The sequence below is a fragment of the Heterocephalus glaber genome, unplaced genomic scaffold (assembly GCF_053883595.1).
Source record: "Heterocephalus glaber isolate CG9 unplaced genomic scaffold, H.glaber_assembly_v1.0 deba00001571, whole genome shotgun sequence".
NCBI lineage: Eukaryota > Metazoa > Chordata > Mammalia > Rodentia > Bathyergidae > Heterocephalus > Heterocephalus glaber.
In genome coordinates this window covers 2,927,378-2,999,466 of record NW_028258356.1, presented here as the reverse complement: position 1 = coordinate 2,999,466, position 72,089 = coordinate 2,927,378, and the positions used below count along the sequence as shown (strand labels likewise).

At 36.3% G+C, this 72,089-nt stretch overlaps 1 pseudogene; it reads right to left on the bottom strand.

The window, feature by feature from the left end:
- Positions 1–46,209: 46,209 nt before the first annotated feature.
- LOC101724052 (protein phosphatase 1 regulatory subunit 42 pseudogene) lies at positions 46,210–47,220 on the bottom strand (annotated as a pseudogene).
- Between the last annotated feature and the right edge of the window lie 24,869 nt (positions 47,221–72,089).

Below are 72,089 nucleotides of genomic sequence, written 5' to 3'. Positions count from 1 at the left end.
TCAGCATCTCCTGCATGACTAGGGACTTCAGTAGGGCATAGGCAGACTTGCCTGTCTGCAGCGGGCTGATTTGGTGTGTTCTGTGCCACTGGGGACCTCAGTAGGGCATGGGCAGGCCTGCCTGTCTGGAGCAGGGTGATTCAGTGATTTCTGTGCATCTCCCAAAATTTATCTTCTTAACTAGCATTTCTCCAAGTTAACAGGTGTTATATTGAATAAAGTTTCCATTGTAAAAGAACTTTGGGAGAAACTTGGTTGAGCACTTTCTTGAAGTATGACTTAGAAGCTGTGCATGATGGTATATGCCTATAAATTCTAGCCCTTTGGGAGCAGGAAGATCATATTCTTAATGGAGGCTTATAAATACATTTAAAATTATACTTATAAAGAAACATTTTTAATCTTATCAAGTTTGTGTTATTATATTTTCCAGTCTGGTCAGTAAATTTTCTGTCTAGTCAGAGAATTTAAATACTGTATGACTTTTTGGGTACAAATTTTTAAATGATCATTTTTATTGATACTCTTATGGTCAGCGTCTGAGGTTTTCTTGTTCACCACTGTGTTCCCAGCTCACTGGCATAGTGTCCAGTATTAGTAGGTGGTCAGTTAATATATATTGCTCTTGTCAAAGAGATATCATGGTGTAAGGGAAGGAAAGCTGGATTAGGTGTTAAAAAGAGCTTCTAGTTGTTAGGATCTGTGAATTGTAATGTTCTCATTCATGAAACAAGGATAATATTGTATCATTATTATTTTTTTACTTCAGAGGATTTTGTGATGATCAAATAAAAATGTGTATGCCAGAGCTTTATAAACCTACAATGTACTACCAATAGAATGAAACATGTTCAATAGACTGTATTTAATACATATTTTCCCATAATTGTTAGGTTTTGGTACAGACTTTATGTTACATGTAGGTGACAAAAGTGAATCATATGTCTTTTCTTCTTGGAACATGAGAAAGGTGATATTCAATAAACTTTATGTACTTAGCCTTGCTCAGCTCCCAGAGTCAGTCTGTTTTCTTGGGTATACAAAATAGCTACATGGAAATGCATTCAGCAAGTATTTGAAGGAAGGATATAAAGAACTCCAGAGTATTAGAATAAAATAGTTAAAAAACCACTTAATGAATAATGTTTTAGATTATTTGGGAAAACTATGATTCAAATTTGGAAATCTTTTTTTATTTCTTTCTAAATTTGCCATGTCTCTTTGTTTTAGATGAGCAATGCATTAACAATCAGAAACAGATTGGCTTTGAATTGATGTCCTTAGTATCAGTCCCTGACTTTCCTTTGGTTCTATATAAGAAATGATTCACTACTTTCACTGGGATGAGCTCCTCATTTGCAAAAGAACTTGGATGAAGTGTATCCTGTGATACTGAGTATTCTCATTAATCTAGTACATATATTGGATGTATTTATTTGGATACATATATTGGATGAGTTTATTTGGTGTTAGTGGTAAAGTTAAATTAGATTGCCTTCTTTCAAACTTCTATCTTTCATCATTGCTGGATCAGATGTTTTTATTGCCAAATGACAAGGCCACATGTGTAGGTGTTTTCAGGCAGCAATATATGGTGCTGCACAAAGGAAGGAAGTAAAGCCCTTAGATTTTGGTAACCCATTGAATAGCCAAGGGACTGACTTGCTCCTTTTCCAGGAAATGATTCCAGAAACAAAATGTTTTCTCCTGAGTTTAAATGAAAAGCAGATACTTACAAAGACTTTAAACTGAGAAATAATAGATTCACTGGCATCAGGTACTGAAGGAGTTGTACATTATTTAGACTTTTCAAAAAATTGGCTATGGTTATTAGCTAGGGATCCAAAAATTGTCTGGAAATTATTTTCTATGTTAACCATAAAACTACTAAATAGTTTATTATTGTCAAATTCACTTAAAATGGATAACCTTGATCTCTAAGTAATTCCCTTTAAGGGCTGGGCTGGAGTAAGAATATATTTTAGAAATCTATTGTTAAATATTTCAATAAATCAATATAATGCAGGAAAATCTGATATTTCTTTGGAAATTTCCATGTTTTTCTTACTCTTTCCATATTACTAAGGCTAGTGATTCCTATGCAAAAGAATCTGGGACCAACATTTTCTTAGTTTAAGGCATAGTTTATGAATAGTGATGGAAAGAATGTTACTGTGGAAATTCTTTTTCCTTAGTGTGCATTATCTATCTTCTTCTTTCCAAGTTTACCTAAAACTCCCATCAACCTAAGTTAGTTTTATTACTCAGACACAGATATAACCTACATATTTGCTATGAGAAGGATGTAGACCTTAACTATTTGGTTAATCTAATTTTCTGATGGAATTTGATGAAAGTTATTTTTGAGATCGTACAGGGATGTACAATATAGATTTCATCTGTAGGTGATCAACTATCCCTTGCTGTCTAGTACTGAGATGCTTTGGTATACTTGATCATCTTCATAGATTAGTAAAATACATTCGAATTATATGAAAAATACCTAGCCTAACAACATACCATTACTTATGAAGTGTATGTCCTCAGAAGATCCTTATTTTTTTTTTAAATCAATTTTATTGGTACATTTGTGACATACATAATGGTCACATTCATCATAGGGAATTTGTACTTGTACATACTATATCTTAATTCTTGTTTCCCCCATTTCCCTCCCTTCCCTTCAATCCTTCATTCCCTCTCCATTTACAAAACTTTGTTTCTGTGGTTTTCTTTCTTTTTTTCTTATTTATTTATTGTATTTTTTTGAGACAAGGACTTGAACTCACTATATGCCCTGGGCTGACCTTGAATGGATCCTCCTGCCTCAGCCTCCTGAGTGCTGGGATTACAGGCATGTGCCATCACACCCAGGTCTTTTAAAATTTTTAATCCCTATCCCCCCCCCCACACTTTTCATTTGAACATTTTCCTCCTAATTCCTAATATTTATCCTCCTTTTTGGTCCTTATTTACTCTTTGGGTTTCCCCATACAAGAGAAACAATGTGATACTTAAAGATGTAAGTCTGATTTATTTCATTTACAATTATATTCTCAAGGTGCATCCATTTACCTAAAGATGTCTCAACTTTATCCTTCTTTATGGCAGAGTAGTACTTCATTGTATATAAAAACTACATTTTTGGTGCTGCTGGAAGTATCCTGCAGATGCCAGTACACCACTGTGTGGGCCTTCCCACCAGAGCATGTTGCCTCAAGGGACACTATCTCAATATGCACTGCAGAGGTGTCAGGTAGAGGGGAGGCATAAAGGCCATGGTTATGAGCTCCAGAAGATAGAGCAGAAGTGAGCAACAGAGAGAGGGCCTCTGAAGCCCACTGGGAAAGTGAAGAAAATCTCTGCAATAAAGGCACACTGAACCATGGTGTTTGGTTGGTTGGATCAACACCTCCCATAGAATCCGGGACTTGTTTTGGGAGAAGGAAAGGTGGAACCTCCAGTAGAACATTGCAGAGTTCAATCCTGCAGGAGGTCAGGGACCTCAACTTGGGCCTTGCAGCCATAAATCAGCCTGAATTTCAGTGGGCTACAGCTGGCTTGGTGAGACTAATTGACTTAGATCTGCACACTCCTACCCATGTTGTCTACCAGGACAGCAGAGACATACCCTGATGGAGGCCCCTTAAAAAAAAAAAAAGAATATATATACACACATATATATATTTTCTTTTCTTTTTTTCTCTCTCTCCCTTCCTGCTCTGTATTTCTCTCCCTCTTTGTTCCTGTTTCTGTCCCATTTTGGATTGTTTTTTTCTCTCTTTCCTTCTCTTGATTGTCATTATTCTTAAAGGAGGTGAATACAGTTTCTAGCTTCCCTATTGCTGTTAGTTTGTTCTCTTCTTGTTTTTATCCTTCACTGTCTTTTACTCTTGTCTTCAACAGTTTCCCAAAATCTGCATGATCTTCCTGTGTCCTCTAGCCTCACTTCTAACCTTTTCTTCTCTTTCTATCTCTCTATCCCTCCCTTCCCAACTCCTTCTAAATTCTTATCCTGAAGGGTTGGTTTGCTATATTGAAGGATTTATTTGCTACAAACATATTTTGGGCTGGTCCTCAATTTTGATCTAGCTCACCCAGTTAAAGGTGACAGATCAACTGCTACCACAAATTATCATTTTCTAAGCTTTGTTTGATGCTATTGTTGATGTTAATTGTCTCAATTGGGCTAAGGTGATTGATACAATCAGTTGTCCTCCCTGCTGTAATGAAAACAAGATTGCCTGAGTCATTAGAGACTCAAAGCCTAAAGCCCAGCTATACCTGGAAGACACCTCTGAGAAGTAATCATTCCATAAATGTTCTAAATACAAGCAATAAAGATACAATAACCAATATTGAAGTAATGGGAATTAAACCAAAAAACAGCACCAACAACAAAAATAGAAATGAGAAGACACCTAAACAAGGTGCAAACCCAGTCTTTCAGCTCACCACAGGCAAATTCTGGGGGCAACAAAGTGGAAAGATCTGATAACCACCTGGACACCCTGAACTGATAGCATGAGAAGTAACAAAACATGAATGAGGCTCTAGAAAAATGCAAAACAGAAATAATTTCCCAGATAACCAAAGAGATGGTGAGAAGAATGAAAAATATTATTAGAGACTCTAGAATAGAAACAGATAAAAAAAAATAGATGAACTCAGGACCATGATGGAAGCCATAAATCTCCAGCATAGGAAAGAAATAGAACCCATGAAACAGATTCAAACAGATATCCAGGAGATTAAAAAACTCCACTGAAAGTATTCACAGCAGATTGAACTAATGTGAAGATAGAATATCAGATATAGAAGACAGGATTGTGGTTAGTGACCATGAAAAGAGAGATTTCTTAAAAATAGTAAGGGATGGGGAAAAAAATAAGAACCAAGATACATCATGTACAAGTACAAGCACCCAATGATAAATGTAAACATATTGTATACCTAAAATGTACCAATAAAAGAATTTAAGCAAAAAAAAAAATAGTAAAGGACCCTCAGAAATCATTTGTCATCTCTTCCACTTGAATTGTTCCCTTTACAAGGATGTAGTGTCCTTCTTTGTCTCTCTTAATCAGTGTTGGTTTGAAATCTACTTGATCTGCAAAGAGGATAGCTACTCTTGCTTTTTTTCAGGTTCCTGTCGCATGCAGTATTGTTTTCCACCCTTTAACTTTCAGTCTATGAGTTTCCTCTTGAATTAAGTGTGTTTCTTGTATGCAGCATATAGTTGGATTTTGCTTCTTGACCCATTCTGCCAGTCTATTTCTTTTGATTGGTGAATTGAGACCATTAAAATTGATGGTTATAACTGATACATATTGACTTGTCATTTCCATGACTGTTTCTTTTTGTTGGATTCCCTCCCTTTGTATTCAATTTCTTGTCATGCCAGGTAGGTTCATTCTGCTTTGCTTGCTGGAGTTGTGATCCTCAATGTCTGTTCCTAGGATATTATGTAAAATTCTTTGGAGTGCTGGTTTGGTATTCACGAAGTTCCTAAATTGCTCTTTGTCTTGAAAGTATCTTATTTCTGCATCATTTTTGAAAGATAGTTTTGCAGGGTACATCAACCTGGGTTGGAGGCTGTATCCCTTAGGACTTGAAATGCATCACTCCAAGCTCTTTTTGCCTTGAGGGTTTGCATTGAGAAGTCTGCTATGATTCTGAAAGGCTGTCCTTTGTATGTGATTTGTTTCTTTCCTCTAACTGATTGTAGAATTTTGTTCTTCTGTTGGTTTTCTGGAATCTTAATTATTATATGCCTATATGTACATTTTTTTCTTCATGGCTGGTTGGAGTCCTATATGCCTCCCTTATCTGTATGTCAAGTTCTTTCCCCCTCCTTGGGAAGTTTTCTGCCATCACTTCTGTGAACAGTTTTTTTTTAATGTCATCTGCACTCTGTCTTCTTTCTTCATTGACTCCAATCAGTCTTATGTTATCCTTCTTTGCATCATCCAAGTAGCTGTTGGATTGATTTCTCATGGTCCCTTACTTTTTAAAGAAATTTTTCTTTTCCTGGACACTAATTGCAATCTTATTTACTATATCTGAAATTCTGTCCTCACATTGTCTCATTCTGCTGTGTAAACTTTCAATGGATTTGTTAATCTCCTGGAAATCTGTTTGCATCTGTTTTATGGATTCTGTTTGTTTCTTATGTTGGGATTCCATAATGTTCCTTAGCTTCTCTATTTTTTATCTGTGTCTGCTCTAGATTTATTAATCATGTCTTGCCCTATGGACACAATCTTTGCTGTTATGTGAGAAATTATTTCTGATTTCATTTTTTCCAGATCCTCTTTTGTTGGCAGTTCAGGGAGTCCAGGTGTTTGAGTATCAGATTTTTGATCTCATGTCCCTTTGGGGTTGCTTTAGGTGATTGGGAAGTCTGGTTTTGAGACTTGTTTATGTGTCTTCTCATTTCAACGTGTGTGTGTGTGTGTGTGTGTGTGTGTGTGTGTGTGCAGCTGGCGCCCATGTGGCTCACCTCCTTGGCACTGGGGGTGGGGTGGCTCTGCTCCTCGGTGCTGGTGGTAGTGGTATGTTGGCCCGAAATGATCAACTCCTTGGCGCTAGGTGGCTTCAGGACCCTGAGAAATTGATCCAGCAGCTGCTAGATATGCAAAGAAGAATAACATAAGACTGATAGGAGTCCAGGAAAAAGTAGGAGAAAGTACAAATGACATAAAAAAAACTGTTTGCAGAAATAATGGCAGAAAACTTCCCAAACAGAGGAAAGGAATTAGACATACAGACAAGTGAGGCATATAGGACTCCAACTAGCCATGATAAAAAAAATCTACACCTATACATGTAACAGTCAAGATCCTGGAAACCCAACAGAAGAACAAAATTGTGCAAGCAGTTAGAGAAAAGAAACAAATCACATACAAAGGAACCCATCAGAATCACAGCAGACTTTTCAACACAAACCCTCAAATCAAGGAGAGCCTAGAGTTATTGCAGATAGGTAATTTAATTAGATATCTTGTAGGCAGTTAGACAAGGTCAGCCCATGAGGAGCCAGCATAGAGAACAGTCAAGGACTCATCATGGAGGACAGTGAAGACACATTCACTGAAGGCCAGCATTGTAAAAGGAGAGAAATTAGCACATCCATGTAGGATAAATAGCAGTGATTGATATTCTAAACAGGTATCAATCACCTGGGTGTGGGGCCAAGGTCTTAACCCAGCCTCTCCAGGAAATATCCTTGATACTCTCCCTTACTAAAAATCCTTGTATGCTTATTATGTGACTTGCTCCCCCATTTGACCCCTATTTAATCAATATTACCTGGGTGACTGTACTTATGATCTTATTGGTTTGTTGTGGTTTTGTCCCACCTCATGCCCACCTTATAAATTTCTGTTGGGTCTTATAGTTTTTTCCCACTTTGTACCCACCTCACCATGTGGCTTTGCCATATAAAACATCTTTGAAATGTGGGGTGGGTGGGCAACTCACTTTCCATTCCCCCTTTCTGTCTCTCTTAGGCAGAAGCATTTTTTCTCCCAATAAATTTTTCCTACTCTTAACCTCTCTTGTTCCTAGAATTCATTCTTCAATTTTAGAGAACATAAACTTGCGTTTCAGATATCTGGTAGGTTTGGGAGTTGCATCTTTTACCCCTATATCAGAGTGAAGTATTTCAAGCCCTAATAGAAAATAACCCCCAACCTAAACTGTTGTATCCTGCAAAATTATCTTTGAAAATCAATGGGGAAATTAGATACTTCCATGACAAAGAACACCTGAGAAACTTCATGAATACCAAACCAGCACTCCAAACAATTCTAAATAATATCCTAGAAAAAGACAATGAAGATTACAACTCCATGAGGCCCAACAGAGGGAAGCCATCAGGTATGGCAAGAAATTAAAGGGAAAGGGGGAAAAATAAAAAATAAAAGAGCCAACAACAGTAAAATATCATGACAAGGATGAGTCAATATGTATCAATTATAACCATCAATGCTAATGGCTTTAATTAACCAATCAAAAGAAATAGACTGGCAGAATGGATAAAGAAGCAAAATCCAACAATATGTTATATACTAAAAACATACCTAATTCAAAAAAAATTCATAGACTGAAAATAAAAGGATGGAAAATAGTTCCCCATGTGACTAGAACCTGGAAAAAAGCAGGGGTAGGTATCTTATTTGGAGACAAAGTAGATTTCAAATCAAAACTAATTAAGAGAGACAAAGAAGGTCACTACATTCTTGTAAAGGGAACAATCTAAGAGGAAGAGATGACAATCATAAATATATATGCACCCAACTATACAAAAGAAATATGAATGGACATGAAAAACCAAATAAACATTAATATAATTGTAGTGGGAGACCTCACTACCCCACTGTCACAAATAGACAGATCAACAGCAAAATACTAGAACGGAACCAAGCTTTTGAAGAAATGGACTTAATAGATGTCTACAGAGTGTTCCATACCACAAAATCAGAATATACATTTTTTTTGGCTGCACATGAGTCATTTTCCAAAATAGACCACATGCTAGCTCATAGGGCATGTTTAAGTAAATGCAAAGGAATTGAAGTTATCCCTTTCATATTATCAGACCATAGTGCAATTAAATTTGAGATCAACAGCATTAAGAAACTGCAAGAACTTCACAAACACATGGAAATTGAATAACACTCCCCTGAACAACCAATGGTTCACAGAGGAAATTAAAGAAGAAATTATACAGCTTCTACAATTAAATGATAATGCAAATACAACGTACAGGAATCTATGAGTTACAATGAAAGCTGTTCTATGAGGGGAATTCATAGCAGTGAATGCGCATACTAGGAAAACAGAGCAAGCTCCAGTAAGCAATCTAATGCTGAACTTCAAGCTCCTAGAAAAAGAAGAGCAAGACAAACCCAAATCTTGTACAAGGGAGGAAATTATAAAGATCAAAGCAGAAATCAATGCAATGGAGAATAAGAGAATGATACAAAAAAAATCAAAGAATCAAAGAGTTGGTTTTCCAGAAGAATAAAAAAAATTGATAAACCCTTAGCCAACCTTATCAAAAAAAGGAAAGAAAAGACTCAAATCCATGCAATTAGGAATGAAAAAGTTTAAGTCACAACAGACCCAGCAGAAATCCATAGGATTATCAATACCTACTTTGAGAATCTGACCTTTAATGAAATGGAAGACACAAAAGAAATGGACAGATTCCTAGACACATGAATTAACAAAGTTGAATGAAGATATAAAAATTCTAAACATCCCAATTACAATCAGTGAAATTGAAAATGTAGTTAAATATTTTCCAACAAAGAAAAGCCCAGGTCCTGATGGCATCACTGCTGGATTCTACAAGACATTCAGAGAAGAACTATTGCCACTATTCTTTAAACTCTTCAATGAAATTGAAAGAGAAGCAATACTTCAAACTTCATTCCTGGAACCAAGTGTTACTTTGATTCCAAAACCAGAGAAAGACCCAACCTAAAAAGAGAACTACAGACCAATCTCCCTAATGAACATGGATGCAAAAATCCTCAATAAGGTACTGGCACACAGACTGCAGGAGATCATCAAGAAGATCATACACCCTGACCAAGTCAGATTTATTCTGGGGATGCAAGGATGGTTCAACATTCGTAAATCAATAAATGTAATACACTATATTAACAGAGTCAAGGACAAAAACCATATGATGATCTCAATAGATGCATAAAAAGCATTTGACAAAATCCAACACCCATTCATGATAAAAACCTTACAGAAAATTTGAATAGATGGTCTTTATCTCAACCTGATAAAGGCTATCTATAAACAACCAACAGCCAATATCATACTAAATGGTCAAAAACTGATATCCTTCACACTAAATTCAGGAACAAGACAAGGATGTCCACTATCACCACTCCTGTACAATATAGTTTTGGAAACATTAGCCACAGCAATTAGAAAAGAGAAAGAAATAAAAGGAATAAAGACAGGAAAGGAAGAATTTAAACTGTCATTATTTGCTGATGATATGATACTCTACGTAGAAGACCCAAAAACTCCACCAAAAGACTTCTAGACTTAATTGATGGATTCAGTAGAGTAGCTGGATACAAGGTCAACACTCAAAATCTATAGCCTTTTTGTGCACAAATAACAGACTCACTGAGAAATTAGGGAAACAATTTCTTTCACAATAGCATCCAAAGAAATGAAATATCTAGGCATCAATCTAACAAAGGAATCAAAAACCTCTACATTGAAAACTATAGCACTCTGAAAAAGAAATTGAGGAGGATACAAGAAAATGGAAAGACATCCCTTATTCCTGGGCAGGAAAAACCAATATACTGAAAATGGCCATACTTTCAAAACTACTATGTAGATTCAATGCAATCCTGATTGGAATCCCAACAGTATATTTCACAGAACTAGAGAAAACAATCCAAAAATTCATTTGGAACCAGAAGAGACCTAGAATAGCAAAACAAATTCTAGGCAACAGAGACATGACAGGGGGTATCACAATCCCCAGCTTGAAACTATACTACAAAGTCATTGTGACAGCAAGGTACTGGCAAAGAAACAGACCTGAGGATCAGTGGAATAGATTAGAAGATGCAGAAACAACACCAGACACACTCAACCACCACATCTTTGACAAAGGAACCAACCATCCCCACTGGAGGAAAGATAGCCTCTTTAATAAATGGTGTTGGAAAAACTGGATTTCAACCTGCCAAAGATTAAAACTAGACGCCTATCTTTCACCATGCACTAAACTAAAATCGAAATGGATTAAAGATCTAAATATTAAAACAGAAACACTAAACTTGCTGGAAGAGAAGTTAGATAGAACTCTTGAAGACATTGGTGTAGGAAAAGATCTTATGAACAAAACCTCAGTAGCATGGGAACTAGCACAAAGAATCAACAACTGGGATCTCCTCTTATTAAAAAGCTTCTGCACTGCAATAGAAACCAACAGCAGAGCTAAGAGACAACCTACAATGTGGGAAAAAGTTTTTGTCTGCTGTTCCTCAGACAAAGCATTACTATCTAAAATATATAAAGAACTTAAAGAAACTAGACACCCAAATATAGACTCAATTAAAAATGGGCACCTGAAATGAACAAACATTTCTCAGACAAAGAAGTAAAAGCAGCAAATAAACATATAAAAAATGTTCAACATCACTAGTCATTTGAGAGATACAGATGAAAACAACACTGAGATTTCACCTCACCCCAGAAAGAATGGCTGCTATCAAGAAATCAACCAATAACAAATGCTGGTGGGGTTATGGGGAGAAAGGAATACTTTTCCATTCTTAGTGGGAGTGCAGACTGCAACCCCTGTGCAACCACTATGGAAATCAACATGGAGATACCTCAAAAAACTAGGAGTAGAGGTCCCATTTGACCCAGCTATTCCTCTGCTGGGTTATCTTCCCAAAAGAATTAAAAGAATCATACCACAGTGGTATATGCACACCCATGTTTACAGTGGCACAATCTGTAATAGCTAAAGCTTGGAAATAGCTTAAGTGCCTATCAACTGGAGACTGGATAAAGAAGATGTGTTTTTTTGTTTGTTTGTTTTTTTTTTTTTTTAAATAAAATACAGTAGTACTCAGCCATAAATAATGAGAAACTAGAGACATTTATAGCTCAGTGTATGCACTTGGAGGTGATACTCTTTAGTGAAATAAATAGCATACACATATGTAAATACTGAAAGTGTAAATAAGGATCAAAATGAATAACTGCTAATGTGAAATAGGAAGAAAAGGTCTAATAGGGTAGGGGAAGTGGGAGCAGTTGGGTAAAGGAAAGCAGGGAAAGGAAAAAATATGAGAAAAGGAAAAAATGGAAACAAAGCCTTTGTAAATAGGGAGGGCTGGAGGGGTTGAAGGAAGACAGGGGAATGGGGAAAAAATAAGAACCAAGATACATCATGTAAAGGTAAAGGTTCCCAATGATGAATGTAACTGTAGTGTATACATAAAATATACCAATAAACTTAATAAAAAACCACCACATTTTTTTATCCATTCATCTGTTGATGGGCATAAGGGCTGTTTCCAAGATTTAGCTATTACAAATTGTTCTTCTATAAACATGAGTGTGAATATATCACTGTACTATGATACTTTTAATTTTTTCAGGAAGATACCAGTAAGGGGTATAGCTAGGTCAAATGGAGCCTCTAGTTTTAGTGTTTTGAGGAATCTCCATATTGATTTCCATAGATATTCTAGATATTAGTCCTTTGTTGGGAAGTAGCTGGTAAAAATTTTTTCCCGTTCTGTCAGTTGTCTCTTCATTCTCTTGGTGGTTTTGTTTGCTGTGCAAAAGCTTTTTAATATGATGTGATCTCCATTGCTGATTCTTTGTAATATTTCTTGTGATCACAGTTATGTTCATAAAGTTTTTGCCTACAGCTATGTCTTCAAGAGTTTTGCCTGTTCTAAGAAGATCTCTATTTCTTAGGGATTGTAGCTAGGATTTAATTCATCATTTGAAATATTGCTTGTTACTGATAATTGGTAAAAAAAGAGATAACTGAATACTCTGGTATTAAAACATTATCTATATATATATAGGCTGCATAGTTGATTTTTTTTTTTTTTTGGTACTGGGGATCGAACTCAGGACCTTCTGCTTTCAAGGCAGGCAGCAGAACCACTGAGCTAAATCCCCAGCCCCTCATAGTTGATTTTTACTATGTTTAAAATACAGAATTTATTGCAAACTCTATACGTTATTTTCTTAGTTTTAATTCAATAAAAGAAATTTTAAACCAAGAACCTCATAAAGAAATACAAATTACCCCTCCATATCCTTGGGTTCTGTATCTGTGGCTTCAATCAACCTTGGATTGAAAATATCCTAAAAACAAAAATTTGCATCAGTGTTGAACATGTACAGACATTTTCCTTGTCAATATTTCCTGAACAATAAAGTAAAACAATTATTTATGTAGTATTTATATTGTGTTAGGTATTATAAATAAGCTAGAGATGATTTAAAATATATCGGAGAATTTACATGAGTTATATGCAAATTTATGCCATTGTATATAAGGGACATATACATTCATAGATTTTGTTATCTTCAGGGAGTCCTGGAACTAATTCCTTGTGAATACCAAGAGACAAATATGTTTTCAAATAGTTTCTATTTCACTTGCCTATTTTCTATGTTGAAATGTTTACTTTTAGAGATCATTAAACATATTTCTTTTTGTTTGTGAATTTGAGCAGAGTAGTATAATTACAAAGTTCCGCACGCACAGCTTTTGCTGAGAATTCGACACTCAGGTTTTACATGTCCAAAAAATAAATATCTTGTCAACACTCCTTACTCCTTTTTATTTTCCCAGAGCTCTGGATTGTAAAACAGGCATGATGTGTGTTAGCTTTCTCTTAAAGATGACTTTGCTTCCCCTCATGAAATGTAATCTGAAGTCCCAAAGAGCTTGGACTATCCCAAATATTGGATATTTTAAGATTTGTTCTAGTAAGACATGTCATATGGTGCAAAGAATACCTACCAGATTTCTAGAGACTGAGGTTGGAGGATCAAACTTAGGAGATCCTACTTCCCAAACTTTGCTCTGAAGGGTTTTCCATCTTTCAGAGTTGCAAAGAATCAATTTTTATCCTACAGGAATAAAGTGAATTATAATATTGCATCTTGCCTTTCCTTACCTAAGTAATTCAGTTGTCTATGAAAACCACATATCTGGGGCTGATTTAGCTCAGTAGCACCCTGCATGCCTTGCAAGTGCAAGGTCCTGGGTTCAATCCCCAATACCACAAAAAAGAAAACCAAAAAACACCCCCCCCCAAAAAAAAACCCCACATACCTGACCAATGTACATCAAATGTTATTTATTTTTAGCTTTAGAAGAATAAGTTTATGATTTTCTCTTTTGTTGGTAATGGGGAAACTAGGAGATATGAATTTTAATTCCTAATTACTATCATTAAGATCCTACTTCCAGATCACTTTTTTCTTCAATGTTAATAGTTTTCCATATAGTCCTAAGCAATGTATAGCAAGTTGTCTACAATCTAAGAAATGCAAAGCACAAATTGCCTTTGTTTAGAAATAGAATATCTTCTGGATTTATCTCTCTAGGAAATTGTGTCTCAGGCACATGTGCCAAGTTATTCATTCCCATCTGTCAACAATTTCTCAAGAGGAACCACTGAAGAAGACTAAAGTGATCAATAGTTAGCTGTTCTCCAGCTAGTTATGAATATACAATGTGTGTAGCTAAGTACTCATGACAAGTGTACAATGCGAGAGAAATTAGGCATCAAGGCTAGGATCTCAGAGGCAATGATTAAACACACCTCTCCTCCTGATCGCATCTTTTTATTTTGGCCATTCCATTCACAGGAAATAATTTTTCATGAGACTTTAATGCTGAAGCAATAAATCATCTGGCACTTATGGTGCCTGACAAGGCTTCTGAGTATTTCCCCCTACTTTATTCAGGTAAAGGAACTAAACAGGAGAGGCCTCTAAGAATCCCTGGTTTGCAGAATTTCTAATGGGAGAGAAAACTTGAGGGATCTGACATCTTTCTGAGGAGAGAGCTAGTGAAGTTCATAAAAGCAAAGCTGAAGGAGGAGGTTCTAGCGGTGCACCTTGGAATGTAATATGTTCTGAGTTCGTCACCTTTTCCCAACATATCTTTGAAGCTACAGTGGCAGAACTTGCTGTTCTTTGAAAATGCCAAGAACTGTACTAAGCCCCAAGGTGTTTGCATTGCTCTTTTCCCTGACACAAATGCTTCTTCCCCAGATTTCAGACTGGCTTGTTCTCTCTTTTCATTCCAGTTGCAGCTCAAATGTCTTCTCCACAGAAAGCATTTGCCTTATATATCACACTATCCACTTTGTTTTATTCACTTATAACACACAGTCTGAGATTTTACTTAGGCATTTGTTCATTCACTTATTAGAATTAAGTTCCATACAAGAAGCAGATTTTTCCAATTTATGGTTGTGCACCTGGCTTTGTACACATTAAGTGCTTGATAAATGCTTGTTGCTGAATGAATAATGATTGAATTTAGAGTAAAGCCAAAAATGTCATATGGCTCTTGCAATATAAGAAGGAGTTATTTTTCAAGTTAGAAGCACAAGGAATGTACTTCTGTTTATAATATATGCCAAGATCAAGTGAGAAATTGCAAATTGCTTACAAGAGACACCTGATGGTGAGTTGTATGGGAACAAAGGCCCATGGGGGAAGAAAATGAGTTTCATCCTGAACTTCTAAGGTCTAAATCAGAAGCAGATTTTGTGTCTCCTATGTAGGCAGTTGACATCATCAGCACCACACAGACATGTATCTATCAGAGACTGTCTCTCTTCTGAGGATACCTGCAGCAACAAGGAAGAGGTGGGTGATGCCTACAAATGGAAATGAACCATGAGAAGTGCATAAATATCATGGGGACATCTTGGCTATAATTCTCACCTCAGTCCCATTTTAGTTAATCTCCCATGAGCATATATGGCATTAATAGCATACTAAGTCTTAAAAGCACATCTCCCTCTTACCTTCTGTTAAAATATGGTTCCTTGCTGTTTGCCCACTGCTCTTTTTCCTTTACTGGGTCCTCTTTCTTAGTTTTGCCCTTGAAATTTGACGTTGCTTAGAATTCTATTTTCTGACTTGTCACTTTCATTCTACCTGGTAGCCTCCCTCCCCTCTCATCTTTATGGTTATGATGATTTAACATATACCTCTAACACTGAGTGTTCTTCCAGTTCTCAGGACTGAATTTTCAAGTTACTGAATATCTTTGCATAAATTTTCTTTTAGGCACCTTAAGAATATTATGTCTCAAACTAAATCTGTTCTATAATTTCTTCTCCTGCTTTTTTAATCATCTTATTTTATAATTATCTAAAGGCTACATTTTCCTTCTTAGGCTACATCTTACTAGCTGTCTTCTTGTTATTCTCCTCTTTACCTTTGACCCTGTTATTGCTAATTCAGACTTTTATTTTCCACATTGGTTATTGCAGCACATGGAATGGTCTCTTACCTTCTGTCTCTGATATCATCAGTTTATTTCTCTGTTCTGCAAACTTCTCATTTTTTTCCAGGAGAAATTTCCCATTTCCTTTGATGGCATAGAAATTCTGAAAGCTAGCCCCAAAGAATATTTCTAGTTTCATTTGCCTCTGTAATCTATACACACACAACTCCATTAGGCCTTTTCCTTCCAGTGGACTCTCCTCAGTCCAGTCTCCTCTGTGCCTCTAATCATCCTCTGCTTCCAGTCTACATGTTTTTTCTTGATTCCTCCCATAATTAAATCACATTTGAGATCTAGTTTTTTTGTGGTATTGGGGATCAAACCCAGTGGGTCTCTACCCCTGAGCTACATACCCAGCCCTTTTTATAACTTGAATCAGGGTCTCTCTAAATTTCCCAGATTGTGCTTGGACATGTAATCCTGCCTCAATCTCACAAGTACCTGAGTTTACAGGAGTGTGCTACTGTACCTGGCTGAGATCCAGGTTTAATATCTGCTATGGAGCCCCTTCTACCTCCAGGACTCATGGCTCTTTCTCCATTTATTTAATTTGTACCTTCTGTTGGACCAGCTTTCTCTTTCATTAGATTGCAAATCCCAATCAGATCAACTGCTTTACCTCCTCTCTCTCTCTTTTTTTAAATTTCAAAGTATATGGGAACCAGGAGGTCAGTGCCTCAGAGTGGGTGAAGACAAAGACTCTCTGAGCTGGCCACTATTTATTGTGTACATACAATAATTGGAGGAAGTATCAGGTGATTTAGGGAGCAGCTTAGGGGGCAGTGGTGATCTTATGTCTGATTCAGTGCTGATGCAAATCTCATGCTGATGAGGGTAGAAAGGAGAGCACTCCCAGACAGTAGGTGGGATGAATTAACCTGATTAGGAGCTTGTCCCTCCCAAGGAGAAACCTTTCCCTTTCATATTACTACTGGGTTCTCAGAGAACCAGGATGTCTTCAGTTGGTGTTATCTTGCCTTTGAGTGCCACAGCTTCATGGATTATTGAGGACTCAGCTGTGACCTGAGGCAAAACAGAGTTATGTTTCTGCATGTCACAACAGACTTTTGGGCAAGGCAACATTGGAACTTAGACAACTATAGTCATACTTTAATTATGAAATGATTTTTCCCCAGAATTTATGTAGAATGGCTCCCAACAGATCCCTCTTTCTTTTTATTTGCTTAAAGATGTTGAATCATCGTGACCTGTGGTTCCAAGATCTTCACATATCTTTTGGTCTGGGCTCCTCTGCAGCAGACTAAGATGAGAGCAAGGAGGCTTAATCCAATTACTACTAGCACAGTGATATAAATCCAGAAATGAGACATGAGATAATTAGCAGGATTAAGCTGATTGAGTATATAAGAAAATTTAACCCAGTTTTGAATCTGGTCATCAAAATTAGCCTGTTGAGATATAGATAAAACTTCTGTTTGGAGGGGATCAAGATCTATAGTTGTATTTTTGTGCATTGGTCTTTGTACATGTTTTTTGACATGTTCTCATGGGTGGCTAGACTGATTATAAGGTAAAGGAGTAATGCAAAATCAAGTAATGCTAAAATGACATTTGTAGCCTTCTTGTAGCTATAAACTTTCAATCTGATCTCCCATCCAGAGAACAGTAGTCTCAAGCACACTTATTTGGGATTGCAGCTTAGCATCTATAGAATGCTGTATTTTACAGGCCTCATCAGCAGTCTTGGTCCAATTATCTATGAAATGAGCTGTTTGAATTGAGTGGGCCAAGGCCACAGAGGAAACAGCTACACTTGAAATTAATAATATCAAAGAAACTATGCCAGCAACGATCAGTTCCAGCATCCTCTTTGTTCTATGTACTAGATGATCAAGTAGGACTTATAACAAATAAGCAGTAGGTGTATATGACCATCTTACCTTCTCTCTTAATAGCACCTGCTACCAGCACCACTAGGACAGTGTCTTGCCAATAGGAGATACTCAATAAATGCTTCTTACACTGTCTATGTTGCATGTTCACTCTAAGCACTCAATGATAAACAATTGAAGAGTCATTCTTCTTATGTTCGTAAGATGCCATTTATATGCTATTCATGTTTCACAACGTCGTTCAGGTATAGACTTTGTAATCAATCAGATCCAGATTAAAGTTTTAACTTTGTTATATAGTCATCATAAAAACTTGAGCAAGTTATTAAACTTCCCTAAGTAAATTTTGGCCCAATACTATTTAGTTTTTTTTTTTTGTATTAAATTCTTTTATTGGTACATTGTAGGTATACAACACAATTACATTTCTCATTGGGAATTGTACCTTTATATAATGCATCTTGGTTCTTATTTTTTCCCCATTCCTAGCCCTCCCTTCACACCCTCCACCCTTCCCTATTTACAAAGAATTTATTTCCATTTTTTCCATTTCTCATCATTTTTTCCTTTCCCCTGCCCCTCCCACTACCCCTACCCCTTTGGACCTTTTCTTCCTATTTTACATTATTGATTATTCATTCTAATCATTGGTACATTTTAGGTATACAATATAATGACATTCATCATTGGAAATTTGCACCTTTACATAGTCTCTCTTGGTTCTTATTTTTCACCCTTGCCCAGCCCTCCCTTCAACCCCTTCAGTCCTCCCTATTTACAAAGATTTTGTTCCTATTTTTCCATTTTCTCATATTAATCCCATTCCCTTCTATCCTTTCCCCTATCCCTCCCACTTCCTTCCCCTTTGCCCCTTTTCTTCCTATTTCACATTACCTATTATACATTTAGTCCTTATTTACACTTTCAGTTTCTCACACCAGAGAAACTATTCGGTATTTATTCATGTGTGTCCTATTTATTTCACTTAAGAGTATCACCTCAATGTGCATCCACTTAGCTATAAATGTCTCTAATTTCTCATTTTTTATGGCTGAGTAGTACTCCATTTTATTTTTTAAAAACTACATTTTCTTGATCCAGTCTCCAGTTGATGGGCATTTGTGCTATTTCCAAGTTTTAGCTATTACAAACTGTGCTGCTATGAACATGGGCACACATATATCACTGTGGTAAGATTTTTTCAGTTCTTTGGGGGAGATCCCCAGCAGTGGAATAGTGGGGTCAAATGGGACTTCCAGTCCTAGTTCTTTGAGGTATCTCCATACTGATTTCCACAGTGCTTGCACTAGTCTACACTCTATGAAAAACCAACAGCCAATATCATACTAAATGGTCAAAAACTGAAATCCTTCACACTAAAATCAGGAACAAGACAAGGATGTCCACTATCACCACTCTTGTTCAATATAGTTCTGGAAACATTAGCCAGGGCAATTAGACAAGAGAAAGAAATAAAAGGAATAAAGATAGGTAATGAGGAAGTCAAATTGTCATTATTTGAAGATGACATGATACTCTATGTAGAAGACCCCAAGAACTCCACCAAAAGTCTTTTAGACTTAATAACCAAATTCAGTCAAGTAGCTGGTTACAAGGTCAACACACAAAAATCAATAGCTTTCCTCTACACCAATGACAGACTCACTGAGAGAGAAATGGGGTAAATAATTCCTTTCACAATAGCATCCAAAAAACTGAAATACCTAGGAATCATCCTAACGAAAGAAATCAAAGACCTCTTCTCTGAAAACTATAGCACTCTGAAAAGAGAGATTGAAGATGATATCAGAAAATGGACAGACATCCCCTGCTCCTGGGTAGGAAGGATGAATATGGTGAAAATGGCCATACTTCCAAAACTGCTATATAGATTTAATGCAATTCCAATTCAGATCCCAGCAGCATACTTCATAGACCTCGAGAAAACAATCCAAAACTTCATTTGGAACAAGAAGAGACCCAGAATAGCAAAAGCAATTCTAGGTAACAGAGACATGGCAGGGGGTATCACAATCCCCAACCTGCAACTCTACTACAAAGCTACTGTGATAAAAACAGCATGGTACTGGCAAAGAAACAGACTTGAGGACCAGTGGAACAGATTAGAAGATGCAGAAACAATGCCAGACACACTCAGCCATCTCATCTCGATAAAGGAGCCAAACACCCTCACTGGAGGAAAGATAGCCTCTTTAATAAATGGTGCTGGGAAAATTGGGCTTCAACTTACCAAAGATTAAAACTAGACCTGTATCTCTCACCATGCATTAAACTAAAATCTAAATGGATTAAAGATCTAAATATTAAAATACTATTTAGTTTTATGGCACTAGGAATTGAACCCAGGGCCTTTGTACTGAGCTGTATCCCCAGCCCCTTGTTTATTTTTTTAAATTTTGAGACAGGGCCTTGCTAAATTGATAAATTGTACAGGCTGGGCTCAAACTTGAGGTGCTCCTGCCTCAGCTTCCCCTTGTTGGCATTGCAGGCCTGTGCCACTGTGCCCAGTTGGGGTGTAGTGATATTTCTTATCTATTCTAATTTTATTTTTATTTTTATTTATTTATTTATTTTTTATTAAATTCTTTTATTGGTACATTGTAGGTATACAACACAATTACATTTCTCATTGGGAATTGTACCTTTACATAATGCATCTTGGTTCTTATTTTTCCCCCATTCCTAGCCCTCCCTTCACCCCCTCCACCCTTCCCTACTTACAGAGACTTTATTTCCAGTTTTTCCATTTCTCATCATTTTTCCTTTCCCTTCTTTCCTTTCCCCTGCCCCTCCCACTACCCCTACCCCTTTGGACCTTTTCTTCCTATTTTACATTTTCAATTTTTCATTCTAATCATTGGTACATTTTAGGTATACAATATAATGACATTCATCATTGGAAATTTGCACCTTTACATAGTCTCTCTTGGTTCTTATTTTTCTTGCCCAGCCCTCCCTTCAACCCCTCCAGTCCTCCCTATTTACAAAGATTTTGTTCCTATTTTTCCATTTTCTCATATTAATCCCATTCCCTTCTTACCTTTCCCCTAGCCCTTCCACTTCCTTCCCCTTTGCCCCTTTTCTTCCTATTTCACATTACCTATTATACATTTAGTCCTTATTTACACTTTCAGTTTCTCATACCAGAGAAACTATTCGGTATTTATTCATGTGTGTCCTATTTATTTCACTTAAGAGTATTGCCTCAATGTGCATCCACTTAGCTATAAATGTCTCTAATTTCTCATTTTTTATGGTTGAGTAGTATTCCATTTTATAAAAAAAACACATTTTTTTAATCCAGTCTCCAGTTGATGGTCATTTGTGCTATTTCCAAGTTTTAGCTATTACAAACTGTGCTGCTATGAACATGGGTGCACATATATCACTGTGGTATGATTCTTTTAATTGTTTGGGGAAGATCCCCAGCAGTGGAAGAGCGGGGTCAAATGGGACTTCCAGTCCTAGTTGTTTGAGGTATCTCCATACTGATTTCCACAGTGGTTGTACCAGTCAACACTCCCACCAGCAGTGGAGCAGGGTTCCTCTTTCCCCAAAGCCCCACCAGCATTTGTTATTGGTTGATTTCATGATAGCAGCCATTCTTTCTGGAGTGAAGTGGAATTTCAGCATTGTTTTCATTTGCATCTCTCGAATGACCAGTGATGTTGAACATTTTTTCATGTATTTATTTGCTATTTCTACTTCTTTGTCTGAGAAATGTCTGTTCATTTCAGATGTCCATTTTTGGATTGGGTCTTTAAATTTGGAAGGTCTGATCTTTTTAAGTTCTTTATAGATTCGAGGTAGTAGACCTTTGTCTGAGGAAGAGCTGGTGAAGATTTTTTTCCCACATTGTGGGTTGCCTCTTCACACTGCTGGTGGTTTCTCTTGCTGTGCAGAAGCCTTTTAATAAGAAGAGATCCCACTTGTTGATTGTTTGTGCTAGTTCATGGGCAACTGAGATTTTGTTCATAAAATCTTTTCCTACACTGATGTCTTCAAGGGTTCTACCTAACCTCTGTTCCAACTGGTTCAGAGTTTCTATTTTAATATTTAGATCTTTAATCCATTTCGATTTTAATTAAGTGCACGGTGAGAGATACAGGTCTAGTTTTAATCTTTGACAAGTTGCAGACCAATTTTTCCAGCACCATTTATTAAAGAGGCTATTTTTCCTCCAGTGAGAGTGTTTGGCTCCTTTATCGAAGATGATATGGCTGAGTGTGTCTGGCATTGTTTCTGCATCTTCTAATCTGTTCCACTGGTCCTCAAGTCTGTTTCTTTGCCAGTACCATGCTGTTTTTATCACAGTAGCTTTGTAGTAGAGTTGCAGGTTGGGGATTGTGATACCCCCTGCCATGTCTCTGTTACCTAGAATTGCTTTTGCTATTCTGGGTCTCTTCTTGTTCCAAATGAAGTTTTAGATTGTTTTCTCGAGGTCTATGAAGTATGCTGCTGGGATTTGAATTGGAATTGCATTAAATCTATATAGCAGTTTTGGAAGTATGGCCATTTTCACCATATTCATCCTTCCTACCCAGGAGCAGGGGATGTCTGTCCATTTTCTGATATCATCTTCAATCTCTCTTTTCAGAGTGCTATAGTTTTCAGAGAAGAGGTCTTTGATTTCTTTCGTTAGGATGATTCCTAGGTATTTCAGTTTTTTGGATGCTATTGTGAAAGGAATTATTTACCCCTATTTCTCTCTCAGTGAGTCTGTCATTGGTGTAGAGGAAAGCTATTGATTTTTGTGTGTTGACCTTGTAACCAGCTACTTGACTGAATTTGGTTATTAAGTCTAGAAGACTTTTGGTGGAGTTCTTGGGGTCTTCTATATAGAGTATCTGAATTTGGTTATTAAGTCTAAAAGACTTTTGGTGGAGTTCTTGGGGTCTTCTATAGACAGTATCATGTCATCTACAAATAATGGCAATTTGACTTCTTCATTACCTATCTTTATTCCTTTTATTTCTTTCTCTTGTCTAATTGCCATGGCTAATGTTTCCAGAACTATATTGAACAAGAGTGGTGATAGTGGACATCCTTGTCTTGTTCCTGATTTTAGTGTGAAGGATTTCAGTTTTTGACCATTTAGTATGATATTGGCTGTTGGTTTTTCATAGATGGCTTCTATCAGTTTGAGGTAGAGACCATCTATTCCAATTTTTGTAGGGTTTTTATCATAAATGCATGTTGGATTTTGTCAATTGCTTTTTCTGTGTCTATGGAGATAATCATATGCTTTTTTTCCTTGGCTCTATTGATACAGTGTATTACATTGATTGATTTGCATATATTAAACCATCCCTGCATCCCTGGGATGAATCCCACTTGATCAGGGTGTATGATCTTCTTTGATGATCTGCATTCTGTTTGCCAGTATCTCATTAAGGATTTTGCTTCTATGTTCGTCAGTGAGATTGGCCTATAGTTCTCCTTTTCAGTTGGGTCTTTCTCTGCTTTGGTGATCAAGGTGATGCTTGCTTCCAGGAATGAATTTGGGAGTATTGCTTCCCTTTCAATTTTATTTAAGAGTTTAAACAGTAGTGGCAGCAGTTCCTCTCTAAATGTCTTATAGAATTCAGCAGTGAAGCCATCAGGGCTCGGGCTTTTCTTAGTTGATAAGATTTTAATTACATTTTCAATTTCATTGATTGATATTGGGTTGTTTAGAAATTTTTTTCTTTTTCATTCAACTTTGGTAGTTGATATGTATCTAGGAATCTGTCCATTTCTTCTGTGTTGTCCATCTTATTGGTGTATAGATTCTGGAAGTAAGTATTGAGGATTCTCTGGATTTCTGGTGGGTCTGTTGTAATTTCACCCTTTTCATTTCTAATTGCATGGATTTGGCCCTTTTCTTTCCTTTGTCTGACAAGGTTGGCTAAGGGTTTGTCAATTTTGTTGATTCTTTCCAAGAACCAACTCTTGGCTTCATTGATTTTTTGTATTATTCTCTTAGTCTCCATTGCATTGATTTCTCCTCTGATTTTTATAATTTCCTCCCTTGTATGAGCTTTGGGGTTGTTCTGTTCTTCTTTTTCTAGAAGCTTGATGTTCAGCATCAGGTTGTTTCATTGGGCTCGTTCTGTTTTCCTAATATGCATAGTCACTGCTATGAATTTCCCTCGTAAGACTGCTTTCATTGTGTCCCATAGATTCCGATATGTTGTGTTGTCATTGTCATTTAATTGAAGGAACTGTCTGATTTCTTGTTTAATTTCCTCTGTGACCCATTGGTTGTTCAGAAGTGTGTTGTTCAGTTTCCACGTGTTTATGAAATTTTTTGAGTTTCTTTTGCTATGGATCTCCAATTTCATTGCACTATAGTCTGATAATATACAGGGGATAACTTCAATTCCTTTGCACTTACTTAAACATGTTCTATGTGTGAGTATGTGGTCTATTTTTGAGAATGACCCATGTGCAACTGAGAAGAATGTGTATTCTGATTTTGTGGGGTGGAAGTCTCTGTAAACATCTGTTAAGTTCATTTGTTCAAGAGTTCGATTGAGTTCTAGTATTTCATTACTTATTTTTAGTCTAGTTGATCTATCTCTTTGTGACAGTGGGGTGTTGAGGTCCCCCACTACAATTGTATTAGTGCATATATGACTTTTCATGTCCGTTAGTATTTGTTTTATATAGTTGGGTGCACTAGAGTTTGGTGCATAGATATTTATGATTGTCATCTCTTCCTCTTGGATTGTTCCCTTTACAAGGATGTAGCATCCTTCTTTGTCTCTCTTAATCAGTGTTGGTTTGAAATCTACTTGATCTGCGAAGAGGATAGCTATTCCTGCTTTTTTGGGGGTTCCTGTCTCATGGAGTATTGTTTTCCACCCTTTAACTTTCAGTCTATGAGTTTCCTTTTGAATTAAGTGTGTTTCTTGTATGCAGCGTATTGTTGGATTTTGCTTCTTGACCCATTCTGCCAGTCTATTTCTTTTGATTGGTGAATTGAGACCATTAACATTGATGGTTATAACTGAAATGTATTGACTTGTCATTGACATGACTTTTTCTTTTTGTTGGGTTCTTCCCTTTACATTTAATTTCTTGTCATGCCAGGTAGGTTCATTCTGCTTTGCTTCCTGGGGTTGTGATCCTCAATGTCTGTTCCTAGGATATTATGTAAAATTCTTTGGAGTGCTGGTTTGGTATTCATGAAGTTCCTAAATTGCTCTTTGTCTTGAAAGTATCTTATTTCTCCATCATTTTTGAAAGATAGTTTTGCAGGTTACATCAATCTAGGTTGGAGGCTGTTTTCTTTCAGGGCTTGGAATATGTCACTCCAAGCTCTTCTTGCCTTGATGGTTTGTGTTGAGAAGTCTGCTGTGATTCTGATGGGCTTTCCTTTGTATGTGCTTTGTTTCTTTTCTCTGACTTCTTGTAGAACTTTGTTCTTCTGTTGTGTTTCTGGAATCTTAACAATTATATGCCTATGTGTAGATTCTTTTTGATCAAGGCTATTTGGAGTCCTATATGCCTCACTTATCTGTATGGCAAGCTCTTTTCCCCTGCTTGGGAAGTTTTTGCCATTATTTTTGTGAAGAGATTTTTTATGTCATCTTCACTCTCTCCTGTTTCTTCATTGAGCCCAATCAGTCTTATGTTATTCTTCTTTGCATCATCTAGCAGCTGCTGGATTGATAATATTTCTTATCTAATGTAGGGTGGTTGTGATGACAGATGAGCTATGAGTATAAAGTGTTTAGCGCAGTGTCTGGCATCTACTAGGCTTTCAGTACAAGCTACCTGTTGTTGTTGTCACTGATCTTTGTTATTCCAAGTCTTCAACAGTCCTGTCCAGTCTTAGTATTTATTAATTTCAAATCTTATCTAGAGAAAAAGCCTTCCATGTAACTCCTTTATGATTTTGGAAATAGAGTTTACGTAGTCAATGATACAAAATCTTTCGCTTTATACTTTCTCACTTTGTCTCTTGTCACTCTCACCTTTTGTTTATAATCTTTTTTAAAAAAGCAAGACAAGTATAAACCTTAGTCATGGCACAAACAACGCTGATTAATTATATGAAAACAAAACAATTATAACCTGATGTGGATTACAAAAGTAACATACAAAAACACCAAAGATGTTCTCTTTATTTTTTTTTGAACAATTATAAAAAGCTAAATTAATTTAGATTGCTAAAATTTTATCTTGGCTACAGTGTCTGGCATCTTAAAGCCAAAAGTAAAATTTCAATTTATTGCCTTTCATGACTTTCGGAAATATCTTGTATAATAAATTTCACTCAGGAAATTTTGACATTTTCAAAAGAACCAGGGTTTTTTTTTGTATGGATTCTACAAATAATATTTAAAGCTAGGGAAAAGAGGAAGGAAAGAGATAGGAGAGAGAGAGAGACTCGAGAAAGAAGCTAGGGACACACACACACAGACAGATGAAGAGAGAAGAATGAATTCTGACATTGTGACTGTGGCTGGGTATAATTTTTAAATAAGAAATTGTATTGAGTTGATATTTATAAAGCAGTTGAAGCCTCATAAAAAAAAACTAGCCTTACAAATACATCTCCTTTATTGTATTATGTGTATGGCATCTACCAATATGCTATAGAAGAATTTAGAAAGAAGTGTCATATAGATGTTATGACACACATGGGGAATATGAAGGTAAGTACACAGAGAAGCACCATATTCTGAGGTTTTTAAAAAATTCACAAAATGCTCTGGCCAAGTCTCCTCTACCCAGCCACCTAAACTATACAAAGAGGTTGCTTATTTGATTTCATTTAAAGTCTTTTCACAGGTAAAACCTGTTGAGAGATCTCAATGTAATTGTCTTTACTGGAAAAATTGCTTTCACTTCTTATAAATTCCAACCCTCTTTTGGTCTTCATTGGTGTATAGTTGCTATTTTTGTTTTATGTAAATAACTCTGCCTGTTGTTTCTTATTTGTGTAGTCTGTGCACATGGAAATAGTTAAAACAACAGAGATATAAACACATGGAAAAGTACAGGTTTTGTTTCCTGCTGTCATCTAATTTGTCAGAGAAAACTTTACGGTTATAGGAACCTTCTTTTTTGTTATTATTTAAATTTGAATCTACTCTTTTGAGGATGATTAACACAAAAAAACTGTGGTACAAATATGTACATATAGGATATGTGCTGCTTTATGGATTTGAGTGTAAGTACACATCATCATCACCAAGACCACAAATATATACATCACCTCCCAATGTTTCCTCCTACTCCACTTATTATTATTATTGGTTTTGTTTTTCTTTTAGCAAAATATTTATCATAAGATCTATCCTTTTAGCAAATTTTTAGCATACAATACAGTGTTGTTAATTATAAGAACTATGGTATACAGCAGATTTCTGGACTTTATCTTGCATAATTGAATCTTTGTAGCTTTCAACCACCATATACCTATTATCCTGTCCCACAGCCCCTTGTAATAAACATTTTTCTTTCTGTTTCAATGTGCCTTTTCGATTGTACAGGTAAGTGAAATCATATAATACTTATCCTTCTTTGCCTTTTTCCACTTAAGATAATGACTTCCAGTTTCATCTATGTTACCATAAAGGGCAAGATTTCTTTCTTTTTACTACTCAGCCATGAAGGATAAATTTGGGTTATTTGTAGAAAAAAAATGGATGGATCTTGAGACCATAATATTAAATGAAATAAATCAGTCACAGAAAGTAAAATATCACATGGTTTCTCTAAAGTGAGAGATCCAAAATAAGAATTATCTAACGAGCAAAACAAAAAAGCCATGTTAACAAACAAGAAAGTAGACTCTAGAAGTGGAGGGGATCTGGAGAAGGAGGGAGAGGAGTGGGTTGGGGAGGGAGAGCAAAAATGATCAAGATGTGATATGTGTATGTATCGATCTCCCAAGATGAATGTAATCACACAAAAAAATTTAGAAAGACTGAATAATGCCCTATTGTATGTGTGGTCCAGAAAGTCTTTATCCATCCATCAATGGGCATTTAGGTTGTTTCCATATCTTGTCTATTCTTAGTAATTCTGTAGTGTTTATGGGACTGCAGATTATGGGATATTTCCTTGGGATCCCAGTTGCAGTCCCTTTGGCTATAAAACCCAGAAGCAGGATTACTCAATTACATGATATTTCTATTTTTAATTTTGTGGAGTAACCTCTGTACTATTTTCCATAATTTCTGTACTAGTTTATATTTCCACCAACAGAGTACAAGGGTTCCATTTTCTCCACATCCTTACTAACATGTTACCTTTTTGATAATAGTTATCTTGACATACATGAAGTGATAGGTCACTGTGGTTTTGATTTTCATTTCTCAGATGATTAGTGATGTTGAGTAATGTTTTGTAAGCCTATTGGCCATTGATAAGTCTTATTGGAGAAATGTTTATCCAGTTAATTTGCCATTTTTCATTCAGGTTATTTGCCTTTTTGTCACAGTTTGGAGTTTCAGGTTTATGATTTGTAAATATTTTCTCCCATTGCCATTTCATTTTATTGATTGTTTCTTTTGCTGTGGGGAACCTTTTTAGTTTCATTTAGTTCCAGTTCTCTATTTTTGCCTCTGGTACTTGTACTTTTGAGATAATATGAAGTGTGATAAAAATACAGTGAATATGTAATTTAAATAGTTTGTTTCAGTAAAAGACATTGCCATCAACCCCCCTCAAAATATTCCTCTTCACTTCAAACTCACCCTATTTTTCTTGTCACTTTCTGAAGCAGGTATGGAAGTCTTTTTTGTGTATGTGAATGTCTTCAATTGTGTGTAGTGGCTGTCTCAATGTCTTGAGTCAATTAAAGATATTTACCTTTTGCAGTCACTTTGACTTTAGGGAGTATCTTGGAGTCTCATGGTGTTTGATCTAGTGACTAAGGTAGATGGAGATACACTATAATCTTCTTACAAGCTTGCCTTTCCATTGAATGGCACTTGGCAGCGGCATTCACCATAGTTTTGATCACACCTCTTAAAGACTTTTATTAAAGAGGATGTCCAGAACTGCTTTAGAAAGTGGCAAGAATGATGGGATAAATATATTCAAGTGAGTGGGCTGTTTTAAGAAGAATTAACAACAATATCTTTCACCATAATAATTTTTTAAATTTAAGCATTCACTGTATATTTTGGTCACCCTTTAAATTAATATGAGCATTGTTAAAACTGTCTAGGAGTTTCCTTCTTCCATGTTTTCTCTTAGAAGTGTTATAATTTAAGTCTTACATCTAAATATTTAACCCATTTTGAGTTGATTTTTGTGTATTGTGCAAGTTAAGGGTCCTATTTCATTCTTTTGCCTGTGGTATTCAGTTTTTCCTACACCATTTGTTGAGAAGACTATCCTTTGTTCATTGTGTATTCTTGGTTCCCTTGCCAAAAGTTAGTTGAATCTATCTATCTATCTATCTATCTATCTATCTATCTATCTATCTATCTATCTATCTGCTTTGGACTATTTTCCTTCTATACTTTCCAGTGTTCTATGCATTTATGTCAGCACCATACTATTTTGGCTATCATAGCTTTGTAATATAGTTTGAAAAGCATCAGGAAAAGTGATGTGTCAAAGTTTTTTCTTTTTGTTCAATATTGCTTCAGCTATTCAGGGTCTTTTTGTGGTTCCATATGAATTTTAAGATTGCTTTTTTATTTCTGTGAAAATCCCATTATATTTTTGATAGAGATTGCATTAAATCTGTAGATTACTTTAATAATATAAGTTCTTCTAATGTATGAACACAGGATATATTTATATTTACTTGAGCCTTCTACAATTATTTCACCAGTTTTATAGTATTTAGTACACAGGTCTTTTACCTCCTCGGTTAAATTTATTCTTTTTTTTCGTTTTTTTCAGTACCAGGGGTCAAACTCAGAACCTTGCACTTGCCAGGCAGGTGCAGCACCACTGAGCTATGTCCCTGGACCGTAAATTTATTGTTAAGTATTTTATTATCTTTGATGCTATTGTCAGGAAGATTTTTTAAAAAAATTCTTTTATTGGTACATTTTAGGTATACAATACATTTACGTTTATTATTGGGTGCTTGTACCTGTACATGATGTATCTTAGTTCTTAATTTTTTCCCCCATTACCTGTGTGCCCTTCACCCCCTCCACCCTTCCCTATTTACATAGATTTCATTTCCATTTTTTTCTTTTCTCATAATTTTTCCTTTCCCTTCTTCCCTTTCCCCTTCCCTTCCCACCACCTGTACACCTTTGGACCTTTTCCTATTTCAAATTATCGATTATTCATTTTAACCATTTTAATCCTTATCTACACTTTCAGTTTCTCACACTAGAGAAACTATTCAGTATTTACACATGTGTGTCCTATTTATTTCACTTAAGAGTATGGCCTCAATATGCATCCATTTAGCTATAAATGTCTCTAGTTTCTCATTCTTCATGGCTTAGTAGTACTCCATTTTATAAAAAAACTCACATCTTTATCCAGTTTCCAGTTGATGGGCACTTGGGCTGCTTCCAAACTTTAGCTGTTAAAAACTGTGCCACTATAAACATGGGTGCACATATATCTTTGTGGTATGATTCTTTTAATTCTTTTGGGAAGATACCCAGCAGGGGAATAGCTGGGTCAAATGAGACTTCTAGCTCTAGTTCTTTGAGGTATCTCCATACTGACTTCCACAGTTGTTGCAGCTGTTTGCACTCCCACCAAGAGTGGAGAAGGGTTCCTTTCTCTCCACACTCCCGCCAGCATTTGTTATTGGTTGATTTCTTGATAGCAGCCATTATTTGTGGGGTGAGGTGGAATCTCAGTGTTGTTTTCATCTGCATCTCTCAAATGACCAGTGATGTTGAACATTTTTTCATATATTTATTTGGTGCTTTCACTTCTTGGTCTGAGAAATGTCTGTTCATTTCAGTTGCCCATTTTTGAATTGGGTCTTTGAATTTGGGGACTCTGATTTTTTTCAATTCTTTATATATTATAGATAGTAGACCTTTGTCTGAAGTACAGCTGCTAAAAGTTTTTTTGCACATTGTAGGTTGTCTTTTAGTTCTGTTGATGGTTTCTCTTGCAGTGCAGAAGCTTTTTAATCAGATGATATCCCAGGTTGGTGGGATTCTGAATGCTGCCATGGCTCAGACAGTGCAGAGCATTACATTATCTCTCACTCTGCCTATCACATGCCACATTTGCTTGGGGAAGGTACACCAATCTCTCATATGCATCAACAACCATGTATTTTGCTCTATTCATATTGATTTGTGGTTGATGAATAATAGCCAGTGTTCAGCTTGTAGAGTCCCCATCACTCCTGAAAATCTTTGCAAAGAGATTATCGGAGGAACAAGTGAAAGTGAACCTATGCTAAGCCATATAGTCAGGAAGCACCTTCAGAAAACTAGACTTGAGTTACTCCATAAAGAATATGAGGATGAAATAGATGTTTGCAGAAAGAGGTAGAAGAGCTTAAAAGTAAAAACCTCAGCTGGGAGTCACAGATCAAGGCTATTCTGGATTCCTTAACCTTGATGCAAGGCAACCAAAATGAAGACAAACATCCAGTTGCAGATAACTCAAGTAAAATTGAACTGGAAACTGTAGAAGAATGGAAAAAGAAACTCAGAAGAGCTAATGAAATTTATGAGAAAGTAAAAGATGATGTGGATAAATTAAAAGAAGCAAATACAAAATTGAAATTGGAAAGTAGTGGCCTGGTGAGGGAGAATTTATGACTGAAGGCTGAAGTTGATAACAGATCACCCCAGAAGTATATATTTTGACCACAGAACAATGTTTCAGATTATGTCAGTGTTTTAGACTAGGCTGCTGTGATTATGCATGATTTTTATTTGACTTTTCATTTAAGCAAGTAGACTGACTTGCCTCTAAAAGTCTAGCACATACTTTGTGTTATTAGTAAAATTTTAGACTAAAAAAAAAAAGGGATGAGATCCTAGTTATTCATTCTTTGTTCTAGTTCCCATGCTACTGAGGTTTTGTTCATAAAGTCTTTTCCTATGCCAATGTCTTCAAGAGTTCTACCTAACTTATCTTCCAGCAAGTTTAGTGTTTCTGTTTTGATATTTAGATCTTTAGTCCACTTCAATCTTAGTTTAGTGCATGGAGATAGATATGGGTCAAGTTTTAATCTTTGGCAGGTTGAAATCCAGTTTTTCCAACACCATTTATTAAATAGGCTATCTTTCCTCCAATGAGGGTGGTTGGCTCCTTTGTCAAAGATGAGGTGACTGAGTATGTCTGGAGTTGTTTCTGCATCTTCTAATCTATTCCACTGATCCTCGGGTCTGTTTCTTTGCTAGCACCATCCTGTGTTTATCTCAGTAGCTTTGTAGTATAGTTTCAAGTTGGGGATTGTGATACCCCCTGTCATGTCTCTGTTGCCTAGAATTTGTTTTGCTATTCTAGGTCTCTTCTGGTTCCAAATGAATTTTTGGATTGCTTTCTCTAGTTCTGTGAAGTATATTGTTGAAATTTCAATTGGCATTGCATTAAATCTATATACTAGTTTTGGAAGTATGGCCATTTTCAGTATATTGGTTCTTCCTACCCAGGAACAAGGGATATCTTTACATTTTCTTATATCCTGCTCAATCTCCATTTTCAAAGTGCTGTAGTTTTCAGTGTAGAGGTCTTCTGCTTCCTTTGTTAGGTTGATTCCTAGATATTTCATTTTTTTAGATGCTATTGTAAAATGAATTGTTTCCCTAATTTTTCTCTCAATGACTCTGCTATTTGTGTATAAAAAAGCTATTGTTTTTGTGTTGACCTTATATCCAGCTACTCTGCTGAATCTATCAGTTAGGTCTGGAAGACTTTTGACCAAGTTTTTTGGGTCTTCTATGTAAAGTATCATATCATCAGCAAATAAGGACAGTTTAACTTCTTCCTTTCCTATCTTTATTCCTTTCATTTCTTTCTCTTTTCTAATTGTTGTGGCTAATGTTTCCAAAACTGTATTGAACAAGAGCAGTAATAGTGGGCATCCTTGTCTTGTTCCTAATTTTAGCGTGAAAGTTTTCAGTTTTTGACCATTAAGTGTTATATTGGCTGTTGGTTTTTCATAGATAGCCTTAATCAGGTTGAGATAAAGGCCTTCTATTCCAATTTTCTGTAGCATTTTTATCATGAATGGGTGTTGGGTTTTGTCAAATGCTTTTTCTGCATCTATTGAGATGATCATGTGATATTTTTCCTTGACTCTGTTAATATAGTGTATTACATTTATTGGTTTATATATATTGAACCATCCTTGCATCCCTGGGATAAATCTGACTTGGTCAGGGTGTATGATCTTCTTGATGACCTTCTGTATTCTGTTTGCCAGTATCTTGTTAAGGATTTTTGCATCTATGTTCATTAGGGAGATTGGTCTGTAATTCTCTTTTTAGGTTGGGTCTTTCTCTGGTTTTGGAATCAAAGTAACACTTGCTTCCAGGAATGAATTTGGGAGCCTTGCTTCCCTATCAATTTCCTCGATGAGTTTAAAGAGTAATGGTGATAGTTCTTTAAATGTCTTGTAGAATTCAGCAGTGAAGCCATGAGGACCTGGGCTTTACTTTTACTTTTTTTAATTATTTATTTATTTATTTATTTTTATTACATTTTCAATTTCACTCATTGTAATTGGGGTGTTTAGAATTTCTATATCTTCTTCATCTAACTTTGGCAATTCATATGCATCTAGGAATCTGTCCATTTCTTCTGTGTTTTCCATTTTATTAGAGTACAGGTTCTTGAAGTAGGTATTGATGAGTTTTGAAAGATTATTTAACATTAGCATTTTATAGAATATAAACTCAATTCAAGAGCTGAGGAAAAGATAGTGATTTCAGCGAATGGCACTGGAACATCTGGTATCCATATAGTAAAAAATTAATTTCAACCCTTTACTTCCATACATAAAAATAACTTCAAAGGATCTATGAACCTAAATATGAAAGACTAAAACTATAAAACTTTAAGAAGAAAGTATAAGGGAAAATGTTTATGAATTTAGTGTAGGCAGGAACTTCATAAGATACAAAAAACATGATGTATAAAAGAAAAAAATTGATAAATGAGATTCCATCAAAATTTAGAACTTTAAATGACATCGCTAAAATGAAAAGTAGTCCTTAAACAGACCATATTTACAATGCATATAACCTATGACCAGAATATATAAAGAACTCTTACAGCTCCTTAATGGACAACCCAATTAAAAAGTAGACACCAGAAGATGATAAATAGCCAGTACAGCACAAGGAAAGTTGTGCAACACTAGAATCAGAAAAATACTAATCATGAACAATAACAAGATCGAATTATACTCTCATTAGGGAGATGAAGTTAAAAGCTTTAAAAACGTTGTCATGACTTTTTCTTTTTGTTGGATTCTCCTCCTTTCCATTTAATTTGTCATGCCCAATGAATTCCTTCTGCTGGGCTTCCTGGGGTTGTGATCCTCATTGTCTTTTCCTAGGATTTTGTCTAAAATTTTTTGGAGTGCTGGTTTGCTATTCATGAAGTTCCTAAGGTGCTCTTTGTCATGAAAGTATCTTATTTCTCCATCAATTTTGAAAGATTGTTTTGCAGAGTATATCAATATGGTTTGGAGGCTGTTTTCCTTTAGGGCTTGAAATACATCACTCCAAGCTCTTCTTGCCTTGAGGGTTTGCATTGAGAAGTCAGCTGTGATTCTGATGAGCTTTTCTTTGTATGTGATTTGTTTCTTTTCTCTCACTGCTTGTAGAATTTTATTCTTCTGTTGGATTTCTGGAATCATAACTATTATATGCCTATGTGTAGTTTTTTTGATTAAGGCTAGCTGGAGTCCTATATGCCTCCCTTATCTGTGTGTCAAGTTCTTTTCCCCTCCTTGAGAAGTTTTCTGCCATCACTTCTGTGATAAAAAACTGTGAACAGTTTTTTTATGTCATCTGCACTCTCTCCTCTTTCTTCATTGACTCCAATCAGTCTTAATGTTATTCTTCTTTGCATCGTCTAGCAGTCCAGGTGGTTGAGTATCAGATTGTTCCATCTCATTTTCCTTTGGCATTGCTGTAGGTGATCTGGAAGTCTGTTTTTGAGGCTTGTGTATGTGTCTTCTCATTTTCACAGGGCAGGGGGTGCCTCTGGCATCCATGCAGCTCACGTTCTCTGCCCTAGGAGTGTGGAATGGCAGCAGGGAGGCTCTTCCCAGGTGGTGTGGTTTCTTTTGCTATTGATCGCCCATTTCACTGCATTATGGCCTGATAATATACAGGGCATAACTTCAAGTCCTTTGCACTTACTTAAATATATTTTATTAAAAAACACACAAAAAAACACAAAAACATATTTTATGAGCAAGTATGTGGTCTATTTTGGAGAATGACCCATGTGCAGCTGAAAAGAAAGTTTAATTTGATTTTGTGGGGTGAAACATTCTGTAAACATATGTCAAGTTCAGTCATTGAAGATTGTGATTGAGCTCTAGTAATTTGTTGTTTATTTTCTGTCTACTTGATCTATCTATTTGTGAAAGTGGAGGTATTCAGGCCCCACTTATGTTGTATTAGTGCTTATTTGATTTTTCATGTCTGTTAGTATTTGTTTTATATAGTTGGGGGTACTAGTATTTGGTGCATATATATTTATAATTGTCATCACTTTCTCTTGGATTTTTCCCTTTACGGGGATGTAGTGTCCCTCATTGTCCCTCTTAATCAGTGTTGGTTTGAAATCTACTTGATCTGCGAAGAGGATAGCTATTCCTGCTTTTGTGGGGGTTCCTGTCTCATGGAGTATTGTTTTCCACCCTTTAATTTTCAGTCTATAAATTTCTTTTTTAATTATACATGTTTCTTGTATGCAGCATTTTGTTGGATCTTGCTTCTTGACCCCTTCTACCAGTCTATTTCTTTTGATTTGTGAATTGAGACCATTAACATTGATGGTTAAAACTGGTATGTATTGACTTGTTCTTGTCCTACTTTTTTGTTTTTGTTGTAGTCTCCCACTTTGCATTTAATTTCTCATTGTGCCTGATGGATTTGTTGTGCTGGGCTTCCTGGGCTTGTGATCCTCATTGTCTTTTTCTAAGATATTGTTTAAAAAATTTTGGAGTTCAGGTTTGGTATTCATGAAGTTCTCAGCTTCTCTTTGCCATGAAAGTATTTTATTTATCCATCAATTTTGAAAGATAGTTTTGCAGGGTACATCATTCTGGGTTGGAGGTTGTTTTCCTTTAGGGCTTGAAACATGTCACTTGAAGCTCTTCTTGCCTTGTGGGTTTGTGTTAAGAAGTCTGCTGTGATTCTGATGGGCTTTCCTTTGCATGTGATTTTTTTTTCTAACTGCTTGTAGAATTTTGTTCTTCTATTGAGTTTCTGGAATCTTAACTAGTATATGCCTATGTGTAGTTTTTTTTGATCATGGCTAGTTGGAGTCCAATATGACTCACTTGTCTGTATGTCAAGTTCTTTTCCCCTACTTGGGAAGTTTTCTGCCATCACTTCTGTGAACAGTTTTTTTAATGTCATCTGCACTCTCTCTTGTTTCTTCATTGACTCCTATCAGTCTTATATTATTCTTCTCTGCATCATCTTGTAGTTGTTGGATTGATTTCTTATGGTCCCTTTCTATTTTCAAGAAATTTTTCTTTATTGGTCACTAATTGCAATCTTATCTTCTATATCTGAAATTCTGCCCTCACATTGGCTCATTCTGCTGCATAAACATTCAATGGAGTTTTTAATCTCCTGGAAGTCTGTTAGTTATCTTTTTTATTGACTCTATTTGTTTTCTACGTTGGCATTCTTTCATGTTCCTCAGCTCTTGTATTTTTTTATCATTGTCCACTCCAGATTGTTTAATCATGTCTTGCATTATAGGCACAATCTTTGTTATCTGAGAAATTATTTCTCATTTCATTTTTTCCAGATCCTCTCTCTTTGCCAATTCAGGGGGTCCAGGTGGTTGAGTATCAGATTGTTCCACCTCATTGCCCTGTGTCAATGTCTTAGGTGATCTGGAAGTCTGGTTTTGAAACTTGTACACGTCTTGTCATTTCAACAGATGCAGCCTGCTGTGCCTTTGTTGAGGCAACTTTTTGCTCACCCAGTAGTCTTCAATTCTCAGCAAGCCACGGAGTCACCTTTTCTGTGCTGCTCACCTCTGCACCAATTCCTGGGTTCACAGTGGTGGCCTTCTGAATTCCTGCCTTGTCCTGTTGTCTGGGTGGGGTTCTGGCTGGGTCCTGTGCACACTTGGGATTGTATCTAGGCCTGCCTTTGGCTAGGTCCTGCCCTCCTACCTACCTGTTGTCTGGGAGGGCCTTTGGCTGGGGGCTGGGCACCCCATTTGTTGGTGTCTGAGCAGGCTTCTAGCTAGGAATTGCACACACTTACCAATGGTATTTAGGCAGGCCTCTGGCTGTTGCTTTTGGGCCTGTGCAACTCATTTCACCAGCCCGTCTTTGGGTGGGGCTTGTGGTCCCCAGAGGCTGGGGTCAGGGTGGGGCCCTGGCTGGAGATGCCTGCAGCTGTGCAGCTCTGGTCCACACTGGTTTCTCACTGAGATCTGCATGCACTTATTGATGGCATCATGGGGGGCCTCTGGCTGTTGCTTGTGGACCTGTGGAGCTCTTTTCCTGGATGGTCTTTGGCTGGGGCTTGTGGACCTAAGTACCAGGGGTCAGGGTGGGTCCCTGACTGCATGTACCTGGAGCCATGCTGCTCTGGTCCATTCTGGCTTGTCTATAAATCATAGGTATTGACTTACTCTTGTCATGTTATTTTCCTGCTGTCCACCCCAAGACCCCTATTTAATTTCCTGCTTTTCCTGGTAGATTCATTGTGTTGGGGTTCATGGTATTGTAGTCCTCATTATCTCTTTCTAGAATGCCCTTCAGAGCACTTTGGAGTGGTTGTTTGGTGGTCATGAATTTCTTCAGGTGTTCTGTGTCTTAGAAATATCTTATTTCTCCATCAATTTTGAAAAATAGTTTTGTGGGGTACATCAATCTGGGCTAGAGGTTGTTTTATGTTAGGGCTTGAAATACTCCACTCCAAACTCTTCTTGATGTGAGGTTTGCATTGAGAAGTCTGCTGTGATTCTCATTGGCTTTCTTGTATAGGTGATTTGTTTCTTTTTTCTAACAGCTTTTAATATTCTGTTCTTATGTTGAATTTCTGGAATCTTTTTTGTTTTCAGTACCAGGGATTGAACTCAGGACCTTGTGTTTGCCAGGTAGGCATGGTGCCACTGAGCTAAATCCCCAGCCTTACATTTTTGGAATCTTTACTGTTATATATGTTGGTGTATATTTTTTTCATCATGGCTATTTGGAGTTCTGTATACCTCACTTATCTATATGTCAAATTCTTTTCCATGCTTGGGAAGTTTTCTGCCATTACCTCTGTAAACAGGTTTTTTATATCATTTGTGCTATCTCCTGCTTTTTCATTGACTTCAATCAATTGCATTTTATTCTTCTTTGCATCACTTAGCAGCTGTTGGGTTGATTGTTTTGTGGTTCCTTGATATTTTTAATAAATCTTTCTTTTCATGAGGGCTATCTGAATTCTTGTCTTCTATATCTGATATTCTGTCCACACATTGGCTCATTCTACTGTGTATACTTTTTTTGAAAGGGGATGGAACTCAGGACCTTGCACTTGCCAGCCAGGCATGGAGCCACTTAGCTATATTCCCAGCCCTTACTGTGTATATTTTCAGTGGAATATTTAATATCTTAGATATCTGTTTGAATCTGTTGTATGGATTCCATTTCTTTCCTATGTTGGGCATTCATGGTTTCCTTCATTTTCCTAAGCTCCTCTATTTTTCATAAATCTGTATCTGCTCTAGAGTCATTAATCATATCTTTCATTATGGTCACCATCTTTAGTTATGTGAGAAATTATTTCTGATTTTATTTTTTTCTAAAGCCTTATTCATCTGCTTTGCTACTTCCATTGTTACCACTTCAGAGAGTCCAGGTAGGTTGCTTTTGACTTGTTATACCTCATTGCCCACTAGATTTGACTTTGTTGAGCTGGAAGTCTGGGATTGCATCTTGGTTATGTGTTTTCTCATTTTCTATTTTCTTTTAAGTTTAATTCCTGAGTTGATGCTTGTAAATGGCTTAAGGCATGTAGCTTTATTGCTAGTAGTGAGAAACCTTAGGAAATGACTAGTTCTCAGAGATGTTTTCCATGTGTAGCTGGCTTTTGTGTTTTGAGTCTGTTGTAAGTCTACCTCTTCAATTTATTGGGTATGAGAAGTTGCTGTCTATTTGGCCTGGTTCTTTGGCACTGCACTATAGTATTGTTTGTGACCCTTAGGCAGTCTCAGTCTTGGCATACCATGAAGAACAATTGATTAGAACAATTATGTCACCTTGGCTAAAGTAGTACAAGCAGTGCTAACAATAGTGTCAGACATGGCCTAGAAAATGAAAAACTGTAACCATATGAACTAGGTTGTGATTATATAACAAAATCTAAAATAAACCAGAAAATTGTATACAGTAAATATGCCCTTAATATAGCGATTTTACCTTCAGGGGAGAAAAGTTAAAAGAAGTTAGAGGGAAAAATAGACAAATAGAAGAAGAGGAAGAGAATATAAGCAAGACTGGAGTGTTGAGAGCCATTCTACATAATTTTTTTGGGAAAAAAAAATTCATAATTAAAGCATGACTATAGCTTTCTAAGGCCCGATGTCACCTGGCCTGTGAGCCAGCTATGGCATGTGGAAAGATAACTCCATTTTGCATCCGGTCACAAGTTGAGGTCTCAATGGTCCTGTGATACTGTGATGCTCAAGGGAAAGTGTACATCAGCTGAAGTTATCCTGGTTCTTTGAGAACCAAGAACTGAATAGCAATAAATAAAAAGATAAAACTTTCACCTGGGGGAAGGGCAAGTTTTTTATTAGCCTGCTATCTTGGCCTGCCTGCTATTGTAAGAATGCTCTCCTTACTGCCTTCATCAAAATAAGGTCCTCATGATCTAAGATCCTCATCAGCATAAGATCCTCATCAACATGGGATTACTGCTATGCTCCTAAGGCACCCGATACTTCCCCCAATTATATTGTATACCCAATAAATAATGGCTAGCTTGTAGTGTCTTTATCTTTGCCTTGACCTCCCAGCCCCCCATGTGCTTTGAGATTACACACATCTCTCTTGTCTTTTTCTTAGCCATCACCATCATCTTTTCTAGGCAGTCAGAGGACTGATCACATTCTGATAGCTGGAGAACAAAGGAAGATTACTTGAACTTTGGGAAAGTGGTGAAGACAAGAAGAGAATAGAGAAGAAAGAACTAAAAACTGGAACAGAACAGAACAACAACAACAACAAAAACAACAACAAAACTAGAAACAATTATTCACACTCATATAAAAACAAGAACAATCAAGAAAAAAAGAAAAACAAAACAAAACAAAAAAAGAAGAAAAGAAGAAAAAAAATGTCTACTTCAGGGTGTGTCTTTGCTTTCACTGACAGACAGAGTGGGCAGTTAGATCTCAGATCTCTGTTGGGTAATCCCAGCAATCCAGCTACAGATTTTCAGGAGGGTAGCAGATAATCTCAGCAGGCCTGCACCTTTAGTTCCACTGAACTTCAGGCTGGTTTCTGGCTGTGAGGCTGGAACTCTATTTTTTTAGCCTGCAACATTCCATGTGCCTCCTTCTGTCTTGAACTTGGCTCCTTGCTGGCTTGAACTTGATCCCACCTCACCTGACACTGGGAGCTGCTAGATGGAGCCAGTCCACAGCTTCTCTGAGTTCTGAGCTCAGTTAGCCCCTCTCCTAGATGGTGACTGACAAATTGCCCTCTCCTGGAGGATGTCTGAACCTGAATAACTCATCAGCCACACCAGTCCACTACATCCACTGCTCTGTTCCACTGGTGCATTTCTCTGTGGAGACCTCAGGTGTTGCCAGTAGTTACTGTGCATCTGCAGATTCAATCAGCCCCTCCCATGCAGCGAGTCAAGGCTCAGGGAGAAAGTACCACTTGCCACCTTCTTGTGCATTGAGGTCTCTCTCTTTGGTCTCCTTGTGGGCTTCAATTTTTATTTCAGATACTTTCTGGGTTGAGGAACCTGGTTCCCTCCTTCTCTTCTTCATGTTGCTATATTCCAGTATGTGGATACCAAATGTCAGAGAAGCTGTTTCTCTTCTGTTTACCACTCCAACATCTTCTCAGAAGTCACATTGAAATATCTATTTGGAGTTCTTTAGGTTTTTTGGATGTTGATATTCATTTCTCTCTTCAAATTTGAGAAGCTTCTGTGATTACTTTTGTTTTGGTACCAGGGATCAAACTTGGGATCTTGAGCTTGCAAGGCAGGCAGTGAAACCACTGAGCTAACTCCTCAGCCCTCTGTGATTACTTTTTAAAAATAAACTGTCAAGTTCTTTTTTTTTTAGGAGAACTCCCACTATATATATATATATATATGTATAAAGGTTTATTTGATGATACCTCCTAAGTCTCATATGCTTTCTTTATTCTTTTCCATTTTTTATTTTTGTTTCTCTGATTCGTTAGTTTGGAATGATTTGTCTTTGATGTCACTAATTCTTTCTTCTGCTTGGCTATGATATTGAAGCTCTCTATTGAATTTTTCATTTCAGACATTGTATTCTTCAGCTCCAGAATTTCCATTTGACTCTTTTAAAAATGACTTTTATCTTTTTTTTGTTGAACTTCTTGCTTTGTTCATCTGTTATTTCTCTGATATCTTTTAGTCTTCTAGGTGTGTTCTCTGAAGCTCTTTTAGCTTTTTAAAGATAATTGTTTTGACTTATTTATTTCTTGGAATCAGCCACTGGAACTTTTATTCCTTCAGTAGTGTCATATTTCCTTGACTTTTTGTGTTCCTTGAAGGCTTGCCTTGCTGTTTTCATATCTGAAGGAATAGTACCATCGTTCTGCCTTTACTGTCTGTCATCAGGAAAGAAATGTCCTCACCAGTGAGCCAGGTCTGAGATTCTGGTAGTCTCTCTGATTCTTCCATTAATGCATCAGCTCCATTCTTCATGTTCCCTCTTAAAATGTGGAGGAGTGTTAGGACTGTATAACTTCATGATCCTGAAAAGTCAGACCTTGAAGCTAAGGACTTCTTGCTATTATTCTTACAGCAGTGCCTGAAGGTGCTCTAGGTCATGCACCTTCTCCCAAACCAGCAGCACTGAGATCTTCAATGTGTCAGCTCAAATATTTTTTGTTTACTAGGTTACTTAAACCTCTTTTCTAGTCTTTAGGACTTACAAAAAGGTAATTTCACCTGTGAATGGTTACCAAAATTAATGTTCCTGGTGAGACATGGGCTAGAACCTCCTATTTACTAACTTGCTGATGTTATTACACTCTAAACTCTTTTAGATTCCTAGACGCTATTGAAGTTCTGATAATCCATCTATTTATCATAATTATAAATTTAAACTGAGATAATTATGAATTTTCTTAATTCATTTAACAGCAAAAAATAATAAACATTAAATTTTATAATTAATGAAAAATAACTTAATTTTTTTTTTTTTTTTTTTGGTACTGGGGATCAAACTCGGCACCTTGTGCTTGAGAGGCAGGTGGCAGAACCACTGAGCTAAATCCCCGGCTCATAACTTAAATTTTAATGATAGTTAAAAGAATGGCCTTAATTTGCAGTTTTGCAAATAAATACCTTTAGTTTCTGAACTGATGCAAGACATCAGGATTCTCATCTCTACTTCTATGTTCTACTTCTACATTCAGTCTGCCGAGATATAATGCATTAGGTCCCCTTGTGGGGTATCACTTCTGCCTATACTCAAAGCCTGGGCATATGAGAGCATCTGAGGATACTTCAGGACACAACTCCCCTCTCAGGGACATACACACAATGGGTCTCAGTTATCCAAGAATGACAACATACTCAACCACGCATACACAGCATGGACAAAGTCATGCAACAGGTATTTAGTCTCACCATGTCAGTGAATAAACTGATAAGACACTATAACTCCTGTAAACTAAAAAAACTGTAACATTTCAGTAGTGGTGCTTGTTATGTAGCTGTTCTGTTGTTTTGCTGAAAGAATAAAGACATTTAGCTCTTGAGCTCTGGAGCTGTAGCTCCAACTCTCATGCTCTGATACTGCCCTGATGCTGATGGTTGTCTTCGTCTTATTCTTTATTGGGGAATTAACTAATTAACTCACTCATGAAGGACTATATGAACTAAATGGACCTCTCTCCAGGTGCCTCCTGGGGAGGCTTAGTCTTGCTTCTGCCTTCACACCCATCCAGAAACCTCTACTGTACAATGATGACTGAGAGTTAAAAAGGCAAATAGCATAACAATAAGTTATTATTATGAATATAGTTTTGACCTTGTTTGGAATCCTGTGCCATATTTACAGAATTGCCACCTCAGAAAAAAATCCTTTTTGACCATTTCTGGGTTTGACTTTTCTGATTATTACTGATAGAATGTTAAATAACATCTATAGTTCTAGTTGTTTACTTTCTACTTAAATATGTATCACCCCTACTCTATGTTTCATTCATTTTCTCTTCCCCAATTTTTATTTTTAGAAACCTTATAACTTTATATAATATACATACATTGCCTCCTGATCAATGTCAGAAGCTTTTATTTTCTTCCAACTGTGTAAGATGTTATTCAGCTCCATTTATTTTGTGCCTCTCAAAATTACCATTACTTTTCCTAGTCAAATTTTGCAACATTTACATTCTTTCTCAATATTATAATTAAACTTCCATTCTTTTCCTGTTAATTGGATTTAAAATGGAAAATGTTAAGGAGTCATTAAATTGTAGTAATTGTGAAACTATCTTTAGGTGTAAAAACTTGTTGAAAAATAAATACCATCTTATATCCCTGTATCTGTACTATTTGGAGAAAGATGTTTCAGACATAAAAGTGAAACAAATTATCTTTTCTTAGATGACTATTATTTAAAACAAAGACATGTAAAGATGCCTCTTACTTGGATTATTATTTCCAGCATAGTTTTTTTTGTTTTTCTTAGAGTTTGTAATTGCCTTGTGTGTGTGTCTGCCTGTGTGTGGTGTGCATGTGTTTGCAAAAAGAACTTGTATCTTTAAAAGAAAGCTATGTCTTCAATAAAATTCAATTTCTCAATTATATTATTTGTCAGATGCATCAATATGTGAGCAAGGCCTGTAACAGAGACATCATTCTGTGTTCTCTTGGATTTTTGTTTTCTGGTGTTCTTTGTAGTTTAACTGTAGTGAATATTCAAGTAAATTTTTAATAGAAAGGGAGCAATACTTGGTGATTATCTGTATGTATAAAAATATCCTTATAATTTCTTCACCTCTTGTTAAAAAATTGTCTAGGTGTAGAATTGTAAGTTGAAAGTAATTTTTTGTTGCATTTGTGAGGGTATTGTTTCAGTATTATTCAGTGGTCTCTGTGTGTATTGGTCAGCTTTCCTGTTGTTGGGACGCAATCTCTGAAATCCACAACTTAGAGATGGAGATGTTAAATTTATCTCTGTTTTAGGGGATTTGATCCAGGGTTGGCAGACCCCAAGACAGGAACAGCATGTTGGAAGGGTATGGTAGGGGGAAGCCACTTAGTTCTTTGTGGCAGGGAAGGAGAGCAAGGGAGCAGCACTAGAGAGGAAGGGGCAGGGACCAGATATAGTACCTAACATAATGCATCCACGGCCCACCAAGACATACCTACAAGTGTGCTTTACCTTCCAAGCCAATCAAGTTGACACAATCTAGCTTAACCCTCACAGTGTGGCTAATGAGAAATGTGATACTAACCTGATTTTTGCTTTCTCATAGGTAAGTTCTTTGTTCCTGAAGATACTTTTTGGCCATTTAATTTTTCTTCTGCAGTTTTGTGACTATAAACCCAGGTGTGGATATTATTTCATTCATCCTATTCTGAAACTAGTGAGACATTTCAGTTTGAAGACTTATTTTCAGGTTTTGCACAGTTTGTTCTACTATTTCTTTGCTTATTATCGTCTTTGTATTTTAGTTTCTCTCTTTTCTGGAACTGTTATTAAGTAGATATTGAATATAGTCAATTTTTTCCCTAATTTCTTTTCATTTTTCTCTCATATTTTGTTATAAGTATGCATTTTTTCTTTTCTGGGAGATGATCTTAACTTTTTCTTCTAACTTTCTGCTGAAAGTTATGTTTTTCTTATCATATTATTATTTTCCAATAATTCGTTCTGTCTTTCTTGTACCTCATCATTTCCTTCTGAGATTTTTCTCTACATATTTTTAAAAATTCCATAATATCTTTAGCAATACTAATTTAAACTTCTCTTTATTGAACTTGAATTATTGGTTTCTTCTACAATCAGTTATTTGATCATCTGTCTTTCTCTTTACTGTTGATGGTTTCCCAAACAGTCTGATGATCCTAGTTTTTCTATTCGTATTCATGAATGAAGAATTAAGTTGGTTTATATAGACAATCTTATTTTTATACCTTACTTTTCCAGCCTGTGCTGAATGAGAGAGTTGATTGAGCTCTGTGTAATGTGGACAGCTGCTAGACCTCACTGCAGACTTGGAGTAGGAAGGGAAAATCCTTAACTCCTCCTTACATAAGACTTTACAAAACAGCAATGGCTCCATTGTGTGGTTTCAGTCCTCTACTTGGAAGCCTTACTTACTTTAAGGCAATATCTCACAATATCTGGTGCTGTTGTAACAGAATATCTGAGATCTAGTAATTTATCATGAACAGAAATGTATTTGATCAGGGTTCTGGAGGTTGGGATGTCCAATATCGAGGTGTAGGCAAGGTGATTCTGATTTCAAGATGGTCCTTTGAATACTACCTCATCTGGAAAGGAGGAAGCCTTCATCTTTACACAGCAGAAGATTGAAGAACAAAGAAGAAACTATAGTAATTTTCCCATGAGAGATGACAATTAAATTTTTTTCTATTGAATAAGAAAACATCTTTATTTTCCCAGTAAATGGTACACAATGAGTAATAAGATAGATCCTTGAATTCACACATGGAAATCAAAATTTCAGATTCTAAAAAGAAGCAGATCAAATAAATTTAAAGAACTTATATATTGAGATACCATAAAGCCACAAACACTCAAAAGATGTTGTTGCCTAGTTGTATTTAAAAAATCAGACCATATGAGGCTGCATTTACTCAGTTTCCACATTTAGTTTGGGTTATGGATAAGATGAGGTTCATGTACATCATTTTCTTGTTAGTAAGCTTTCAGATTCCTTCAAAAAGAGATTATCTAAGAATGCTTGAATCTTTGTTCTTACTGCTTTTTTTTCTTGTTGCTTTTTTTGGCCTCTTTGGATGCTTTCCAATTCATTAGGAATTGTCTTTCCATGTTTTTTATTTCTTTTCCATCAAGAAATTCCAGTGATTTGGACACCAGTATTAGTCTGTTCCTGTATTTTGGTTTGAGACAAACAAGATTTCCATTTAGATCCATTTTCCATAGCTTTGTCAACACATTCAGTAAAACCTCTAAATCCTTCACATGCAGAAGTTGGTTGTCAACTGCTATAAGGTGATTCAGATTCTCCAGAATTTCTAAATCTTTTATGTCATCAATATTATTGTTGCTGATATTCAATATGGAGAGAGATTTTTGCCAGAGAATGAAGAGTTCTTGGATCAAATAGAAGCTTTGCTCCAAGAGGAAGTTTCAGACTCTCAACGTGAAGCTCTCTTAGTTCTTCTAATTCCTCCAAACCTTCTATGACAGCAAGGTAATTGCCACCCAAATACAGTTTTTCCAGTTTCTTTAATGATCTGAGGTTCTCTATACATGGAATACAATTGTTTTGTAGGTACAGGTGTGTCAGATTTGTGACATAATTCAGGTTAGTGATTTGACTAATACAATTATCATATAAATATAAAACACAAAGTGGGAGGGATAGTTGAAAGGAAAGAGGGGAATGGAATCAATATGAGAAAATGAAAAAATGGAAACAAAGTCTTTGTAAATATGGAGGGATGGAGGGGTTGAAGGGAGGGTACAGGAAGGGAGAAAAATAAGAACCAAGAGAGTATGTAAAGGTGCATATCTCCAATGATGAATGTCATTATGTTATGCACCTAAAATGTACCAATAAAAGGATATACAAAAAAATAAATATAAAACACAGATTTTTTCAAAGAGAGAGGCAATTGCATCTATATTTTTGTCTGAAAAATTTATATGAGTTATTTTCTTCAGGCATTGTGCAATGGTTTCTTCTTTTCGAGGTTTTAGATTGCTGTTTTTGGCAATGAGATCCACAGTTAGTTGAACCATTATATGTCTATAAAATTAAATCTCAACAATAGCTGTGTTGGTAACATGTCCAGAAGCAGGTTTAGGTATTGTTTATTTCCATCTTTTGGCAGGCAAGTTTGAAAAACATGACTCCAAGCTTTCCTCGGTCCCCTCCCTTCTTCCTTGAGGGCACTTGGCTGGAGCAGTCTGGTCAGTAACTCCGGTTAGGGGAGTTTCGCCTCAGGAGCCCGGAAGACAATTAAATTTTAACATGAGTTTTGGAAGGGACAAACATTGAAATACTACTACCAGGCAAGTAGTTCAATTTCTTCACAGCGTATTTTTCTACTTTTCTGTGTATGTATCCCTATGCACATGAGACAGTGGGAAGTCAGACAAGGTAGGTCTCAACCAGTTTAATCAATCATCGTGCTCTATCTCCTTATTTCCTCTTATATTCCCTTTTTATTCTTGCTCCTGCTATGTCTGTATCTGCTTCTTGAGGTTGGGATGTACTGGGGAAGAGAGCTTGGAAATAAGGAATTATGTCTACTTCCACTGGTGTCTTCTCTTGAGGATCCCAGGATTGTCATGACAGATGTTCTTTAGCAAAATTTTGGTCTTAGTTAAACAAGGAATTCATTAGAATACCCTTTATCCCACTTCAAACAATTGGTCTGGTCAACTCGTGGTCTCTACTCACACCATGAGGTAGATGAGAGTGTAGCCAAGTTCATTAAAGTGTTTAACTGACAAATTAATTGGTGAAACATCCCACTGAAGAATTTTTAAATGGCTTGCTCTTTATGTTTCCAACATCATCTTTAGGAAACCCGATACAGAGACCTGTAAACCTGGTTCAGTTTGATAGGGGTGTGGACTCATCTGAGCCACTTGGAAGCTCCAAAACAATCCTTTGCAATAAAGCTGTGCTTTTGGACTGAGAAAAAGAATTCTGCATATTAATTAAATGAAACAACTTGATGCAATGGATGAATATATACTGGCCCCTTTAAAGCATCCATCTAAAAATGATGGTCTCAATGATGTACATAAGTCTTTATGAACAAAGCATGTATGTTTGCCAAATATTTTTAGGAAGCACTTAATGAATGCCCATATGCCTACAGGACACCAAAAGAAGGAAAACAAATGTTGCATTTTATTGATGTCAGCAATAGCTTGTAAACCTCAGCTGTGACTTCATGCCCAGGAGTTGCTCCACTGTTCAGAATGAAAAACCATTTTCAAGGGAACTCCTGGCAACACTTTTAAGAGCACTTCGTGCATGGCCACACTACGAGAATTTGTGTGAAGTGCAAGGAAAGCAGCAGCTGGTAAGTAAATACAAAGGCTCTTGCCTCTGGAGGTCTGAATTCATTCACCATTTAGCTTCATTCGCTTCAACTGACTGTGTGTTGAAGAGGAAGCCAGGGAATGGCCAAACACACTCAACTGAGGTATGCTGGCTCTGCTGAATGGAATCCTGCCCACCACCTGGCTGGACTCAAACTTTCTTCAAGCCAAGCACTTATTACTCCTCTTCTGTCATGAACGCTAAATCCATGTCAAACATTTTCTGTTTTAACTTAGAACTAATTCAGGAGGAATTTTCTCTTCTGAAATTGGAATCTGTTAAAGTTTTAAATAGGAGACTGACTGGTAAGTACAGCTGTTGACTAGGATGGGGTCCTACTTTGGGAAACATTTTGTTTTCATTGCAGCAGGCTGTCTGTGAACTCCATAGACATTTGTGAATTAGTGTCATCTTTGTTATAAATTTGAAGTGGGGTGTGGGTGTTTAAGGTTTTCCATTTGAGAGTAAAAATTATGCCAAGAGAAGAAGGCTTGAGAAATGTTGCTAAGTTCTACTCTTTGGACACCATTAATCCTAAAGAACTTCTTGATCCAATAATAATATGAATCCAACAATGTTGGAGATCTGAGGTATCCAGTTCCTACATGGGCTCTTCTGCTACTCTGTGCCAGGGAGCCCCTGCTCAACCCAAGCAAGGCCGTCTCTTTTGGCTGCCATCAGCTACCCCATCCTCTCATGCCTCTGACCAATTTGGCCATTGCTCTTGAACAAAGCACACTAGCTCCTTTCTTCTTAAAACAGTCTTTAAATCAGCCTCAGAACTCCTAAGATCTTCATAGGAATTTAAAAATTTCCTTGGAAAACAATGTACTAAATTACACATTCTCATGAATTCAGATCAAAGAACCAGTGGGAAGAATCCTTCAATAAGGGGGAAAAGATTCAGAAAAAAATATTTTCAATAATAGCACTTGATTGTCCTTTGACGGACACGTTTTTAAGAGGAGATGTAAATGACCTGCCAATTCTGCCATCTGGGGAGGGAAAGAAGAAACATTTAAGAAGCAGAGATTGTTGGAAGAATATCCCATGCTCATTCTAATGTAGAAGATGCATAATCTCTGAGCCCGCCTTCTGTCATCCACCAGTGGCAAAGTAATAAAGATATACACTATATTTTCACTAGCAATATAAATGACAAAAGTATTTTTGGAGAGACTTTGTGTTTAAATGATATTTTCAACTTCTCACAGCAAGGTAGACAGGAGATTGGCTGCAGAGGAAACATCTCCATGCAGCTCAAGTGTCACTTCCTTCATTGAGCCTGAATCCTCAAGGGGCCCTCAGAGATTGCCTTTCCCTTTGAATTTATAAATCTACCCAACATTCTTTCAGAAATATTTATGGGTTATCTTTATTTAGTAGGTATTTGTCTAAGTGCTGGGACATGTGACAAAGTAGAAAATAACAAAGTAGACATGATCTCATCTTGCAAAGAGTTACATTCTAAGAGACAGCCTGTGCGTGCATGGCTAGAACTATTAAGAATCTGAGTCTCATCCTGCTTGCAAGGGCTGCCACAATTTCCTGAATGCTGTAGGACAGTTCATTAGTCACAGCAATAGCAGTTGCCAAACAGCCCTTACGTCTAGGTTTCCTAAACCTGAAATCTCATGGGAGAAGGTGAAGAGGGCCAGATGATAAGCATAGGGCTCCTAGTCCTTAATAATGGGCAAGAATCATGCATGCCCTTTGTTTTGAAGGGAGCCATGGTCTTTATTATACACGACAGTGAGCATGCTTGCTTTTTCCCACAGAGGGAGACACTTTCTCTGTCTTCAAAGGCTGTTCATTCCACAGACCACTTGAAGAGGTAGTTTGGAACAAGCCTTAGAAGACAGAGATAGTGTTATAAGGACTCGGAGTCCAAGGCATATCATGAGACACCCATGGAAAATTCTTTACTAATAGTTCAAAGGTATAGCTTGATTTGTCAGAGTGGGGCAGCCCTGCTTACACAGGTGAGCAGTCATTTTTTTTTTTTCACATGCTGCCTTCTGGTACATCTGGATGTGACCACTATATCAAAAGGAACAAGTCTTTGCATGGGACAGAGGAAGAGCAGCACTGAGCTGAGGAAATCTTCAGTGTATGATGTAGTTGGCAGTTTTCAGAGAACTTCACAGTCCCATGACTGCATGAAACATTAGCTATGTAGTTCATGGCCAGGAGGGTTGGGCTTCAGGTATCAGCCAGACCAGCCACCAGGGTGATCAGGCATTTACCTAAAGGGCAAGTTGAAAGACCTGGAGGAGAGATGAAAGCTATTCATGGAAGAAGTGCATTAACAAAGAACAAAACAAAACCAAACCCTTTATATTTGAAGTGAATTAGTCTAAGTGTCTCATGTTGGGCAGGATTTCTCTTATTTGAGCCTGATGAACAGACATTTAAAAGTAGCCATATGGATTTTCACAAAACTTGGTAAAAATAAAATGTGCTTCTAAGCTGTCTGCCAAGTTTCATCCTTAATTTTTATAGATGAGCTTTAAACTCCTAAAAAACAAATGTATGATAGAAGTTCTGATGCAGACACAGACCTGATTACAAAAACATGCAGTGGAAACTGAGATAGACTGAGATAGAATTTTGCAGGAAGAACTTCATAAAGGTTCATTTTGTACAATAATGTATTTGAAATACAGTAGAATGAAGTAAAAGTATGAAAAAATTACTCCTTGGGGGGAAAATGTATAGAATGAATTAAATGTTTCTCGATCAGAAACAGAAATCATAAATTATATATAAATATGTATTTTCTGAAATGCCTACTGCATATTTATCTAAGGTAACAAATTGACCTAGCGCACATTGTCTTGAAATTCTTGAACTGTGATCTAATTCTTCCTCACTAAAAACAAATATAGTGGGTATATTAACTTATTTTCTAGGCTGCCTAGCAGAGAAGGTACTGTGTATTTTGTTAGTCTTATTTAAATTTTAATTTTAATCCCTTCCTCTACATACTCTGTGCTAAACCTTGCCATATGTATGCTGTAAAAGTGTGTTTATATTTCAAAAATTTTTGAAAACTTTACAAAGTACTTTGCATACATTGATATATTGTATTTGATCCTATTTGGTCTTAACAATTACACTTTGCATAGAAACATTATTGTTTCTTTTTTATAGATACAGAGACTGAGACAGATAGAACTGCAATGATGTCTAAAACCACACAATGAGTGACAGTAAAGAACAATGGATTGTTAAAAATACTATGATCTTGCTCTTCCTGAAGTAACATTGTTATACACACAGCTTGTCTCTGTGGTGGGATGGCAACTTCTGGCTTGGATTATCCTTTCACTGGGGCTACCTTCACTTAATGGACCTATCTCCATTAAAAATGATAAAAAATATTTTAATAAATAAACTAAAGATCACACACACACAGTGGATTTTATTTTCTTTGTAGTCCAGGTTTATAAGGGAGACATCGAACCAATCCTTTTGATGCTTTAAAAAGGAGAGAAGAGAAGTTAAAGGAGGGAATGAAGGAAGCAATGCCTGAGATATTTTTAAAAATTAAATTCTTTTATTGGTACATTTTAGGTACACAACACAATTACATTTCTCATTGGGAATTGTACCTTTACATAATGCATCTTGGTTCTTATTTTTTCCCCATTCCTAGCCCTCCCTTCACGCCCTCCACCCTTCCCTATTTACAAAGAATTTATTTACATTTTTTTCCATTTCTCATCATTTTTCCTTTCCCTTCTTTCCTTTCCCCTGCCCCTCCCACTACCCCTACCCCTTTGGACCTTTTCTTCCTATTTTACACTTTCGATTATTCATTCTAATCATTGGTACATTTTAGGTATACAATATAATGACATTCATCATTGGAAATTTGCACCTTTACATAGTCTCTCTTGGTTCTTATTTTTCACCCTTGCCCAGCCCTCCCTTCAACCCCTCCAGTCCTCCCTATTTACAAAGATTTTGCTCTTATTTTTCCATTTTCTCATATTAATCCCATTCCCTTCTAGCCTTTCCCCTATCCCTCCCACTTCCTTCCCTTTTGCCCGTTTCTTCCTATTTCACATTACCTATTATACATTTAGCCCTTATTTACACTTTCAGTTTCTCACACCAGAGAAACTATTCAGTATTTATACATGTATATCCTATTTATTTCACTTAAGAGTATCTCCTCAATGTGCATCCACTTAGCTATAAATGTCTCTAATTTCTCATTTTTTATGGCTGAGTAGTACTCCATTTTATAAAAAAAACACATTTTCTTGATCCAGTCTCCAGTTGATGGGCATTTGGGCTGTTTCCAAGTTGTAGCCATCACAAACTGTGCTGCTATGAACATAGGCACACATGTATGACTGTGGTATGATTCTTTTAATTCTTTCGGGGAGATCCCCAGCAGTGGAATAGTGGGGTCAAATGGGACTTCCAGTCCTAGTTGTTTGAGGTATCTCCATACTGATTTCCACAGTGGTTGTACCAGCCTACACTCCCACCAGCAGTGGAGCAGGGTTCCTCTTTCCCCACAGCCCCACCAGCATTTGTTATTGGTTGATTTCACGATAGCAGCCATTCTTTCTGGAGTGAAGTGGAATCTCAGCATTGTTTTCATTTGCATCTCTCGAATGACCAGTGATGTTGATCATTTTTTCATGTATTTGTTTGCTATTTCTACTTCTTTGTCTGAGAAATGTCTGTTCATTTCAGATGCCCATTTTCAGACTGGGTCTTTAAATTTGGGAGGTCTGATCTTTTTAAGCTCTTTATAGATTCGAGATAGTAGACCTTTGTCTGAGGAAGAGCAGGTGAAGATTTTTTCCCACCTTGTGGGTTGTCTCTTCACACTGCTGGTGGTTTCTCTTGCTGGGCTGAAGCCTTTTAATAAGAAGAGATCCCACTTGTTGATTGTTTGTGCTAGTTCATGGGCAACTGAGGTTTTGTTCATAAAACCTTTTCCTACACCAATGTCTTCAAGAGTTCTACCTAACCTCTGTTCCAAATGGTTCAGAGTTTCTTTTTAATATTTAGATCTTTAATCCATTTTGATTTTAGTTTAGTGCATGGTGAGAGATATAGGTCTAATTTTAATCTTTGGCAAGTTGAAGCTGAATTTTTCCAATACCATTTATTAAAAAGGCTATTTTTCCTCCAGTGAGAGTGTTTGGCTCCTTTATCAAAGATGAGATGGCTTACTGTGTCTGGAGTTGTTTCTGCATCTTCTAATCTGTTCCACTGGTCCTCAGGTCTGTTTCTTTGCCACTACCATGCTGTTTTTATCACAGTAGCTTTGTAGTAGAGTTGCAGGTTGGGGATTGTGATACCCCCTGCCATGTCTCTGTTACCTAGAATTGCTTTTGCTATTCTGGGTCTCTTCTTGTTCCAAATGAAGTTTTGGATTGTCTTCTCAAGGTCCATGAAGTATGCTGCTGGGATCTGAATTGGAATTGCATTAAATCTATATAGCAGTTTTGGAAGTATGACCATTTTCACTATATTAACCCTTCCTACCCAGGAGCAGGGGATGTCTGTCCATTTTCTGATATCATCTTCAATCTCTCTTTTCAGAGTGCTATAGTTTTCAGAGAAGAGGTCATTGATTTCTTTTGTTAGGTTGATTCCTAGGTATTTCAGTTTTTTGGATGCTATTGTGAAAGGAATTATTTACCCTATTTCTCTCTCAGTGAGTCTGTCATTGGTGTAGAGGAAAGCTATTGATTTTTGTGTGTTGACCTTGTAACCAGCTACTTGACTGAATTTGGTTATTAAGTCTAGAAGACTTTTGGTGGAGTTCTTGGGGTCTTCTATATAGAGTGTCATGTCATCTTCAAATAATGACAATTTGACTTCTTCATTTTCTATCTTAATTCCTTTTACTTCTTTCTCTTGTCTAATTGCCATGGCTAATGTTTCCAGAACTATATTGAAGAAGAATGGTGATAGTGGACATCCTTGTCTTGTTCCTGATTTTAGTGTGAAGGATTTCAGTTTTTGACCATTTAGTATGATATTGGCTGTTGGTTTTTCATAGATGGCTTCTATCAGTTTGAGGTAGAGACCATCTATTCCAATTTTTGTAGGGTTTTTATCATAAATGCATGTTGGATTTTGTCAAATGCTTTTTCTGCATCTATGGAGATAATCATATGGTTTTTGTCCTTGGCTCTATTGATATAGTGTATTACATTGATTGATTTGTGTATATTGAACCATCCCTGCATCCCTGGGATGAATCCCACTTGGTCAGGGTGTATTATCTTCTTGATGATCTTCTGCATTCTGTTTGCCATTATCTTATTAAGGATTTTTGCATCTATGTTCATTAGTGAGAATGGCCTATAGTTCTCCTTTTCACTTGGGTCTTTCTCTGCTTTGGGGATCAAGGTGTTGCTTGCTTCTAGGAATGAATTTGGGAGTATTGCTTCCCTTTCAATTTCACTGAAGAGTTTAAACAGTAGCGGCAGCAGTTCCTCTCTAAATGTCTTGTAGAATTCAGCAGTGAAGCCATCAGGGCCCGGGCTTTTCTTAGTTGATAAGTTTTTAATTACATTTTCAATTTTATTGGTTGATATTGGTTGTTCAGAATTTTTAGGTCTTCTTTATTCAACTTTGGTAATTGATACTTATCTAGGAATCTGTCCATTTCTTCTGTGTTTTCCATCTTATTGGCATATAGGTTCTGGAAGTAAGTATTGATGATCCTCTAGATTTCTGCTGGGTCTGTTGTAATTTCACCCTTTTCATTCCTAATTGCATGGATTTGGACCTTTTCTTTCCTTTGTCTGACAAGGTTGGCTAAGGGTTTGTCAATTTTGTTGATTCTTTCAAAGAACCAATTCTTGGCTTCATTGATTTTTTGTATCGTTCTCTTAGTCTCCATTGAGTTGATTTCTCCTCTGATCTTTATAATTTCCTCCCTTGTATGTGCTCTGGGGTTGTCCTCTTCTTCTTTTTCTAGAAGCTTGAGGTTCAGCATCAGGTTGTTTAATGGGGCTTGTTCTGTTTTCCTAATATGTGTATTCACTGCTATGAATTTCCCTCCTAAGACTGCTTTCATTGTGTCCCATAGATTCCGATATGTTGTATTGTCATTGTTATTTAATTGCAGGAACTGGCTGATTTCTTCTTTAATTTCCTCTGTGACCCATTGGTTAGTCAGAAGTGTGTTGTTCAATTTCCACATGTTTATGAAATTTTTCATTTCTTTTGCTATGGATCTCCAATTTCATTGCACTATGGTCTGATAATGTAGAGGGGATAACTTCAATTCCTTTGCACTTACTTAAACATGTTCTATGTGTGAGTATGTGGTCTGTTTTTGAGAATGACCCATGTGCAGCTGAGAAGAATGTGTATTCTGATTTTGTGGGGTGGAAGTCTCTGTAAACATCTGTTAAGTTCATTTGTTCAAGAGTTCAATTGAGTTCTAGTATTTCATTACTTATTTTTAGTCTAGTTGTTCTATCTATTTGTGACAGTGGGGTGTTGAGGTCCCCCACTACAATTGTATTAGTGCATATATGACTTTTCATGTCCATTAGTATTTGTTTTATATAGTTGGGTGCACTAGTGTTTGGTGCATAGATATTTATGATCGTCATCTCTTCCTCTTGGATTGTTCCCTTTACAAGGATGTAGTGTCCTTCTTCATCTCTCTTAATCAGTGTTGGTTTGAAATCTACTTGATCTGCCAAGAGGATAGCTATTCCTGCTTTTTTGGGGGTTCCTGTCACATGGAGTATTGTTTTCCACCCTTTAACTTTCAGTCTATGAGTTTCCTTTTGAATTAAGTATGTTTCTTGTGTGCAGCATATTGTTAGATTTTGCTTCTTGATCCATTCTGCCAGTCTATTTCTTTTGATTGGTGAATTGAGACCATTAACATTGATGGTTATAACTGAAATGCATTGACTTGTCATTGCCATAACTTTTTCTTTTTGTTGGGTTCTCCCCCTTTCCATTTAATTTCTTGTCATGCCAGGTAGGTTCATTCTGCTTTGCTTCCTGGGGTTGTGATCCTCAATGTCTGTTCCTAGGCTATTGTGTAAAATTCTTTGGAGTGCTGGTTTGGTATTCACGGAGCTCCTAAGGTGCTTTTTGTCATGAAAGTATCTTATTTCTCCATCAATTTTGGAAGATAATTTTTCAGGGTACATCAATTTGCATTGGAAGCTGTTTTCTTTTAGGCCTTGGAATATGTCACACCAAGCTCTTCTTGCCTTGATGGTTTGTGTTGAGAAGTCTGCTGTGATTCTGATGAGCTTTCCTTTGTATGTGATTTGTTTCTTTTCTGTAACTGCTTGTAGAACTTTGTTCTTCTGTTGAGTTTCTGGAATCTTAACAATTATATGCCTATGTGTAGATTGTTTTTGATCAAGGCTATTTGGAGTCCTATATGCCTCACTTATCTGTATGTCAAGCTCTTTTCCCCTGCTTGGGAAGTTTTCTGCCATTATTTCTGTGAAGAGGTTTTTTATGTCATCTGCACTCTCTCCTGTTTCTTCATTGACTCTAGTCAGTCTTATGTTATTCTTCTTTGCATCATCTGGCAGTTGCTGAATTGATTTCTCATGTTCCCTTATAATTTTGAAGCAATTTTTCTTTTCCTGGTTATTAATTGCAATCTTCTCTTCTATATCTGAAATTATGTCCTCACATTGGCTCATTCTGTTGTGTAAACTTTCAATGGAGTTTTCCATCTCCTGGAAATCTATTTGGGTTGTTTTATGGATTCCATTTGTTTCCTATGTTGTTATTCCATCATGTTCCTGAGCTCCTCTCTAGATTTATTAATCATGTCTTGCACTGTGGGCACAATCTCTGCTGTCTTGTGAGAAATTATTTCTGATTCCAGATCCCCTTTTGTTGTCAGTTCAGTGGGTCCAGGTGGTTGAGCATCAGAGTGTTCCACGTCATTTCCCTTTGGGGTTGCTGTAGGTGGTCTGGAAGTCTGGTTTTGAGACATATTTATGTGTTTTCTCATTTCAACTGGGGAGGGGGGTGGTTGTTGGCGCCTGCATGGGTTACCTCTTCTGAGCTGGGAGAGGTGGGACAGGGGCCGGGAGCAGCAGTTGGGATGGTGGTCCAAAAGCCCTTTCCTGTCAGGTGGGAGCAGCAGGAGGGATGGTGGCTGGGAAGCCCCTTCCTCTGGACCAGGACCAATCAAATTGCGGCTCAGAAGCCCCTACCTCTGGGCCAGGAATAGCGGCACTCAGTACAGTGGTCTGGTGGTCCGGTGTCCTCTGCGTCTTTGTAGGGTTGAACCAGGTGGCTGTACAGAGGAGCCGGGGTGTGTCTGTCTCCAGTGGATTGTTGCCGGGGCACGGGCTGATTTGGCGTGTTCCGTGCGGCCTGCTTGAGATTTTTTTGTAGACCATAATTTCTGGCTTATGAAAATGTCATAAGTAGAAGCAAAACTACTGGAAGACTTGAGATTCAGGAAGTGACTTTGCATTTTAAGGAATTACACAACCTATTTTGTTGGAAAATCTTCAAAACTTAATTCATTTGAAACATAGTTTCAGAAGGCAAATGTTTTTGTTGAGATTAGTTTTAACAATTTAAGAGACATTAAGTATATTAAAAAATTAATTCTAGCACATACTACCTTGAATTTCCTGTCCTTTCAGTTTAAAACCCAAAATTTAGGGTTAGTTTGTTTCAAAAATAATAGTAATTAGCATTTTTATGGTGAAGAAATATTTATCATCAAATATTTGGATATTGAGATCAGCAATAACTTAGGAAATAGTATTAGAAAACTTTATCTATATTAACATATTCTTTTCCTATAGAATTAAAAAGTCATTTTCATTATATGTTAGGGTCATTTTATACAGAGACCCTCTATTTTGTTCTTATCCACTCATGTGTATCTGTTACAAAACCAGTCATGTTTGGCTACAGTAGATATATAGCAACTTTTGTTACCTGGGTGTACAGGAATCCCATCACTAATATTATTCCAAAAATAATTGGTAATCCTGTAGCTTTTATACTTGAAGAGTATATTTATTTTGAGTGACTGCCATTTTCATAGTGCACTACATACTAACTTTCAATTTGGGATAGGAATATCTTTGAATTTATTTAGAATCTTTCACAATATTTTATAACTGTGTCCACAAACATTCTGAAACTTTTTAAAAAACACTTTTTTATTCTGATTTTTAATATAAAAATAATTAGTTTTTACACTAATCTTGTATCCGTTATTCTTCCAAATTTTATACTTTGGTAGAATCACTTATATTATATGCAAATAAAAATGTTTGTGTCTTTTACTACTTATATCACTTATTTTCTCATCTTATTGCTTAATAAAGAATCTTCAAAATATCATTTCATAATAAAAATAACTAAGGGAATATTGCTCTTATTTTTTCTTTTAATGAGAATAACTTCAGTATTTTACTGTTTACTCTGAGTCATACTATTAAGCTTTTGGATAAATAATCTTGATTATGTTGTGATAGCTTTTTCTCTTTCTATTTTTCTTGGCATTTATATTAGAAATGTACTTAAATTTAAGCAAGACTACTGATAGATTCTTTTAAAAACTCTTGATATAATAGTACTACCTTTTTCTTCTTTTATTTGATAGTGAGATGAATTATGTTGATGCTTTTTTCAAACTCAACTGTCCTTGAATTCCTGAAATGAAACTAACCTTGTTTTATTTTCCTTTTAGTACACTGCTAAATTTGATTTGTCTATAGAAAGTTAGGTCTATAAATTTTATACTGTAAATATTGTTTTGCTGGTATAGTAACCTTGATAGAAAATTCTTTTGAAGCCATATCCTAGAGAAATATTTGCATGTGTGTAAAAAGAAACATGCAGATGTTTGCAGTGGAAAACAAAGGAAAATTTTTTCTACCAATTTAGAGAATGATTGAAAATATTTTAATATATATTTACTTTGTGGAACACTATGTAGCTATAAAAACAGAAAAAAGGTATATATATACATTATATATACATATTCATGCTCCATATAATGATGTTTCAGTCAATGATAGACTACATATACAACTGTGGTCCCGTAAGATTATAATGGAGCTGAAAAATTTCCATCACCTAGGGATATTGTAATGTAGTGCAATATAGCATGCATTTGCTTGTGCTGATGCTGATGCAAATAAAGCTACTGCACTGGAAGTCATGTAAAAAACTGGCATTTACAACTCTTTACATGGTACTTGGTAGGGATAATAAACAAGATGTTACTGGCTTATGTATTTACTGTACTATATTTTTCATCATTATTTGGGTGTATTCTTTCACTTATAAAAAGTTTACTATAAAGCAAGATACCATGTTATGCTAACAACAGCTTCATGTATCTCTTATTTTCTGTCTCTTGTTTATATCAAGAGACTACATTGGGTGATTAAACTGTACCTTCTATATTTTTACAAGCATAATCTAGGTTGTTTGCACAACTGTTAAATCCTCTACTGATATTTTTTGAATATATCGGTTTTTAAGTGAAACATATGTCTACATGAATACACAGGTGTGCTTGAGACAATTTTTAAGTAAAATTAAAGAGGTTACAGAACAATGTAATAAGAATAATCTGAATTTTGTCAAAAACCAAGTAAATAAAAATTAATATATGGGTGTGTATGATAGTATATGCCTCAAAGAGTACAGGGACAAGTGAAGGAGGGTAGACACCAAACAGATCACACTGATAATCTCTTAGGATGAGATTAATTAGGTGTTAGAGGGAATTGTTAGTTTTTGTTTTTCTATCTTTTTCTTGTTTAATTTCTTATAATGAATATCTGCTACAAATAGTTACAAGAGTAAAACTAAAACTAATAGTTATACATAAGGCAAATAGATCATATAAAAATATTAAGCTGTTAGACCTCTTAGAAAGGTGGGAATTCTTTAAAGCATAAATGCTATCAATCCAAAATATACATTAAAAGTGTTTCAGCACCAAGAGAAGGAAAAGAGACAAACATCTATGAAGTTTTGGAATTCCTTGAAGCCACAGCCTTAAAAAATATTTAAAAATGTTTAATTTTATGAAAAAATAAAACAAAATTTCATAAAAATGGTAAGATAATAACAGTCAATGCACCACGTATCATGTTCCAAGTAGTTATTCAGAGTACAAAACATAAACCAAAATGACTCTTGAAAAAAAGAAACAAATAGGTAATGACACACAAAACTTTCTTTTTAATGAACACTAACTTTATTATAACAGGAAATAACTGAGGTTCTTAGGTGTCAGTTACATATAGACTCAACTTGAATTAGCCTTTAAAACAAGCAAACATCAGGCAACAAGAGCCATGCACATTGATTCTTGATGACTGATCTAATCATAGAGATCTAAGATCTAGAATATTGTTCCTGACTCTTGGGTCAAAATACCACCTCTGGTGAATGAGCTCTGTTTTTTAAATTTTTTTAACTTTTTGCTTGCATCCAGCATTGATGTCCTTGTAAAGCTGTGATATTAAAGTATTGTCTGAGTCATTAGCATGTGACCAAAAGAATTTTTACAAGAAGTTTTGAAAGAGGAAACTGTGACTCAAAAAATTCTGATTTGCCAAAGTCCAGGTAAGTCTGTGGAGATGTTGAGCCGGGGCTTGGCCAATCATTATGAATAGAATTCCTCCGTTTCCTTTTTCAACATTTTAGGTACTAAGATTACCCCTCATAAGGTTGTGCCTCCTCCTCCCAACAAACCATAAATAATGCTATTTTAAAATCAAAATGAACAGATATGATAAATCTGTTTTGTTTGAGTTTTAAAATAATTAAAGATTGTCTTGTTTTCATAGTTTTGGTTTTCAGTTTGGTTTCAATAGCCAATGTATAAACTGACTAGATTAGCAGAGATTTAAATCTCACAGATATCCTGTGCTTGTTTCTTCCTGCATTTACATTTTATGGGAGACAGAGCCAGAGATAATAGAAATGTAACATAAATTACAATGTGGATGCTTATCTGAAATCTATAAACACATATGGTTAATCCATTTAGATTCTGTACATGAGTTTAACATGAACAAAAATATATCACAAAGTTCAGATCCTGATATATACTTAATGATCCTTCTTATATTCATGTAATAACCATTGATTTTCTAATAAAAGATCACTTAGGGAAAGAAATATTTAACATTAAGAAATAAATATATTGACAGAGTGCATTTAAAAATCATGTTGGCAATAAAGATCTTCATGTTTGTATAATCATGCAGGAATAGCAGGTTAGTTAGCTACACGGGTTTGAAAATTAGAATATGGTTAGCATTTATATGTATTTTGAATTTAGTTCTATGTAAAAAAGTTCAGGGAGCTTTGGAGAAATGGCTTTAGATTTAGTAATTAGGAAACACTTTGGAGTGTCTCTGTTTGGAACTATTGGCTGATGCTTGTGACCAGGGTAACTGTTCGGTACAGTCTAAGAATGACTTTCACTTTTTTAAATGGTTGAAAAATTAAAAAAGAAAAATATTTTATGACACATGCAAATTATATGAAATTCTAATTCATAAATCACACAAGGACATTCATTTAGTTTTTCCTATTGTTTATGGCTGCTTTTTTGCTATAATGGCAAAGTTACAAGCATACATACAAACTATAGGTACCCCCAAATCTAAAAATATTTACTATTTGGCCCTCTAAGGAAAAAAGATTTTGTGGTATGTGCATGATATTCATTAATTTATTTATTCATCCATTCTTTTGTTTATATATTGAATAGTACTTTTCTTGAGTACTGACAGTGCCAGCATTAGGGATGGAGAGATGTGTCAGACAAGCTCTGTGTCCTGGGTGACATTATGTGAAATGATTGTATGCCATTAAGACAGTTGTAGTTTTTTGACAAAGAAATGCTCCATTGGACAGAGAACCATAGTAATTTTTGGTAGTACAAATTCTTTCCTAAGACTTGTATCATGAGGTTCGGTGTAATGCATGCAGAGAGTGAGCTCTTCTCTCTACCCTCTGCCTCAGCATCCTGAATCCACCCCTCTGTGCACATGGTTACATATGTTCTTTGCTTTCTTGAGATGAATGTGGTAGAGATTAGCAGTCTCCATCACTGGCCTCTTTACATGTGACAAGACCTGGCTAGGACCTTTATCTGAAATGATATTATTTTAATCCCCATTCTCCACAAGGTAGACATTATCACCCTCACTCTTTTATAAATGAAAATAACTGAATTTTATGAAGGCCAAGGAACTGCTATTAAGCAGCAGAAGCAGATCTCACACATAAGGCCACTTGTTTCCAAAGTGAATCCTTTCTATGTCAATTTATTGTTTTTCCTTTTTAAAAGTCAAATTCCCCCTCAAAATACAGCCTTATGATTGTTCTTAAGATGTCAATGTTAGGTAAGTCTCCTGGGTTATGGCTATGTGACAGCAAATAAATATTTATCAGGAAATATGCTGTTCCCAACTTTGTGGGTGACACTGTCTTTATACAGGAACTAATTCAACTCTGCATCCCACTTTTGTTCCTATCTTTGTTTCTAAAACATTTTGTTTAGTAGAATGAGGGGAATTTTCCAAGGGGTCAGTGACTCAGTCTAGGCTATACCACAGGGTAGATAGCACAGAGTCATGACAAGAGTCCTGCTTTGGTAGCAGAAGAAATATAGCTTCACATTGTGTCTCTACCACTTTCTCAACATGGACCTTTGTTAACATTATCAATTCTCTGTGTCGATTCTCTCATTCAGTTAGGGAGATGGAAGAAACAGTTGATGTGTAATCTTTCAAGATAGACTGGGTTTATGACTACCTGAGGGATCAGAGGCAAACTGGCTTCATTTTCTTGAGCCTCAGTTTCTTTAAGTGTAAACTGAGGGAAATACAGTCAGTACTACCTCATAGTAATCATGATGTGGAATGTATACTGTGAACCAGGAATGATTTTAAGCATTTTGTTTACATGAGCTGACAGATTGGTCCTCATAACAACCTACAAAGGCATTATTAATATGAACCCCATTTTGCAGAAAGGAAAACTGAAATGCAAAGAGGTTTAAGGAGTGAAGAAACCTGTATTTGAACCTTGGATGCTTGGTTTGGGAGCCAATTCTTAATAATTATGCTAAAGTTCCTGCAGAACTGTGTTGCAATTAGTTAAGAAAAACACATAATGCAAAGTAGGTTTTCAGTAAGTGCTGATTGTCTTTCTATGCAGAGTGTTTTCTTTAACCTTTTTTAAATTGACAGAAAATATTGTATATATTTATTATATACATGATGTTTTGAGATACATGTATCTCAGAAAAAGAGAGAGAGAGAGTTAACTGTAGCTAATTAAAAATATAATACTCAAAGAATGTTTTAAAGAAAGGTGCTTCACATTCACACTAATTGAAATTACCTAGGGTAGAGGTTAGGGGGCTGGACTTATCAGAAATTCTTGGTTTCAACCTGGACTTACTGAATTCTGGGAAGTTTACATTTTTTAAAAGCTTCCTGGCAAAATTTTGTTACACTAAATGTTGAGGGACTCTACTTAGTCTGGTTTGCCAACAATGCAGACATTTTTTCATGGCATTGCAGAAAAATTATTCCCAGGCTCCAAAAAGTTTCTGGTGATGGTAAACTTCCTCTCTCACAAGGGAATTCATCCCAATTTTCAAAAAAGTTTGGATTATTAGAAGCATCTTCCTTGTAACCAAATGAAAAAATGATCTTCACTTTTCTTTATCTCCACATGACTTATTCAGTCTTCTGAGTCACGCAGCTATCAGTGTTGGAAGGTAGTGGGAAAGCCATTGAGGGAGCATATGAGCTTGGGGATTAGATATGTTCACAGCCTGGCAGGTGAAGCACAGTCTTTAGGGTTAACAGTGACCTAAGAGAAGGTCCTCAAGGTGACGTTTATCTTAGTCCAGTGAAAGGATCCTACCAAGGAACCAAACAAAGAAGTCCAGGTGGAAGGAGAAGGCAAATGGTAATATTGCAAGGGAGATAAACAAAGCATGGAGAACAAACTCAGATGCTGTGATGGGGAGTGGGGCGATTGTTCACAGGGATAACAGTCCTTAAAATCAGTGTGGTGACACCACCAATCTCAGTTGACACTGACACAACTGAGTCACTAAATCATGGTTCCTTAAGTTTTCCTTTAGCAGGAATGGGACACATATCTCCATATAGTAGGCATTAATTTTGAGTGAGTAAATAAAAAATGATGGCCAAATGGTGCACAGAAACTGCTAGTCAGGGAATGGGGAACGTTTTCTACATGCAGTCATCAAAACACTCAAGGTCTGAGTGTTTTTCAGCTGTCCAGCATAGGAGCTTAGTATTTGGTTTCCGGAGCTTTTTCCTGTTGGTTAGTATCTTTTTCAGATGCTCGTTTGTCGGTCTCCCCCTTAGAAGGTGGTACCTAGAGCTGAACACGGTACTAATGTGGCATGGTAGTGTTGAGTGAGTCCTTAGACACTCTGCTCTTCGTGTTTTATGTGTTAGATCACCACCATTTTCTAGTTAGGCAGGATGTATATCATCAATAAGTCACTACAGCCAAGGCAGCCTAAGATCACATTAGCTTTCTAGCAGCCAAATTATGCAGTTGGTTCATATTAAAATTTCTGTCAGAAAAAGCCATAAAGTTTTGTCACGCAAAGTGCTATTAAACCAAGATGAAATTGGCTTGTATTTGTACAACTGAATGTTTGATCCTGAGTACAGGATTTTACACTTATCTTTGCTGAAATACATCTTGTTAGTTTTGGCTCAATAGTCAAAGATGTAGAATTTAAATATTATTTCTGTCATCTAAGATATGTAGCTAACCCTTTTATCCTATGGCATTTAAAATGTTACTAAATCTTCTGTATTCTCATTTAAGTCATTAATAAAAATATTTAATAGTAATAGGCTTGTTTCATTTCTCTCGAATCTCCCAAAATGACTTTGCTACATTTGGCAGCAGGCAGTGATTGTATGCCAAATGCCATGTTATGTCCTGTGGATAAAAATATGAACATAGCCTAGTCCATGTTCTTAAGAAATTCACATTGTAATGAAGAAGACTAACAAATTACTAAACATACGCACTACTATGGGATGGAGGCTATAATAGAGGAAGATATAAGGAGAGCTGTAGCAACAGGATTTTGCTAGAATAATCACAGCATGATGAAAATCCATTTGGAGTCAAACAAATCAATATAATTTAGAAACATTTCTCTCATGTTATTCAGTCTTATGAGGCTATTTATTTTTGTCATTCTCATGTAACACTAAAAATTAGTACCACTGTGTTTTTATTAATCATTAAGGCAAAGCCCAGGCTAAAATATGGTCCTGTTTATTCTTTTTTTTTCATTAATTTTATTGGTACATTTTAGGTATACAATATGGTGACATTCATTATTGGGAATTTATACCTTTACATAATATATCTTGCTTCTTATTTTTTCCCCCATTCCCTTGCCCTCCACTCAACCCCTCTACCCCTTCCTATTTACAAAGACTGTTTCCATTTTTTTCTTTACTCATCTTTATTCCTTTTCCCTACCTCTCCCACTTCCCCTTCCCCTTTGGACTGTTTCTTCCTATTTCATATTATCTATTATACATTTTGATCCTTATTTACACTTTTAGTTTCTCACATCGGAGAAACTATTTGGTATTTACACTTGTGTCCTATTTATTTCACTTAAGAGTTTCACCTTTATGTGCATCGATTTAGCTATAAATATCTCTTAATTTTTCATTCTTTATGACTGAGTAGTACTCCATTTTATAAAAAAACCACATCTTTATCCAGTCTCCAGTTGATGGGTAATTGGGCTGTTTCCAAGTTTCAACTATTACAAACTGTGCTGCTATGAACATGGGTGCACATATATAACTATCGTATGATTCTTTTAATTCTTTTGGGAAGATACCCAGAAAGAGAATAGCTGGGTGAAATGGGACCTCTAGTCCTAGTACTTTGAGGTATCTCCATACTGATTTCCACAGTCAACACTCCCACTAGCAGTGGAGCAGTGTTCTCCTTTCCCCACAGCTGTGCCAGCATTTGTTATTAGTTGATTTCTTGGTAGCAGCTATTCTTTCTGGGGTGAAGTGGAATCTTAGCGTTGTTTTTATTTGCATCTCTCGAATGACCAGTGATGGTAAACATTTTTTCATATGTTTATTTAGTATTTCTACTTCTTTGTCTGAGAAATGTCTGTTCATTTCAGATGCCCATTTTTGGACTGGGTCTTTAAATTTGGAAGGTTTGATTTTTTTAAAGTTCTTTGTGTAGTCTAGATAGTAGACCTTTGTCTGAGGAACAGCTGGTAAAATTTTTTTCCCACATTGTGTGTTGTCTCTTCACACTGTTGGTGGTTTCTCTTTATGTGGAGAAGCTTTTTAATAAGAGGAGAGCCCATATGTTGATTCTTTGTGTTAGTTCATATGCAACTGAGGTTCTGTTCATGAAATCTTTTCCTACGTCAATGTCTTTAAGAGTTCTACAAGACATTTAGAGAAGAGCTATTGCTGCCACTGTTTTAACTCTTCAGTGAAATTGAAAGGGAAGCAATACTCCCAAATTCATTCCTGGAAGCAAGCATCACCTTAATTTCCAAAGCAGAGAAACAACCAAAAAAGAGAACTATAGACCAATTTCTCTAATGAGCATAGATGCAAAAGTCCTCAATAAGAAACTGGCCACAGAATGCAGAAGATCATCAAGAATATCATATAACCTGACCAAGTGGGATTCATCCCAGGGGTGCAGGGACGGTTCAACATATGAAAATTAATAAATGTAATACACTATCTTAATAGAGCCAAGGACAAAAACCATATGATTATCTCAATAGATGCAGAAAAAGCATTTGACAAAATCCAACATGCATTTATGATAAAAACTCAACAAAAATTGGAATAGATGGTCTCTACCTCAACCTGATAAAGGCATCTATGAAAAACCAACAGCCAATATCATACTAAATGGTCAAAAACTGAAATCCTTCACACTAAAATCAGGAACAAGACAAGGATGTCCACTATCACCACTCCTGGTCAATACAGTTTTGTAAATATTAGCCACAGCAATTAGACAAGAGAAAGAAATAAAAGAAATAAAGATAGGAAATGAAGTTAAATTGTCATTATTTGCAGATGACGTGATACTCTATATAGAAGACCCCAAGAACTCCACCAAAAGTCTTCTATACTTAATAACCAAATTTAGTAGAGTAGCCGGATACAAGGTCAACACACAAAAATCAATATATTTCCTGTACATGAACAACAGATTCACTGAGAGGGAAACTGGAGAAATAACTCCTTTCACAATAGCATAAAAAAAAGAGAAATACCTAGGAATCAACTTAACAAAAGAAATAAAAGACCACTACTCTGAGAACTATAGCACTCTGAAAAAAGAGATCAAAGAGGATATCAGAAAATTGAAAGATATCCCTTATTCCTAAGTAGGAAGAACCAATACAGTGAAAATGGCCATACTTCCCAAACTGCTATGTAGATTCAATGCAATCCCAATGGAAATTCCAACATCATACTTCACAGACCTTGAGAAAACAACCCAAAAATTCATTTGGGACCAGTAGAGACCTAGAATAGCAGAAGCAATTCTAGGCAACAAAGACAAGGTAGGGGTTACCACAATCCCCAACTTGAAACTATACTACAAAGCTACTGTGATAAAACAGGATGGTACTGACAAAAGAACAGACCCAAGGATCAGTGGAACTGATTAGAAGATGCAGAAACAACTCCAGACACATTCAGCCACCTCATCTTTGGCAAAGAAGTCAAACACGCTCATTGGAGGAAAGATAACCTCTTTAATAAATGGTGCTGGAGGGCTGGGGATTTAGCTCAGTGGTTCTGCCTCCTGCTTTGCAAGCACAAGGTCCCAAGTTCAACCCCTGGTACCAAAAAAAAAAGAAAAAAAAATGGTGCTGGAAAAATTGGGTTTCAACTTGCCAAAGATTCAAACCAGACCTGTATATTTCACCATACACTAAACTAAAATCAAAATGGATTAAATATCTAAATATTAAAACTAAACTGGCTGAAGGAGAGGTTAGGTAGAACTCTTGAAGACACTGACATAGGAAATCTGTTTATTTTTTTTTGGTAGTGGGGGTCGAACTCAGGCCTTGCACTTGTGAGGCTGTTCACTTTTTATCTTGTCTGGATTCTCTTACCAGGTAGATCAGAACCACCTCTTATTGCCCTTTTGTGGAGAATATTTCTCCCATTTTTCCTTTTTTTAAAATTCATTTTTATTAGTACACATTTGGAGCACATAATGTTTACATTTCTTGTGTGGAATTGGTACGTGCATAACACTTCTTACTTCCTTTTTTATCCCCTTTTCCTCCCCTCCTTCCTGGCTTCCTCCTCTAGATTGCCTTCCACTTGACCTTTTTCTTTTCACATAACTTATGTATGCTTCCACAGCCCTTCAGTTCTGCCCCCAAACCCATGACTAAGGGTACTGCACTCCATCACAGATGGCAAAACTTAGCTCTGTTTCCATTTCAAATTATAGTTGTTGTATGTGTGTGTTTTGTAAATGGTAGTGAGTCTAGGATTCCACCCTACTGTCTTATTTAGCTTAAGTTGGGTTACAATGCCAGAGCTAGTTTAGAGTAGTTCTAATCAGACCTCTCACACAAACCAAAATAATTGGAGGAATGGTTAGCTTGCCACTCCCCTCCCATTCAACATCAGTCAGGCCAAATATTTTGCTTCAGGATTCCACGGAAAATATTAGATATATTTTTGAGTACAAGTCATTTATCAATTAGTTTAGGAATAGATATTTTTAACCATTAAGTAAAACTAGAGAGATTTGGAGAATTGCCCAAATGTATGCTGGACTAATTCACTGTATACAGCTAATGATTGCATGTGTTTAAACAAAGATAATGTTGTTTCTCTGAGGACTGAGCACTGGTTTTGGTGTGTCAAGACCAACTAAGTGAAATTTAATCTTGCAGCAGCTCATTTAAAGAAAATAATCTTATCTTTCTCTTTTTTTTCCCTTTAAGTTATCTCCTTAGGTTTTTATTTATGTTGCTAATGTGGAGGGGGGCAGTATAGATTGTTTACTTCCAAAGTTTGACAAAGCTGGGTTTTCATCCCACTCTTGGTAGCTATGCGAACTGAGTGAGCCACAACCTACATTTGCCTCAGTTTTCTGGACTGTAAAATGGTTAGCATCAGCAGTTTCTTCCTCACTAGGTTGTTGGCAGGACAAACCTGGAGGTATGATGCTTAGGATAGCACACCATGTAAAGAAGCTGCTCTTTACATGTGAACTGTTTTGTTGGTGTTAAGAAAATGCTTTGAAGATTTGGATGCTGCTGCTGTCAAAAATAAAGGTGAGGGCCGGGGATTTAGCTCAGTGGTTCCAGCACCTTCCTCACAAGCACAAGGTCCCGAGTTTAATCCCTGGTACCAAAAAAAAAAAAAAAAATGGTGAAACCATGGCTTCCCACACACTGAACAAGTAAAGCTCCTGAGTGTTTCTAACAATATCTTAGGGATGTTGCTTTCTTAGTTATTGACATTTTGAGCCAAATGAGTTTTGGGGGTGGTGGTGATGGTGGTGCTGTGCACTACAGAATGTTCAGCAGTTTTCTTGGTCCTACCCTCTGGGTGCCAGTGGCCCCTTTTTTCCAAGTTGTGACAACTGAAAACGTCCTTAGACCCAGCCACATGTACCTTGGGTGTAAATAGCCACTATTCTAGGCCCAAGTGTGATCTTAGGTCACCTTCTTTAGCTATAGCATCACATAGTTCCCCTTATCTTTTCCTGAGAACTGTGAAATTGAGTTTAAAGAAATCTCTTTTTCCCTGATGGGTCAGATCTCTATAAAATTTAAGTAGATGTGTTCCTTAGGATAAGAGTAATGTTTTTACATTGTTGACAAAGTACTCATCTAAAACAAATGCAGCACTCCGGTGACTTCTCTGCATAATTATTTCATATTCAGGGAATATTAATTTTCTGGGGTGGGGAATAATGATGCATGGCATGTTACTTGCTACTTTTGATCCAGTACGGAATTCTTCTGGAGGAAAGAAGGAATTTTCATTAACAATAAATGCCATTTTCAATAAGTATTCTTAGGGCTCATTAAAGGCAAAACACTGAACTAGGGAAAATAAATGGTAGAAAAATGATATTTCACATAAAATAAATATGCTAATTGGCAAGAGTAGTTCAAGAGGATTTCTCTGCTCTCCAGACCCTTTGAACTTTTCTATTTTTCCTTGGCAGTGGTGGATTCTTTGAGCCTTTTGATGACATTTTGTTGGATTGCAAGACATATTGGTTTTAGATTTGTGATCTGAAAGAATTCCATCACACCATTCACTGGTTACAGTGCCACTGATGATGATTCCAAATGGTCTATACTTATTATTTATTTGCCCAGTAATAAGAATATATTAAACTGAAAGAACAATTTAATTTGATTTGGAGAATTGAGTCAATTATTTGATTTCTCAAAATGGTTTGTGTGGGACAAAATTGGTTTATTATTTATATAAAGGCAGTTAATTGTTTTTTTTTCTTAATTGAGTTTAGAGTTTTACAAAGATAGCACTGTGAAAGGACACAATTCTAGTAGGCAAGTAGTAGAGGTAATAACATAATAAAATCCACAATTCTTTTAAAATCAATTACTTTTTGCCTTTATGCCAACTCAAGTTAATAGTATCAACAAATTTATTGAGTTGAGGTTGTACCACTTTCTAGATGCCATGTTTCTTTGAGAAAAGGTCCTCAAGAGAATGAAATATGAGTTGCCATTTCAACCTTGGGGGACCAGTTATATAGCTTTAGTTGGCAGCTATTGTCATGGCCACTTAAGTGTCAATGCTTTGATATCCATTTGTAACCATAACCTTACATTTAATAATGCTACTACTTTCCTTGGCAACCATCCTAACCTAATTAGGAACTAAGGCAGACTTGTGCATTTCTTGTAAACACATCAACCAACCATAAGGGTCTGGCCAGGGCCAGAGCATGATTTGAGCTTGATTGAAGGGTTTATTTTTTTCCTCCTTCCTATAATACACTCATGGGTCTGGATTATATTCAGCAGAGCTGCTTTTTCTTTTATTTCCTGGTTTTGACATTCTAAATTGACTTCCTCTTTTGTTCTTGTTCTCTTACTTTAACTCATTGTTGACATGAGTTTTGTCTTTTCCTTTATTTTGACCTTATTAGTATTTTTTGTTTTTACAACTTTGTTATTTAAACATTTGTGAAAGGCTAGTCTACTGTCCTCAAGACAGGAAGGAAGGAGGCTTAATGATGACATCAGAGATGATCACTAGTTTTTCCAGTGAATTGTACTTTACAAATTGGATTTTTTAAAAGAAAACTTTTGAGGGGGGAAACTTTATGTTTTGCATGGCTATAGTGGTAGTCTGTTATTCAGATGAACATACAGAATTAGGTACCCAGGCTTAAAGTAATCAATAGTGAGATGGATACTTACAAATGATCATGAGTACACATTTACCACAAAGATGAGTTATAACAA